Here is a 63,825-nt window from a genome sequence, read left to right as displayed (position 1 = left end):
TAATCTCTTAGTAAATACTCCACTACAAACTTTTTTTTCTTATTTATTTGTTTATGTGCAATTGGGTCTCACGATGTAGTCCAGGCCTAGAACTCTTCTGTGTAGACAGCTTGGCCTTAGACTCACAGAGATCTGCCTGCCCCTGCCTCTGGCTAGGATTAAAGGCGTGGCCACCACCACACCTGCCCTATTTTTTTTTAAAGCACTGGAGATTGACCAGAGCTACTCCAACAGGTTAGAAAATTGCTTCTTCTTCTTTTTCTTTCTTTCTTTCTTTCTTTCTTTCTTTCTTTCTTTCTTTCTTTCTTTCTTTCTCTCTCTCTCTCTCTCTCTTTCTTCTCCTCCTTATTCTTTTCTTCTTCTTAAAAACCATTGAGCTCTACCCCCCAGCCCACGTTTTCATCCCAAACATTGTCTATTTGCAAATCAAACTTCATTCCATTACCTGGACACCCTTAAAATCTGGATGGTGGGAACACAGGCTGCCTGGGAAGGCCTGGGGTTGTGAACATTGGGCTCCAGGATGTGAGCTTCAGGTCCACTTCCGAGGTGGGTGTTTTCCTGAGTAGTCTGTGTACCATGTTTGGGAGAGAAGCTGTGGAAGACTTTAAGGGGTGAAACTTGATTTTGAAGAAAACCTAGGTTTTATAGGCAAAGTTAGCCAAACCTCAGGTTATGAGGGATTTTTAAAACGTAATTTCCCTCTTTTAGAAACACACTAGTAAACTGCTTACTGGGCAGACTCAGCAGTCTCCATGGAAGATAAGGGGTAAATTATAATCATCCAACTGTTTTGTTTGTGTCTCCGTAATACACACAAAACAGGAACACACGACTATTAACACAGGTTGTCAGCAATCAGGGAGACAGAAATAAAAGTTAAATACAGGCAAGATTATAAAAGAAGGGTCCAGCTTCTTGTAACTATTTAGTAACAAAGCCATCTACTTTTTGATTCATTGTATCAATGAATTCTGATTTCAAAAATGTTGCCCTTTATTTTTTTTTTCTGCTTTGTGCATAGTATTTCTAATGGGAGCTCCAGTCCCACAGTGGATTCAGATAGTTTACATGTGATCCAACAGTACACACACACACACACACACACACACACACACACACAAAGCTGACCTCATTCTTGCAGGAGAGACCTCTCTGCAAACCTCTGCTGAGACTGTGCTTGAAGAAAGACTTGTTGAGAAGGGGTTTCAGATCCCAGAACTTCTGGGAAACTCATCCCAGCATTGCATTCTGGAAATTCTTGCATTTCACACAGAGGAAATAGCCCTTACAAGGAGAGCCAAGATTTAATTAAAACAAGGTAGTAAATAGGAGATGTCAGAACGAATGGGACTGAGAAAGAAGGTTCTTATTTTTGGAAGTCTCTCTGGGGCTAATTTGGAAATAAAGATGATCACAAAGGATTTGAGAATCAGAATACTGCATTGGGTCCCACCCTGCCTCTCACCACATTCACATCACATTCCTATCTGCCCGGCTTTGTTACTTCCCTTTTCTGTGCAGATTTGACTCAGCTGAAAGGTGTTCCTGAGACCACATCTTCCCTGCCTCCTGGCATTAGGAATTGAAGCTGAGGTCTCCAGCGTGCCAGGCCAGGCAAGTGCTCTACCCAGCGGCATCTGTGGCCCTCTATTTTACTTTTGTTTTCAGACGTGGTCTCACTAAGCTGGCTGACCTTGATCTTGCCCTCCCTCCTGCTTTTATCATCCTGAGTAGCTGGGATGATAGTCCTGAGCCACTAGGCAGAGGCCACTTTTTAAATTTTTTATTATTTATTTTGATTGTTTGTGACGGGGTTTCTGTGTAGCCCTGGCTGCCCTGGAACTCGCTCTGTAGACCAGGCTGGCCTCGAACTCACAGAGATCTACCTGCCTCTGTCTCCGGAGTGCTGGGAATTAAAGGCCTGAGCCATCACCACCTGGCTTTTTTTTTCCCCCAAAACTGTGACACTGCATTCCTTTTCTGGGACGGTGGGGTGGGGTGGGGGGCACATGGCTACTCAAATTAACACATGGAGAAACTTAGGTTTCTTGACTTTTTTGTTTGTTTTTGATTCAGGATTTCTCTGTGTAACCCAGGCTGTCCTGGAACTCTCTTTGTAGACAGGGCTGGCCTCGAACTCAGAGATTGGACTGCCCTGTGCTGGGTTTACAGAAGCGCGCCGCTACGCGCGTTGGCTTTTGAATTTTAGCCAACATAATCCCTGTAGTTAAATGCTTTATTTGCTCACCTTAAAAACGAGCAGGTTAACTAGTTACTGGATTAGGTAAAAGTACCTTAAAAATTACATTTGAGGAAACACGAGGCAGCTGTCCCATGGACAGCCTGGATCTGGGATTCTAAACTGATGCCACCATCTCTCTCTCTCCTCTCGCTGTCTCTCTCTGTCTCTCTGTCTCTGTCTCTCTGTCTCTGTCTCTCCTCTCGCTGTCTCTCTTCCTTTTTCTTTTTTCTGAATGGAGAATGATAGCTCTTTGATCATTTGTCAAATCAGGAAAATAGCTTACCCAGTAAATCTATTCCAAAGAAAGCACTGGAAAAGCCTGTTCACTTGACTCCGGGACAGAATGGCAGCAACTGGCCTTTAATTCCTAAGCCCCCATTGAGGCAGGGGCGGAAGCGGACTCCCCATTTTCCGTGTCGCACACACTCTTGGCTGTCCAGGCTTCCGCACCCAACCAAGGGATCGGTTCCCCGTCGTCATTCACCTGCTTGACTCAGAGACCCCGCGACCTACCTATCCACGGCTTTGCAAAGCCTCCGCCCATCAGGTCTCCTCCATCCACACTTTAGTTTTGACTCCGGGCGCCGCCTGGCGGCCATTCCCGGAAGTGTCCTCCCAACTTTGGGGTCCTGACCGCAGGCAGGGCCGCCCACAGATCTGCCTGACTCCAGCGGCGACACCGGCCTCCGCCCCCTCATCCCGCGGCCGGCCGATCGAGCCTTCGTTCTTCAGACCGCGATGACGGCGCTGCCGTGTGAGAGAACGTGGAGCCGGGCGTCTCACCCACTGCCTCCCGGACGGCGGGATCAGGCCGTCACCGGGCAGCCCACGGCCCGGAAGTGGCCGGCCGCCCGAGGCCCCCGTTGCCCAGCGCGGGCGCCGGGGGCGGAGCTCGGCACCGAGGGAGACCGGGTGGCCGCGGCTCCGGCTCCGCGAGGTGGGGGCCGTCCGGGGCGCAGCCAGGCGGCCGCGAGCTCCGCGGGACACGTTCCGCCGCGGCCCGAGGCGGCGACATGAGCGCCGCGGGGTTGCTGGCTCCGGCGCCCGCCCCGGCTGCAGCGCCGCCCGCCCCGGAGTACTACCCGGAGGACGACGAGGAGCTGGAGAGCGCCGAGGACGACGAGCGCAGCTGCCGGGGTCGCGAGTCCGACGAAGGTGCGGGCCTCGGCCGGGGATCGGGGTCCGGGGCGGGGGTGGGGGGCTCTGGGACAGGGGTCAGAGGTCGCTAGAGGTCTTCAGAGCCAGGGGTTCGCCCCCTTTGAGATCGTCCCTCCCCGCTCAGTGTCTCAGATCCTCTCTGGGTGGTCGGGGAGAAAGTCATCCCTGGGAGTGCACTCGGGTCGTCGGAGGGATGCCCAGCTTCTCTCCTCAAAATGCTTATCCCCCTAGCTCCGCCGGGGGACCTGGAATCTGCCAGGTGTTAAGTATTCGTTTACGCGGGCACCTACCCCAGCTTTGTGACCCCGCGCCCCCAGCCTCTTGTTTACCCACCTGCTGCGGAGTAGTATGGAGTCCTCACTTCCTGGGTAGGTGGGAGGGTTAAATGAAACCCGCTTTGCCGCTGTGAAAGTAGACGCAAGGGGAGGTCGGGATTTGTTTTCGGTCCCGAGTATTTTGCATTATTGCTTCCCAGAGCTTCACTTCTCAATCTGGACTTTGTTTACTCGTGTGGCTATAAGTGTGAGGGGACACCCAGAGAGATCGAGGAAGGAGCTAGCTAGGTGGAGAGGTGCGGAGGGGGAAAGGGTGGGGGGGAGGCCTTTGTATGAGTGGCGTGTAGTATAAAGTCGGGCTGTAAAAAGCTTCGCTGTCTGCAAGGAGGGTCGTCTTACTTATCTTAGTCTCTCTACTGCCTAGGGACGTAGCTGACTGGCTCTAGACAGGACCTCTGTGAAAGTCCCTTTCAAAAAAAAAAAAAAAAAAAGCGGGCAGTGTATGCAGAGCAGAAAGTTGAAGGAACTGAATGCATTTGGTTTAACTATGTTAAAAGGCAAGGCTTAACCGGGGATTTTGCCTTGTGTAACGCTGCATTGCTTTTAATGACCACGAGGGGGTGCAGTGAAGACAAAATTGATCCCCCTTCCTCTTCAATGTAAGGGCTATTGGATTCAGCTATTTGTTTAAAACCAGTTTAAATTGTTATTATTTTATGTATGTATGTGTGTGTATACACACACACACATATATGTGGCCTAGAGAAATGGTTCACCCGTTTAGGGCATTTACTGATTTTTCAGAGGATCCAGGTTTTGATGGCTCACGGCTGCCTATAACTCCAGCTCCGGGGGGGATTAGTACTTCCTGACCTCTGACCTCTGTGGATACCAGGCAGGCAAGTGGTGCGCTCACACGCAGAGTACTCATACACATAAAATGAAATAAATATAATTGAACATGTTTTTAATTAATTAAATTTTGTTTATGTGTATGTCTATGTGTCTGAGTTTATGTGCACCACATATGTACAGGTGCCCCTTGAAACCAGAAGAGGGTGCCAGATCCCCTTGAACTGGAGTTACCAGACATTATAAACCATCTGATGTGGGGGTTGGGGAACCAGTCCCATTATCCTCTGCAAAGAACAACTTTCTTAACTATACTGAGTCATGCCTCCAGCCCTTGTTTTTAAATCTAGTTTTGGCCATGCAAGGTTTCGGAAAATTTTTTAAAAATTATCTTGCTCCTCTCCTGCCTTTTTTTTTTTTTTTTTTTTTTTTTTTTTTTTAAAATCTGTTAGCTTTGAAAGCATTTCAGTTGTTAGAACTGAATTTGTTGTGAGGATGGTGTCCTTCTTATTGTATATACCTAACACGTGGTGGGATGAGCTTGTGCATGCTCAGAGCCTGTCTTTTTTTTTTTTTTTTTGGTTTTTCGAGACAGGGTTTCTCTGTGTAGCTTTGCGCCTTTCCTGGAGCTCACTTGGTAGCCCAGGCTGGCCTCGAACTCACAGAGATCCGCCTGGCTCTGCCTCCCGAGTGCTGGGACTAAAGGCGTGCGCCACCAACGCCGGCTTCAGAACCTGTCTTGAACTGTGCACATTGTTGCTCTGTGGCCTGCCCATCCGGTGTGACCTCTTCTCTGATTGTACATCATATAAAAGCAGATTTTCAGCATAAACCCAAGATGGAAAGGCACTGGCATTTTCTTTTTTGCTTTAACCACATGTAATATAATGACTTTTGCTAGTAGGTTCACGCAGGCCCAGGTTGGGTAGGAATTTGTTATTCTCCCAGATGCCCGTTAATCATGCTGTCTTGGTGCCAGTTCTGTGGCTTTTGATCTCAGCCGTCACTTCTCCCCCCATCTCATGCAGACACAGAGGACGCCAGCGAGACAGACCTGGCGAAGCACGATGAGGAAGACTACGTGGAGATGAAGGAACAGTGAGTCGGGCTTTGTGCCTTTTCTCTGGAATACACAATTGGCTCAGTCATCCTAGAGACTCCGGTTTTGACCTTAGTGCTTGCAAAGCTGGAATGTTCCTGTCACTTCCCCTCCGGGCACATCTAAGAGTCTTCCTGGTTACGAGGTTCTGCTTGGAGGCTCCAAAGAGCCATGACTGAAATGGTGGGGTGGGGGTGATGAAGGTGTGGTTGATGTGAAAACTGGCGCCCAGAGAAATGGGTGTCTTGCAGACCCCCAGCCCCTGTCCAGTATATTGTAGGCGATACGTTACGTGTCCTGAGTATGCTCAGAATTCAGGGAAGCTGAGAATGAAGCAGGCTATGAGTCCTTCCTGCCACACAGCTCTGTTTGCTCCCACACATCCTCACCTATGCCCTCCCTTGTCTTCCATAATCACATCTGCCCAGAGAGGCTAAAGCACTGTTTGTTTTTTGGATGGAGTCGGGGAAATAGTTTTGAGACCAGGCTAGCCTCCAGCTCACAGAGTGCTGGGGTTAGCGGTGTGCCCTGCCACACCTGGCCTTGCTTTTTTTTTTTTTTTTTTTTTTTTTTAAAGAAAAACACACCACCAACCACCACCAAGAAACGAAAACCAGAGTTTTGCCAGGTTGCCACACCGGTCTCAAACTTTTGGCTTCCAGCTTTCCTCCTGTATCAGCCTGCCACTGAGACTATGAGTGCACGCCACTGTACTGCCCGGCCAGATGGGTGCCGGGGTAGGACGGGTTAGAGAGAGGCCATCCCTCGAGGGTGAGCTGGAAATCATTTTGTCGCCCAAGGATGCTTGAACTCATCACAATCCTCCTGCTTCATACTCCTGAGTGCTGGATTGCAGATTATGAGGCACCACACTCAGCTTTCAGGAAGTGGTGATTGCTCTATTTTGAACCCTATTGGATCTGTTTTGAGGCCCTATTGGATCTGTTTTGAGGCCCTATTGGATCTGTTTTGAGAACCTATTGGGTCTATTTTGGGACCCTACCGGATCTATTTTGAGACCCTCTTGGATCTATTTTGAGACCCTCTTGGATCTATTTTGAGACCCTCTTGGATCTATTTTGAGGCCCCATTGGATCTGTTTTGAGGCCCCATTGGATCTGTTTTGAGAACCTATTGGATCTGTTTTGAACCTTTCAGCTCCTACAGGGAAGGTGGTCCATGTTTCTTCGCCCCTAGAGTCTCCTTTCAAATGTGTGGCCATCTCTGGAATCTGTCATTTTCAAGCTTTTGAACCCAAAGGTGCACCTCAGCCAGGTGTGGCTGATGCTGGCCCAAGGTTACATGAATAATTCACGCGTGTGTTCTCAGTTGCACCCCGGAACTCTGCCTGGCTTTTCTGCTTTGCCAGCTTTTGACTGGTGGAGTCTGGCCTGTTTGAAGTGCATCACGACAAGGGATCCCATGTCGGCCCCGGCCCCGCCCCCTTCCTTTATCATTCTGCAAGCATTCCGTTTCCAAGAGGACTCAGGGCAGGAATTGGCTATTCTCTCTATGTGGTGGAGCTTGGTGCCCTGGGTTCCACAGACTTCTCAGACACTGTCTGGGTGACTGCTACTCTCATTCTTGTCCTTGTCATGTTTCAGAACAGTGTGTGTGGTTTGTTTGTTTGTTTTTTTTTTTTTTTTTTTTTGAAAGATCGATTTCTTTTTTGTGTATGGGTGTTTGGCCTGCATGTTCTGTGTACCACATTTGCAGTGCCCTCGGAGACCAGAAGAGGGCGTTGGATCTCCTGGAACTGGAGTTTCAGACTGCTGTCAGCTGCCACACAGGGGCAGGCCCGAACCTAGAGCAGCCAGTGCATCTCTCCAGCCCTCCTCAGCAGCAGTTTTAGAGATGAGCTTTTGACTGGCCAGACCTCCTTCATGCTTACTAAGCTAGACAGCCATTGTGATGACAACTGAATGCTTTCCGTCATGTTGAACATGAGCTGCACATTAGGGTTGGTCATGAAAGAGGGTTTGGGGTGGGGCTCACAGGCCTCTCACTGTTCTGAAAAGACGTGTGTTGCATCTGATAGCCTTTCTGAGGAGTGAAAAGGTCTCGTGGAAGGGTCTTCTCTTAGGCCTTTGCTGTTGCTGAGCAATTGGGAGTGTTTTCCCTGGAGAAGCAAAAGATTTGACCTGGATATGATATGCCAGGAGTTCACAGCTCAGACAGACTTGCTGGTGTGTGTGGTTGCCCATAAGCCCTCTGTGTGAGAGCTGAGAAGAACAGCTCGCTTTGCTCAGTGTATTCTGGGCCCTCGTCCTGCATTTTAACTTGTAAGCCCAAGTTAGCATTGTGTTTCTGATCCTGAAAATGCAGGGCCTTTAAAGTGACGTAGGAGTTGTGGACTTGGTGCTCATTGCTCACACGCAGTGCTGGCTGTAGAGGAGGTATGCTGAGGGCGTCTCCTTATCCCACTATCCAGGATCCTTTTGGAAATGACGTTTTTGTGTGTTCATTTTGTGTCTTGACGGGTTATCCCCCGCGGTGCTGTGACAGAGGACAACTTGCAGGAGCTGGTTCTCTCCTTTACTGTGTTGGTCCCAGGGGTGGAACTCAGGCCATCAGGCTTGGTGGCAAGTGTTCTAACCCTCTGAGCCATCTCCTCCATCCCTTTTTGCCATTTACAATTTAATTGTAGGGTTGTGTAGGTACGGTTGATACAGAAGTTATGTTTAACCTCATTTCTTCTGCGTCTTGAATCCAAGAGAGCAGCACGCGCTCCCGGTCTTTGTGGTGAGCTCTTACAGACATGCATCGGGGCCACCTCTCCTTCACGGGATCGTACACACTGTGCCTCAGGAGTGCGGGACCGAGTCTCTTCTCCCTCGCACCTCTTCAGCCAGACTCCCCTTCTCCGCCCCGAAGAGCACTGGGGACGAAGAGCGTCCCCCGATAGCCTGGTCCCGCCTCGCTGTGCCGAGTGAGCTCGAGCTGCGCCCTTCCTCTCTTCCAGGATGTACCAGGACAAGCTGGCATCTCTGAAGCGGCAGCTGCAGCAGTTACAGGAAGGTAGGTGGGAGACGCCTGCCCTGCGCCTCCACAGCACCCGGGGCCGCGAGCCCTTCAAGTCTCCAGGTTACGTCTGTCTGGGAGCCTGAGGGAGGGCTGAGTCTGGTGTGTGTTAGCCACCTGACGCACGTTCTGCTGTCTTACCATAAAAGTGAGTTTCTGACTTTCCTATTTCACTGTTCTCAGTATGGAACAAATTCTTGAACTGAAGTTTCCCTTGGGTCCTTGGGGCACAGATTGGAGACCACCATGTCTAAGACAGACTTTGTTTTTTTAAAAGGATGTTGTGGGTCAGCAAGATGGCTCAGTGACCTAAGGAACTTGCCACCAAGCCTTATGACGTGACATTGATGCCCACAGTTCACATGGTGGGAGGCCAGAGCTCCGAGAGATGTCCTCTGACTTCCAGATACACACACACACACAGGCACACAAACCGTTTTTAAGCAAGAGGGACATTGTTATCAAAGAAGTCGAGTTCTCCTTCTTTCTAAGCTGAGTCCACACTTCGCCGCGCTGCTCTCTTTTCTTGGTAAATTATAAGTGGCCATGTCTTGCAAGTCCGGTGGCCGTTAAAGGCTTGGCAGCCTGACTGAGAGCCGGCTCCTCAAGTTCTGGGACAAGCTTGCCACCCAGTGTCGCTGCTCTCTAAGGAAGGTGACTTTGGGGCATGTCCCATCTCTTGCTTCATCTACAAAGGGAAGAAAGAAGGGCCCGGAGCAGAGTGCCGACCATAGTGTGAAGCGGGCAGGTCAGCTGCGGTCTCTGTGGCACGCTGCAGTCTGTCAGGGCGACTGCTTCCCCGTGGGCACCTCCTTGCCGGAAGGTTGCCCCTGGGCCCTGGTCCTTTGCCGGGTACTGTACCCACAAGTGCTTCCTACAGATGGGGGCTCTTGACAGCTGCCTTGGGGCGAGACGAACAGGCAGAGGTCTCAGGGTCGGCACCTGCACCGTCTGACTGCCACGGGCCACGTGACTAAGTCTCATTGAATTGATTAAATTAGCGATCTGGTTCCTCGGTTGTATTGATCAAGTTTCAGCCCTGAAGTAGCCCCTCATGGCTACTGGCCACTGTATTGGACATTGCGAAGGTAGAGTTTTCCGCCATTACAGAAAGGTCTCCTGGATAGTCTTGACCTAGACGTCACTGTGAGAGGATGGGCCTTCTCCGGGAGAGTGGGGCCCATCGTCTTAGACTGTGGGATCCCGTGATTAGCGTCACCTGGGTGTCTGTATCTGGGTGTCTGTGCCCTTCTACTCACCCCCACTTCCCCCCTTACCCCCCGGGGAGAGGGTTCCAATGGGGGGGCTCCACATGGTCTCTGGTACTGTCTGCTGTGTGCCTCTTCTCTGGTACGGCTCTCTAGGCTTGCTCTGGATGCTAGACGGTGACTTAGAGACGTGTGCAGAGCCGGCTGATTTTCTGAGTCTCTGCTTTGTGAATGCCCCATCAGGTACGTTACAGGAATATCAGAAGAGGATGAAGAAGCTGGACCAGCAGTACAGAGAGAGGATCCGGAACGCAGGTAGGCGCTCCAGTGTGCACAGGGCACCCGTGTGCCTGCCTCCCGCTTGTCCATGCTCATAGAACACACCCGAATCTCCACTGGGGGAACGTGAGGCACGGGTGTGCCCAGGCTGCGGTTAGGTAAGGTGGTCACCTGCCCTCCAGGAGCCCAGCGTGTCAGGGCCGCCCCTGCCGTGTGTTGCTCCTGGCTTGGTGTCCACTTGGTGGCTGTAACTCATCATGCCTGTGCTTGGTTTCTTCTGCACCTGAGAGGAGGGGTGTGGTCTTGTGATGGTCTCCATGTGTTCAAGCACTTGGTGGCATGGAATGCTTGCGGTCTGCTCTGCATAGCATTTGCTCAGGGTGTTGGAGCATCTGTGCCCATTAGTACTTCCATGGCTTCAGGAAACTCACCATTTCATTGGCCATGAATACCCATCTACAGAAAATTAATGAATGGTAAGTGCTAAAGAACCATACAGCTGCCAGGCGGCGGTGGCGCACGCCTTTAATCCCAGCACTCGGGAGACAGAGGCGGGCAGATCTCTGAGTTAGAGGCCAGCCTGATCTACAGAGCGAGATCCAGGATGGGCACCAAAACTACACAGAGAAACCCTGTCTCGAAAAACCAAAAAAAAAAAAAAAGAAAAGAAAAAGGAACCATGCAGCGGGTGGCTGCGCCCACAGTCCCCTGGCTGGAGTGACCCTGGCCTCTGGAATGAGTGGTTTGTTTGTTCTGAGTGCTTTTCATCAGACAAAATGTCTGGGCTCTTCGTCTGAGTTCTGGAAGTCTGAAAGCTCCACAGAGTATGTGGGTGTTGCTTTTCACAGGGAAATATGGTCTGTAGGATTTGAGGCTTGCCAAGGAGACCACAGAACCTGTGACACCCCGAAGTTTCTGGTCCATCCATGGTCTTTGTGGACCAAGTGTAGCCATCTCACACTGACCCAGGAAAGATGGGAGTCACAGACTGGTTTTGTTTCAAATGCTGGCTTTCTCGGAACTTACAGCCTCCCAGTGGAGGCTGCTGGGCTGTGTTAGGGTCTCTAGAGGAACAGAACCGATAGAACGAGTCTCGCCGGGCGGTGGTGGCACACGCCTTTAATCCCAGCACTCGGGAGGCAGAGCCAGGCGGATCTCTGAGTTCGAGGCCAGCCTGGGCTACCAAGTGAGCTCCAGGAAAGGCACAAAGCTACACAGAGAAACCCTGTCTCGAAAAACAAAAAAAAAAAAAAAAAAAAAAAAAAGAACGAGTCTCTAGGTACAAATGGGGTTTGTTAGAGTGGTTCATGGGCCGTGGTCCAGCCAGTCTAGCAGTGGCTGTCTCCCGATGGAAGGTCCGAGAAGCCAGCAGGCGTTCGAGGCTGGTTATCTCAGCCGGCCTTCAGTAGATGGTGGGCTCCGGAAGACGTAGGCTGCAAGGCCAATGAGACGGAGGGCAAGCAGGCAAAGAGGGTGAGCTTCCTTCCTCCACGTCCTTTCTACAGGCTGCCACCAAAAGGTGTGGCCCAGATTAAAGGTGGGTCTCCCCACTTCAGTGATTTAAAAGACAGTTTCTCCCAGGTGTACCCAGCTGCTTAGGTTTTAGTTAATTCTAGATGTAGTCAAGTTGACAACCAAGAATAAATAGCCATCACATAGGTAAACAGATATTCCTGTTTATAAATTGTTTTATATAAGAAAACAATTATTTTGTCCGGCACACAGTAGGACTAACGGAGCTTAGAGTAGGACTTGATGAATTCAGGTCTGTCAGGAAGGCCTCAGAGTTAAGTCCCATCTGAGCCCAGACCCTTGTCCTCTGGAGGGTCCAGAGGGTCCTGCCCACTTTGAAAGCTTCCACGTGGCCTCTGCCTCCAAGGTGACTATGTTGTGTCTCACTGGGCTGTCCTGGGTGGGTTTCAGTGGGAGGACAGCTTTGCATTTTGTCAGGCTGCTCGGGCAGAACTGCCGAGACTCCGTGACTCCTGACACCATCTAGAAGATGGTGGCCGGGCGGGCGACTCTAACTGCGCTTTTCTCTCTTTCAGAACTCTTCCTCCAACTGGAAGTAAGTACTCAGGGGTCTCGGGTCTGCAGGCGCCTTCCTTCTGAGGCTGCGGCGCCTCTTGATCTGCCGCCCTCCTCTGTCAGCAAGTATACGGTTTGGAAAGCTTTGCCACCGTCTGCTTGATGCGGGGATGCTCGGTGTCTGCTCAGACCTTCCGTTCACTCAGCAGTCATCATGCAGGGTTGGGACGTCACACCTCACTGTTTCTTGGTTTTGAATTTAAAATCTAATTTATCTATGAGTGACTACCACATACGTGGGTGCCTCTAGAGGCCAGAAGAGGGTGCTGGATCTGCTGAAGCTGGAGTTACAGACAGTTGTGAGCCGCCCAACTCGGGTGCTGAGAACCAAATTCAGGTCCTTTGGAAGAGCAGCAAGCATCCTCCCCGCTACCCTACCTCTCCAGACCACAGCCTGTCCGTTTGAAGTATCTCAGGACTGTTGCCTGGGATTTGCTAGCCCCTCTCCCCGAGCCCAGTCTCTGAGCTGGCTCCACAGATCCATCTTACGCTGGGACTTCACTGGGTCTGGAGCAAGATGGAGTTAACATTTCCACTCATGGCACAGACAGCTTCGTGCTATGGTACTGAGACAGGGGCCTGGTTCTGGATTGATAGGCTGCCCCTGGGTCCTAGAGGGGGTACGGGGTGCTCTTTGGTTTGTCAGAGTCACATTACTTACTTGGAAGACATTTTTACTAAAATCAGTTCTGCACACACACACAGTCGCGGCCAGGCAGACTGTGTACTCCAGCCACACAGTCATCTCGCAGGACATTGGTGAGATTTCACAAGTAGGCTTTTAGGCAGTTTTTTATTTTATTAATAGCTTAATTTTGATGTGTGAGTACTTGAAGGTTCAGGCGCCTAATGAATGGTCTGTAGTTGCTTTTGTTCTTAGGGATCAAACATAATAGCACGCTGTCTGCTTCAGTATCATATAATTAATTCTGAGTGCAGAAACTTCATCTGGAGTGGACTGTTTTTACTTGAAATCGTGGCCTTCCCAAAGGGACTGCTTGCCATCTTGAGAGACTCCAGTTCTGTTTTGGCGTTAAAGCCCCAGACTCGTGACGGGGAGAAGAGGGGCTGGGTGGCAGCGCAGTGTCTGGAGTAAGCGCTGTACCATGACTGGGTTTGGGGTGCCTCCTGGGATTGTCCCCAAGACCCCTGGTCCCACCGGTCAGTGTGGGTGAACTGAGGTCTCAGGCTTGCTCTGCTTCTGAGGTCAGAGCCGGTGGCGGGCTGGCACCTGTGGCCGCGCCACCCCAGCCCCCATCTTTGTTTGGCCCAGACCGAACAGGTGGAAAGGAACTATATTAAGGAGAAGAAGGCGGCGGTGAAGGAGTTTGAAGACAAGAAGGTGGAGCTGAAGGAGAACCTCATCGCCGAGCTCGAAGAGAAGAAGAAGATGATAGAGAATGAGAAGCTCACCATGGAGCTGACGGGAGGTACGGAAGGAAGCCCTGGGCCTGGGGGCTGCCTGGTCACTCCCCTGCCTCACACCTCCACGGCAGGGCGTGGTCTGGCGAGCAGGCTTCCTGACCGTGTCAGCTGCCGTTTGTGTCTCTACATTTCCAGCTTCTTAGCAGGTCCACCTGGAGGGTGCTGTAATTACACCAGTCAGAAAAAGGGCCTTGGCCTCTGGCCGTGTGAGGAAGGCGGCTTTGTGCTCGTCTGTGTGTCGTAGCTCTTCCCTCGGGCAGTGCTGTGAGCCTGGAGCCGGCTGGTTCCTCCAGGGTGGTGGAGCTAGTGTCTCCCGAGCGGCTAGAGCAGATTTTGAGACTAGGTCCTCCCTAGCCAGCCGGGATTGAGTTATCACCAGGGAACTAAGCCGCTTACAGACAGACAGGTTTCCGGGGAAGCTGTGGGTGACTCCCCTTGCCATCTGCAGACTGGTGAATCACAGGAGATGGAAGAGTTGGCAAGAGGAAGCCATGTTAGAACTTGGCAGGGACTTGGTTGCAAGGCAGCATTGAGTTTGCCACATGGCTGCATAGGTGGTGTGCTCCTCGGGGCTCTGGGATAGCCGATTTTAACAGGGCTCTGTAGGACTTGCTGGTTTTCGTGGGAATCTAGGAGCTGACTTTGAATCAGGAAGTAGGCAGTTACAGCCTGCGTGCCCGCCCCTCTGTCTCTGCTGTGAACTAGCTTGGCCATCCCATCAACACAGACTGAGTCCCCTCCACAGGTCCCCGATGACAGTGAGGAGTGTCACGTCGGGGTGGAATAGAGGAATGTGACCTGTCAGAGGCAGGGAACTCTTGGAGGGCACGAGTGTGGCTCCGAAGCCTGAGGCGGGTGCTGCTTACCCTGTCACTGTGCTGTTTCTGTCAGGCTGCAGCGTGGTGCCGCCCTGTCAGGTGGCGTCCTCCCCACCTGTTTGTGACCCACATGCCGTTTTCCTGAGGGTGGCTGTGACTGGCATTGACGCTTCATCGCCCTCTGCCAGAGCCCCCAGCTGTTTGGGAGGCTCCATTAGGCTGGTGGGAGATCCCGTCCGTTTACGGCTGCTCCCGCTCCATCTGCGGGGAAGGACGCGCTCACCTTACCTAGGCTTTGGTGTCCTAGTTCCCGACAGGCAGCAGGCACTGCTCAGGCGCTTTCATAGCCAGCTTCTCAACTGAGACGGGAGGAGAAGAGACAAAGCCCGGGAAATCATCTGTAATGCAATAAAGCAGATAGCAGATGCGTTTAGCGCCATCTGAGGGCACAACATTAGGTCCTGACGTCCTTCCTCAGGCCATTCTGTACCTCGGTGTGGAGAGCACTGCCAAGGTACTGGTGGAGGGCGGGAGGGAAGGCATCGAAGCTGGAAGGATAATGGGCCTTCCACAGATGGTGCTGCCGTGGTGTTGGACGGAAGGCTGATTTCCTTCTAGTCCACTGACTTGCTTCGCCTCTGAGGATTGATGCCTAGAACCACTGCTTCCAGCTCCATCCAGAGAGGAGAGGTCTTAAAATTGCCTTTTTGGCTCCAACCTGGATATCTCTCTTAGAAAGTAGATGAGAGGTTGGTGAGAAAGAAGCAGGTGTTTCAGGCCACCTGCTCTGTCTGAGCATGAGTCACCTAGGACCCGGGATCCCTGGGAGTGGCAGGAGGTACTCTGCATCCTCAGCCACCTGGGGACACCAGGGGCTGATTGCACATGCAGCGTTGTGCTGTGGAAGCTGCACCAGACCAGCCGCCTGCTGCAGATGCAGGTCACCTGGGGGCTGCTGAGGGCCTGGAGCTAGGGGCTAGGGGCTATCCCACTCCCGGGGCCTGCCCATGTGCTGTTGGGCCACTCTCTAGGAGGGAGGTTGTAGGCAGAGGACGCTGAATGGGACGCTTGCTTTCATGAGGCCAGGGTTATAGTTACCCGGATAAGCAAGGAGATCCGCATGCCCTTTAAAACAGGGCCTTACCGTTTTTTCTCAAGATTTACTTTTGTGTGTGTGTGTGTGTGTGTGTGTGTGTGTGTGTGTGTGCCACATGTCTGCAGTTGCCTGCAGAGCCTAGAGGCAGGGCACCAGATGCTTTGGAGTTGGAATTGCTGCCAGCTGTGAGTTGACCAACATGGGGCTGGAAACTGAACCCAGGTTGCCTGTAGGAACAGGCACTCCTAACCACTGAGCCACCTCTCCAGCCCAGGCTTGATTTTTTTTTTTTTTTTTTAAAGATTTATTTATTTGGAGGGCTGGAGAGATGGCTCAGTGGTTAAGAGCACTGACTGATCTTCCAGAGGTCCTGAGTTCAATTTCCAGCAACCACATGGTGGCTCACAACCATCCATAATGAGATCTGGTGTCCTCTTCTGGCCTGCAAGCATACATGTAGGCAGAACATTGTATACATAATAAATAAATAAATCTTTAAAAAAAAAGATTTACTTATTTGATGTACATTGGGGTTTTGCCTGCAGGTATGTCTGTATGAGAGTGTCGGGTCCCCTGGAACTGGAGTTACAGACATATGGGTGCTGGGAATTGAACCTGGGTTCTTTGGAAGAGCAGTCAGTGCTCTTAATGGCTGAGCCACCTCTCCAGCCCCAGATCATTTTTAATTTGCCTTTCTTTTCATTAGTCAGCCGTTCTGTTGCCACTTGGCTTTTTGATGTTTTTCCAGACACTTGCTCACTCGGGTGTCTTCTAGCCCTCAAGCCCTTGTTGGAAGCCACACATGATCTCAATAAAAGCTGTGGATTTGATGTAGGAATCCTGGCTTTGTAGCTGGTGCTGTGAGTGATCATAATGTCAAGGTAGAAGTCTGTTGCTGCCTGTGAGGCCTGGATTGCACCTCTGTAGGCCCACACGCTGGGATAGCCCCGTTCAGTCACAGGCCTCTTCCTGTGGGGAGTTGTCTTACCTGGTGAGGGAGGATGGAATGTCTGGGGGGTTGGCTGGCACAGGGCAGACACCTGGCAGCCTTGTTTAGTTGCACAGTTTCGCTTGATTTGGGTGTCATTTCCAGGTTTATAAATGGTGCTGGAACTGACTCACAAGTACAGCCACTTGCCCCAAGTCCCCAAGGAAGCCAGCTAGTACTTAAGCCCCAGTCTCTCTGACTTCAAGCCTGTTCTCCTGATTGCGTTAGGCTGACTCCTTCCACACCACCGAGCCAGGAGAGTCAGGCTGCTGGCTGCTCTGGCCTGGCGGAGTTTGTATTTGGATAGCTCCCGGATGACTGAGCTGCCACACCTTAGGGTTGAAGGCGAGGTAAAGATGTGACAGGCTCGTTTTAATGTGGTTGTACGAGACAGCACCTAATGTTCCAGTGAAAGGGGGCTTCGGAAGTCGGGGCGAGGGCTGTGTAGGAAGCTATGTGCAGAGACGATGTCTTGACCTGGTGGGTGGGCTCCATCTAAACGTCAGCCCCTTATCCTGGGCAATGCTGGTCTCTTCGTTCCCGCCATGACGCCTGGTGTTGATTCTCAGTGACTTGTGACAGAGTGGGAGAGCCTGGCAGCCTCCAGAGGTGGAGGTGGCTGGGCCTCCCTCCAGTGGGGCCCCATGTTGACTCCTGTCTGCTGCAAGCCTCAGCTGCAGTGTATGTTTCAAATGTTTGCCGCTCTTTTTCTTCCCAATAGCTAGACAAATTGTGATTTATTTTTTTTCACCTCAAGAACCAGTGCTCTATCACTGGGTTACATCCCTCACCAACTGAGTCTTCTCACCGGCCTTATTTATCATTTTCCTATGGTGAAAACATTAAAAAAAAACTTGGGTTCTGCTGACTGTTTTGAAACACTCAGTATTCTATAGTTAATTATAGTCAGTGCTGTGCAGTGGGACCCCAGAACTCATCCCCTCATCAAGCTGGAACTTCACAGTGACTCCCTCCTCCTCCTCGGCTCCCTCCTTCCCTCCCCCCTCCCTCCCTGTCTCCCAGCCTGTGCTCAGCCAGTCTTTCTGCCCCTGCTTCTTTGGGGTTAGCCCGCTCCCTTGACTCCACTTAGAGGAAGACCGCTCTATGGCTAAAGTATGTGGAAGGGAAGCTTGAGCTGCAGCTGGGGGTGGGGCAGGACGGGAGCGAGCTGCCCAGGGAGCTCAGAACAAAGGCCGCGGCTGTGCCTAGCAGTGCCGAGGGCGGGAGTCCCTCTAGGGAGGTGCTCGAGATTCTCCCTAGGACCCGCCATGTCTCCCGTGGTCTCGGCTTGGGGTTCCCGTGTCCAGCAGGTTTCCTGGCGAGTGGATTGGAAGGACTGGACTAGTAAAGGCAGGTAGGAGATGGTTAGAGAGGCCTGTGGCCTGTCCAGGGGGATGCAGGTGGCGCCTCTCCCCACAGAAGCCAGGGAGCCTTCTAATCGGAGGCAGTTGGATTAGGTCTTTAGAGCCCCACACATGACTGAGGCATGTTGACCTGCTCGGGTGTCTTCTCTGGTGGTGTCATACTCCATAGTCTGGGCTTCAGTTCTGGGAGTTCGATTTTTTTTTAAACATTTTTAGTGATTTATTTATTTTTATTATTTGCATTGGTGTTTTGCCTGCATTCATATCTGTGTGAGGGTATCAGACGCCCTGAAACTGGAGGAGTTACAGACAGTTGTGAGCTGCCATGTGGGTGCTGGGAATTGAACCCTGGTCCTCTGGAAGAGCAGCCAGTGTGCTTAACTGCCGAGCCATCTCTCCAGCCCTGGGAGTTGGATTTTCTGTGGTGCCCATGCTGAGCTCTCGGGCTCACTGGCCAAGCTCACAGGAAGCTGGTGTTGAAGCCCTTGAGTAGCAGCAGCTCTGGCTGCTGTGAGAAACAGAACTGTGGACAGATTTAGACTGCGGTGGCCTGGCTGGCCCATCCCTCTGGGGGGCGTGGCTGCTCCTGGGGGAGGAGAGATTGATTTCCCGGTGTGCAGCCTCATCCAGAGGAGGTCCAGTAGGAGAGCTGGTCCTATTCCCTGTCTTCACCTCAGGCGGCTCCCAAGGGTTAGGAAAGGAGGAAGTTGGGAGTTTAAGTGAAGACCTCATATAAAAACCTTGGCTGCGGTCAGTGGCCCCATGAGCTTCAGCACCCAGCCGCTGGGGGAGCAGCAGAGATGCGGCACCTGCTCATCCCGAGCTCCCTTCCAGTCCCATAGCCTACGACTGTGGGTTCCCAGGTGGAGGGAAAGGAGGAGGAGTCCCCTAGGGTTTGAGGATGCCAGAGGAAGGCTGCATTAGCTATAATGCTGGGGTCTTGGGCTGGAGTATACCTAACTCAGCTAGCCTGACTCGGGTAAGCACAGACCCTGTAGCTGGGCATCTGGCTGGGGCTGTGTGTAGACAAAGCATGCTCAGTCACACAGCTGTGGTGGGGTGGCCCTGGGACAGACGCTCCTATACTACGGGGACTCCAGCTGGCTTCAGGGGCACTTGGATAGAGTCACCCATTTCCATTCTTGCCACAGATTCTATGGAAGTGAAACCCATCATGACCAGAAAGTTGCGGAGGCGACCAAACGATCCTGTCCCCATTCCAGACAAGAGGAGAAAACCGGCTCCCGATATCCATTTGCGCCGAGCTTGAATCATATCACATCCTTTGTTTACCCACTCGATAGCATATATAGGGCCGTCATCCCACAAAAGAGCAGTAGTACTGGGTGGAAAGCATATGTGAAGTATTGACCCACAGCTTGGGTTGCCATTTCCCACTGGAGTCTTCAACTATTGCTTTTTGTGGGAGGAAATGATTATGTGGAAAGATACTCTGTTGGAAAAAGCCTCGTTTTAGCGCTCCTTTTTAGGTAGGGGCAGCTTACAGTGAGATGTGTAAGTTAAGGACAGACGCCTGTTGAGTTCCCCACCTCTGCACTAGTGGACTGCAGACTGTTGTGGTCTGCCCACTTACCTGCACTACACTAGTGGGTTGTGGACTGCCGTGGTCTACCAGTTACCTTCCTCTACTAGTGGGTTGTGGACTGTGCGGAAAGTAGGTAAGATGTTCATAGAAAGAAGCTAGATGGCCATAGACATGGCCAGTGGGCCAGCCTAGAGCAGCTCGTTTTCCAGAGTGGGTCTATACTTATGTGCCACCAGCAGAGGGCGTACTCCAGGCCCCTTCACCTTCACAGCGTGATTTCAGTCACTTTGGGGCAGCGGTGTTTTCCAAACCGAGGTGAAATTGTCGCCTACTCCCTGTGTCTCACCGCTGCTGACATCTGATGAACAGCTTCCCTTCAGAGCAGCTTGTATGGTGGGGGAATGTTGAGTTCTTCACTGTGCCTGGTGACCACAATATCTAGCCTGAGCCAACTTTTTAAATAGGGCAGGCTCTTAGAGCATTTACTTAGCCCGGGCCTCGCCAGTCCCAAAGCGCCAGGAGCGTTGTGTGCCTCTGTCTCCTTGGAAGCCGTGCGTTTCCAGCATGTTCCTTTAACTCTCCACACCTCAGCTCAACTACTTGTTAACGGACGAGCAGATCATGGAGGATCTGAGGACGTTGAACAAGGTACAGTTGGATACTTTGGATGCATCTGGAAGCTCACACTTGACGTAACTTCCTGTGTCACTTTGTTCCCTGTCACCTGCTAAGTCACCACGACATCTCTGACACTTGAAGTTGCTTCTAAAACGATTTTCTCTGAGACTTTTTTGTTGTTATTCTTCCTACAGCTTAAGTCACCCAAGAGACCAGGTGAGTGCTTGATGACATTGCCGGTCTTTGTGTCCTGTCAGTGGGAAAGCGCGTGGGATTTTCAAGAGTCAGTTGCTCATTATGTGCCTGCGAGAAGTCATGAAAAGCGACGGGAGTCATAAACGTGCCTCTCCCATGCTGTTTTTAAGGCCCACTGTGTTATTTCGACTTTTCCTTAGGATTTATTATAAAGGAGACATTTGATTGGCTGTTGAAGGTTCCCTTCTATGTAGGTGTCAGGCATTAAGTTCAGGTCCACGTTCAGTTCTGAACTTGAAGCCATGGGAATATTCAGTGTCTTGGCTTTCCGGAGCTCAGCCCCCGGCATTACCAGTCCAGTGATGGTCTGGTCCTGGTGAGGCCCTCAGGCTGCTCCTAGCCCTCATTAGTAGATGGGGCATAGGCCCTTGAGACATTAAAGACTTTTTGATTGAGCTGTGCTGATTTGGTATCCACACTAAGTCTAGGGTCAGTGTGGTGACCGTCTGGCAATGAAGGGCCACCAGATGGCAGATGCTCATGTAATCAATACCAGTGACCTCCTGTGAATAGCCAGTGACCTCCTGTGAATAGCCAGTGACCTCCTGTGAATAGCCAGTGGTCCCTTGTGAATAGCCAGTGGTCCCCTGTGAATAGCCAGTGATCCCCTGTGAATAGCCAGTGGTCTCCTGTGAATAGCAGTGGCCCCCTAGGAATAGCCAGTGGTCCCCTGTGAATAGCAGTGGCCCCCTAGGAATAACCGGTTGCCTGTGAATAGCCAGTGGCCCCTGGGAATAGCCGCTGTTCCAACCCAGGCAGCACAGCGACTTCCTCTAAATAGAACTGAAGGACTTGCTGGTCAGGATTGTTGGTGCGCTCTGGTGGTATCTTACTGTGTGTCGTTGTTGAGCCCCATGCTCAGGCCCAGGTTCACTGTCTGCTCGTCATCTTGGTGTCTCTGATTCCTCCAGCTTCCCCGTCCTCTCCTGAACACTTGCCTGCCACACCTGCAGAGTCTCCAGCCCAGAGGTTTGAGGCTCGGATAGAAGACGGCAAACTGTACTATGATAAAAGATGGTAAGTTAGGAGGGGCGTGGGGTGTGGACCGTTCATAGTGGTCTCAGAAGAGCCGTTTGGGGTCATGCGAGCTGCTCTCTCTCAGGATTTTCTCAACTCATGTTTTTATGTACTTGTTTAATTTCTTTTGCTGGTGCTGAGGCTCAAGCCCACCTGCTGGGGCTCTGGCCAGATTTAGAGTCTTCAGTGATATTCCACTGGAGGACTATGAGCGGCCAGCTGGTGGATGCCTCATGAGGTCACTGAGAGCAGTGTTCCCCCAGGTGTGCCCTGTGGGTGCCAGCCCCCTTCCTGCACCATGTTGTTGTCTCATGCTAGAGTTTGCAGCTGTCCCTGTCGCCATGACGGTTCGTGTGTCTGCTCTGCCCTCTTCTGTGTGTCAACTGTCCCTGTAGCCATGACGGGGAGTGTGTCTGCTCTGCCCTCTTCTGTGTGTCAACTGTCCCTGTCACCATGACGGTTCGTGTGTCTGCTCTGCCCTCTTCTGTGTGTCAACTGTCTCTGTTGCCATGATGGGGTGTGTGTCTGCTCTGCCCTCTTCTGTGTGCTCCGGGTGGTAGGAGGAAAGATGTTGTGATCTAGCCAGGCTAGCGAGGGTCTCAAAACTGCAGCTTTCTCACACGGTAGTTGCTTTTTATCTGATGGCTCTTCTCTCTTCTCGGACCTTATTCCAGCTTTCAAGTGTTCCAGGCTGTGCTGTCGGGAAGTCACGTCCTGAAACAGGGCTAGTGTAGAGGGCGGCTATTGGAAGCCCCCGGATTGCCTGTGACTTTCACTGGACGCAATAGAAAGGGGCTGGAGAAGCTCCTACATTTATTCCTGCAGCAAGCGCCGCTTAGACAGCCTAGGTATTCGATGCCGTTGACTCTGCCGTCTTCTCCGCGGTCTCTGAGTTCCGCTGTTCTGTGTTGCTATGCAGTGTTTCTGTGCAGGCAGGCGCCATGGGTAGACACGGTACACCCTGACTTCCTGTTGGCTGTATGGCGGAGGTGTGGGTCACTAGAGGGCTTCTGTCACTGCCGTTTATAATGGCCTGTGATAACTTTTGTTTCAGTGTTTTTCTTTGGCCAAAAGTTGACAAATGAGAGTGATAGTGTGATCTTGTGACTTCACGTTAGTCACACTTGAGCTTGTTGACCTTGCTGTCCGTGGTGGTCTCAGGACCCTGGGTGCCGAAATCATCATGCTCACTTCTCTGCATAAAACTGTAGTGTGCGCATAAAAACTAGTCCTGGGGCTGGCCGGGGGCTAAGCAGGTCAGAGTGCCTGTGCCAACCTAGTGACCTAGGTTTCGTCCCTGAAACCCACACTGGAAGGTGAGAACCAACTCCTGAAGTGTCCTCAGACCTCCCCTTATGAACCTTGGTTTATTCTCTCTCAAACAAAATTGAAGAACTATCGACTACAGTACAAATGTAGAGATATGCCATGTTGTTTGACGGTCAGATTCCCAGCAACAATGTCACTTTGACCTGCGGGGCCCATTTACCAAGGCTCGTGCTAATGTGGACCCCTACCCCCAGACTTGGTGTATGCCGTCGGCCAAATCTGGGCCGTGGAACCTTGCATGCAGAGGAGATCCAGGCAGGCCTGACCAGGTTGTCTCACCCGTTCCAGTGCCTGTCAGCCTGCTGCAGTGACTCCTGACCCTCACAGGGGGCTCCTCTCAGGCCGCCTTCCAGAAGGTCTAGGACAGTGTGCCGCCACTAGGTGGCAGCACCAGGGGCAAAGTGAGGTAAAAAAATGTTTGTAATAACGAAAACCAAATAACCTTTCAAGATGAGGCCCGCAGGTGAGGACGGCCTTTGGGAGTGAGGAGATTTATGGCTGATGGTCTACGGATCTGCGAGTCTTGCAGCCGGTGTGATATTTCAGAGTGTGTTCATTTTGTAACTGTGGCCTCCTCGCCTCTCTGGATTGGATTCTGAGACCATGAGACGTGTCTTGAGGAGGAAAATGTAGTAAAATCGTTTTCTTTTTAAAAGAGGGGCCCACAGCGGCTGGTGCCCGGTGCTCTTAGCCAGGAGTCGAGTTTGAACTGTCAGCTTCTGGCCGTCTTCCCGTGTCACAGAAGAGTCCCCAGGCCAGTCTTTCGAACACGCCCCTTTCGCTGAATTTCAAAGTTGTTTATTGTGCTGTTAATTCTTTCTGGGTTTAGTGCTGTTCCTCTTTGGTTTCCACAGTCAGAGCGCCCGTCGAGACTCTGGCGACTGGGTCTACCTTGTCCAGTGCCTGTCCTTATTGCAAGGGTCTTGGGGAGTCCCACTGTGAGGTCTCACCTCCCAGAACCAGCCTGTCATCTCCATCCGGGTGTTCTGCTTTTGTTCCTCTGTCTCTGAAAGCTGCATTTGCAGACATGACTTCTGAGTCCTCATGTCCCTTCCAGAGCTGGGCTGCTTTCTGCAAAGCACGTTTCCTGGGGGCTTCAGTGACGTCAGCAGTACAGTGCTGAGGAGAGCGCCATCTTGGCAATGGCCCAGCTGCATCCCTGACTTTGCCTCGGTCCCCTGCTTTCATGTGCTTTAGCCTGTGCTATGAGTTTGCCTTAGGTTTTGATTTAGACTAACGACCCCTCACAGAAGACACTCTGAAAAGAGCCGAGGTTTTTAAATAGCTAGCTGAAGGTGCTGCAGGGTGTGCACACTTTTTCTCCCCCGCTTTTCTGTTTCCCCCTTCCCTCTACTCCCTTCTACAACGGTACCCCCTCCACCACACACACACACACACACACACACACACACACACACACACACACACACACACACACACTTTAAATCTGGAGCCGCTAATGTGGCCAGAGGTGGAGTCACTCTTGCTGAGGAGATTGAACCCTCTAGCTGTCAGCTGACCCCGGGTCCTAAAGGACCTGTTTCCAGCCCCGGAGCCTCTGGAGCTGTGATGCGGGTCGGTTTCCGGAAACGTTTATTTTATTATGTGACTACTAGGATTCCCTGTAGTACACAGTGCTCTCCCCACTCCGCGTCCCTCCTAGGGACCGACCAGAAAGTAAGCATCCAGGTTTGCTGGGTCGTAGCTGGGGTCCAGGTCAGACTTCATGAGTGGTGAGCCAGTCTGCCATGCAGGACTGGTCTCGGAGGCGTACTCGGAGTGTTCTGTTCCGCAGCTGACCTACCTACCACTTGTGCCGTGGGTTAACGGGGAAGGTGCATTTTCACTACGGTTCTCCTCTACAGTCTGGGTTCTTCGACTCGAGGGTCAGTGTGTATTAATGTTGTCCTGTGTTTGTTGCTCTTGTCTCTAAGAGGAAAACCTTATTTGAACACGTCATTTCTGAGGACTTAACTTTCTGAAGAATTTCATAGAATTCAAAGAATTTAATCAGTTTGATATCCAGGGTAACAGTACCCCAAGACCACTGGGGTGTGTGAGAAACCCCCTGGAGACTGGGGGCCAATTGTTTTGGAAACCTGGCCAACTGGGCTGTGGAGCAGCCAAGGGCCGTGGAGGACACTGTGGCCCCCACTGTGTGGTAGGAGACCAGAGGTGCTGCTGGCCAGGTGGCTGCCTTTATCTTGATGTCTAGAGCGAAGTCCATCTCATGAGAACTCTTGGGGTGTCTTCCAGAGCCGGCCATTTCAACAGACCTCGTGGTTCTGTTGTCTCCGTCTTATTGTCTCCAGTAGATTGGCTCATAGGGAGTTGTGCCTTCCTTCCTTCTTTCCTTCCTAAAGACATGTGCTTATTGAGCAGGGGAGACTCACAGTCGGGAAAGTGTGAATGTGAGGACCTGCGTTTGGTCCCCAGCACCCATGTGGGCGTGATGGCACATGTCCCTATCATTGGGTGCTGGGGCAGAGCGACAAGGATTCCTGGGGTTCATGTGACGGCCCGACTAGCAGAATCGGAGAGTTCCAGGGTTAGTTCTCACCCTGTCTCAAAGAAACAAGGTAGAAAATGATCGAGGACACCCAGTGTTGACCTCTAGCCTCCACAGGCACGTGTGTACATACACATAAGCTCATGCACACTCACATGCACTTGCACACACCTGTTCACTATTGTAGTGAAGTAAAAGCTGTGCAATAAAAATAACATAATTTATATTTTATAGTTTGTATTTAATGGAAGTTTGCCCCAATTTTTCTTTGTGTCTAATACACATATAATGAACATGTTTTATTACCCACACTATTCCATAGTGGACATTGTGTTTCCACTCAGCTCCATAGTGAATGCTCTTCCAGGCTAGTGATACGTGTGCATTCCCTTGTGACCTTGGTTATTGAAGTACTGGAAAGGAGAATTAGAACGACTGGCCAGCTGTGCTCCGTTTCATGTTTCTTGTGCCGGTAATGACTGGTCCCCTTAGAACCTCCGTGGGTCCCAGCCTCCCTCTTCCAAAGGCCGTCATTGACTAGGAGCGCTGACTCTTCCCCGCTGCAGAGACTCCAAGGGAAGTGTGGGTTGCCGTGAATGGCTGGCGCCCTTGTGCTGTCGATGTGTGCTGTGGGCCTTGGGATAGCCCCGTGCAGCATAATGAGGCTTCTCTGGCCAGCGGCTGGCCGCAGCATAAAGGCTTGGATCTCAGCCAGTCTCCTGCTGCAGTTGTTTACGGTGCACACCCTTGCAGAGTTCTTCTCAGGGCAGTCATTGACTCAGGAGCCTGTGGAGAGTGCATGGAGCCTGGGCTGGAGCCAGCTCCTGCGTGCAGCCTGTATCTGGGCGGTAGTTCTCTCATTGGCCCCGTGAAATGGGCTGCTTCTTTCCGTAAAGACACACCAGCAAGATGCAGTGCTCTGCCCAGGTTCGTGCTTTGCAGCGGTTCATGGAGCCCAAGGGGCTCTGCCGGATTTGTGTAGCCAGCACGAGCCAGAGGTTACGCTCCTGGCCGACCTGGGGCCCGGCCAGTTGTGCTTTCGTCCCTTTGTCCCACTGGGTCTGTGGCCTGGCCCCCTCCTTGTCCTTGGTCCTGTGCTGAGCTGCAGGGCAGAGAGTCAGTGGTGGGAAGAATGAGGATCCCTGACGTGATACTCCCGTTCACAGCCTTCCCAGCAGTCCCGGCCAGCATCAGCCAAGGCAGAAGCCCTTAGCTGCTGCTCGTGTTGGGACCTTCAACTGTGCCTGGTGTTTCCCGTTTGCCACCGTGGGGTTTAAATGTCCTTGTTGGTGTCGTAATCGGACAAGCAGAAAGCTAGTCACCAGACCCCTGTGTCTGTTGGAGTGGCCAGCCTTCTGCAGTGCTGGGGGGAGGCCAGAAAGTGCAAGTTTTGTAACTCTTTGAATTTGGTCATATAGTCCCAATAATGAAGTAAATTATAACTGGGCATGCTTAGGCCTATAATCCAGCTACTTTGGGAGGTTGAGTCAGGAGGATTGCATTTTCAAGACCAGCTTTAGGCACTTAGTGAGACTCTGTTTCAAAATAAAAAAACAAGGTGGGCTGGGGTTATGGCTCCATTGTAGAGCACTTGCCTTGGGAGTCAGCTCTGTGGTGGAGCACTTGCCTAGGGAATCAGCTTCTGGTGGACCACTTGCCTTGGGAGTCCGCTCCTGGTGGAGCACTTGCCTTGGGAATCAGCTCCTGGTGGACCACTTGCCTTGGGAGTCAGCTCCGTGGTGGAGCATTTGCCTTGGGATTCAGCTCCATGGTGGAGCACTTGCCTTGGGAGTCAGCTCCTGGTGGAGCACTTGCCTAGGTTACAATAGGTCCTGGGTTCAGCCTCCAGTAACCCTGAGAGAAGGCAGATTCCAGGCTCTCCAACCTTCCCTTGAGCTTTTTGTTTCCCTTCACAGGGGCTAAGGTAAGTTTTGGATCCATAGGATCGGAGGCTTCTAGTCTCCAGGGGGACGTGTGTCTGCCTTCTGAAGCCCACGCTCTTCCTTGCTTACGTGTTCCTAAGATTCTGGAGTAGCGGTTTCTGTCACTGTGCTCTTTTGTTTTCCTCCCACTCCTGATTGTTTGTCTGTGTCCTGTTCTTGGCAGGTACCACAAGAGCCAAGCCATCTACCTAGAGTCAAAGGACAACCAGAAACTGAGCTGTGTGATCAGCTCAGTGGGAGCCAATGAGGTAGGGATCAGATTTCTTCCCCCCGAGGGGAGCAGACTGCTCTGAGAAGTGTAGAAAGTTCAACAGACAAACAGAAAGCCCCACCCCGAAAGCACTTTGGAGTTCTGTCTCTGGGGGTTGGGTCAGCACTGTTGGGGGAACTGTCCACACACACACAGTCATCCTTGATCCCTTATGCCTGCCTGAGCCAGTCCCTGCAGCTCCATGTGCTGCGGGGCCCATGATGTGATCCTGTGCAGCTGCTCAGAGCCCCTGAGGGGACGACATCAGGAGAGGGCAGAAGGCAGGGTGCCCTGGCGCGGGTGCCCCGGTGCAGGTGCCCCGGCGTGGCTGTGCACTGACGGCCTCTGGAGAGGACTCATCCTGTTGCGGTGTTTGTGTAGAACTTCTCTCCCACACACCAGTGGAGGGGATTCTCCTCTGAGGCTTAGTGGGGCACCGGGCACAGGGCCCAGCACCCAGGGAGTGCTGGGTAAATGGGTGCTGGTGCTGCCAGCCTGCAGTTCTCACTGCCCATCAGTCTGACAGGCCCTGCTGTGCCTCTGCACAGCCAGCTGTTGGGCCTGCAGGATTAGGTCTGGACCCAAAGCTGCTCAGTGTGCTACCCGAGGATGCGGGGACGCCCTGGCTCCCTCTGGCCCTTCATTAGGAAAGTGTCAGTGTGTCTCACTTATGCTATTAGAAGTTTTAAAAAGTCTGAAACTTTAATAGCTGCCTTGGCCTGATCTTTTATCAGCCCACAAATGTCTGCAAAGAAATTCATTTGTCTGTGTCTCCCTCTGTTAGTGATTTGTGCCGGTGCACGGTAGGAAAATCTCATGAAACCGGATTATGAAATAACTTCAGCCTCTGGTATCTCTCAGCCCTCTGAATCGAAAATGCCCCCATCACATGTGACCGGTTTGCAAAGTGATAGTTTGCCTGGAAGTTGGGGACAGCCTCAGATAGAGGGATGCTATTCTTCCCTAGGCTGAGTTGGGTTTTTATTATTATTATTATTATTTTTAATGCCGAAAGCTGTTTATTGAAGGAGGGAAGAGGTCTTAAATACAGGCTTATAGCACAATGGGAGAACCCTGGAGGGCAGAAGTTTGCTACCAATGTTTTACAATTTTGCATCTAAGCTGTTAACGCCCATTATGCAGGATACACAGACAGGGAACTTCCCTTAAGCATTCAGGAGGGAACCCGGCAGGGAATTAGCATAGGGAAGATATTAAGGTCAAGGTCAGCAAGCAAGGCAACAGTTACCCAAAACGGGGGCCAAGGCCCTACAGGTCCCCCTTTTACTGAAAAATGAGCTTCTGACTTAGGTTGCCTGGGAAGTCAGCAGGTCACCTTACCGGTCATGGAGACACCTGCCCAGGCCACACAGGCGCTCTGTCTTAGGTTGGTGAGCGCCTCCCCCAGGTATTACCCGTCTCTGAATATTCATTATCATACAGGCTCAATCGTGTGTGAGCTGCAGAGTTAACTGCTGCCAAAGATCTCAAAGTGGCACTGGGCTTGCAATCTGTGTGTTCGATACAGAAAAGACCAACAGAAGTCCTATCCCACCCATAGCCAGTAGGCTAAAGGCAACTGAGCCATTCCCTTCCTTAACGAGCCTTACTGCAAATTAGAGTCCTTGTAAGATGCTATCCCAAAAGCAAATGAAACTTGAGATTATAAATTTATAATTTTCAAATAGGCTGAGTTTTTGACTGTTGCTTCTAAGCCAGCACCAGAATGGGGGTCGACTTGAAAGACATGGCGCTCCCCAGCCGAGGCCTTTGATTGTATGGTGGGCTGCTCTTCAGAGCATACAGGCCTCTCTAGGCCCTAATGAAGACCATGACATTTGTCACACATCTGTCAGAGTGTGTCAGTGAGGTCCAGTGAGCAAATGGTGATAGTGAGGTGTCTCTCAAAGGGATGAAGCCTTGGCACCAGAGCTCTACCTGGTGAGGGAGTGTCAGCCCTCAGTCCTCGGGGTGGTTCCAGCTCACTTAACCCTGGACCTGCTTGGCCTTTGTGGGCACGTTGGGCCAGAGGGTGGTGACGCCTGGCTCAACCTGGCTCAGCACCACATGGGGTCAGTTTTCTGTTTAAGATGCTCTGGCAGGAGGCTCAGCTTCACTCAGGTCTTTTAGCTTGTTTCAGTTTTAAGCTGCGCGTCTACTTCATCTTTTTGTCACTCAGTGGTCACACAAGACGTGAAGCGTGACTGAGGAAACCTGGACCTGAAGCCTGATTTGGGAAGAATTCTGTCTGCAGAGGGCAGACTTCGGTCCAAACCTTGCTTCAGGCCATTTAATTATCCAAGTCATGGAAAGCCAGTGAGAGGAAGAAGTGTTGTGAGGCCAAGCACCCCACAGTATACCTCCCACAGGGCTGTTGTGAGAGAAGCGCCTATACTATACCCCTACAGGGCTGTTGTGAGAGAAGTACTTCATACTGCACCCCCACAGGGCTGCTGTGAGAGAAGTACTTCCAACTGCACCCCCACAGGGCTGCTGTGAGAGAAGTACTTCATACTGCACCCCATAGGAGGGGCCAAGGAGCTGGTGAGGCAGGAGGACCAGCATCAGCTCTTTAGCAATGGAAGACAAAATGAGGGGGGATTTCCTTGGGTTTGAAAAGCAGTTGCTCCTGAATGCATGCCTTTTGGGTGTTGAAAACGCAGTCACCAAGTCGAGTCCTGGTGACTAAGGCAGAAATGGAGCCGGCCCCATTTGAGGTGTGTGGGGTGCTGGCTGAGCCTCCACAGCGGTCCCTGTCTCACTGTCCCCCCCTCTCCTGCCCGCAGATCTGGGTGAGGAAGACCAGTGACAGCACCAAGATGAGGATCTACCTGGGCCAGCTGCAGCGTGGGCTCTTCGTGATCCGCCGGCGGTCAGCGGCTTGACTTTCTGCACTTCCTCTCCCCTTGACCCTTTTTCTGGAGTGGTTTTTATTTTTGTTTTGTTTTCTTCTTAATAGAAAATTCTTAACTTACCGGGACTAGCTACTTGGCCTGGGACATGGAGAGCGCTGTGGAGTCTTCCAAGGCACCCACACGGCCGGCCACCTCCATCTCTGTCGCTCTTCCTGCCTCGGCTTCTTCCAGAGTCAGTCGCCAGAGACTGACTGTCGGGAGTATTGGGGGTTTCCTCCACCTGCCTTTTAGTCCTTACTTTTTATTTGATTTTATTATTATTATTATTTTTTGTTTATACTTGGTCCTTTTTTTAAACCCTCCTTTGAGTTTGAAGGGGAGCTCCTTTTAATGAGTGTCTTGAGGTCTTTCTCCCATGAGGAGCAGTGAGTGTGTTTTCCCGTCAGGATCTGATGGGTGGATTGTGTGCCTGCTTCCCTCGGTAGGCCTGGAAGCGTGGGGCAGGAGAGCTCTCTTGGCTCCGCCTTCTCGGAGAAATAAAGGATGTGTAACATCTCATCTGCCTTGCTGAGTGACCGGAGCTTCAGTCTTCACCCTGGAGACTGCAGCCAGTGGATGGGGCTGGGAGAGGGGAACATGGCGCATTCCCAACACGCTGGAGAGCCAGCCCACTCTGAATGTTCTTGAATGCACATGATTTATTTAGGCATGCCTGTCCCTGTTCAGGGTGAAGAAGTGGTAATTTCAGAAATTTCCATTTGTAATTCCTCTCTCCGGCTCCCAGTGGCTGGAAGATCACGTGCCCCGCTGTGGTCCGGGTTTTTTTCTCTGCTAGTCGGGGTGGCCAGGTGGGTGCACAGTAACCGGTCTGATGTGACTGGACCCACCACAGACTCCAACTTCCCCTCAGTTTGCCCACGTTGGTGACAGGGAGAGCCCTGTCATGCTGCGGCCACCAACTCTGCTTTTTCTCGAGCGCCCCCAGTGAAGCCACCTGTCATGGCGCTCCGTTCCTGGCCTTCTCTTGAGTCGTGACTCACGGGGCGGGGCAGGGGATTCTCTGTGCTCCAGCTGCCACCATGCCGTGTGTAAAGAAGAGGTTGGAGCAACTGACCCCATCTCTGGACTACCAGTAGGCTGTCCACGGTTTAGAATCCCCCACCCCCCGACCCCGAGACAGGGTTTCTCTGTGTTGACCAGGCTGGTCTTGAACTCAGAGATCCGCCCGCCTCTGCCTCCTGAGTGCTGGGATTAAAGGCGTGCGCCACCACCGCCCGGCTTTTAGAAGTCTTGACAAGTGATCTGTTTTGCTCTTAGCCCCTTGGACTCCGTTCATGTTGCCTCTTGATGTTTCCAGCCACAGTAGTGGCTGTGACTCCAAGGAAAGACTTGTACAGACCTATTGTTTTAATTTATATCCACTCTCTCTCGTTGGAGTTTTTAAGAAACCATGATAAATGATGATGTTTATTAATTAAAAGTTGCCAAGTGGTCTGTTTCTTCTCTGCTCTCTGCCTTCTACCCACAGTCACCGCGGGTACTACAGTGATGCCCACATTGTCAGAGGCTTCACAGTGAACCCAGCTTGGCTACCATGCTCACCACAATGAGCTCCACTTCGTTACACGCTCACCACAGTGAACCCCACTTTGTTACACGCTCACCGCAGTGAACCCCACTTTGTTCATGTTCAGTACAGCGAACCCCACTTTGTTACATGTTCACTACAGTGAGCCCTTTTGTTACATATTTACTACAGTGAACCCCACTTTGTTACATGTTCATTGTTACATGCTTGCTGCAGTGAACCCCATTGTTACATGTTTGCTGCAGTGGACCCCACTGTTACATGCTCACCACAGTGAACCCCATTGTTACATGTTTGCTGCAGTGGACCCCCACTGTTACATGCTCACTGCAGTGGACCCTCACTGTTACATGCTCACTGCAGTGGACCCCACTGTTACATGTTCGCTGCAGTGAACCCCATTGTTACAGTTTGCTGCAGAGAACCCCATTGTTACATGTTCGCTGCAGTGGACCCCCACTATTACATGCTCACTGCAGTGAACCCCACTGTTACATGTTTGCTGCAGTGAACCCCATTGTTACATGTTTGCTGTAGTGAACCCCATTGTTACATGTTTGCTGCAGTGAACCCCACTGTTACATGCTTGCTGCAGTGAACCCCATTGTTACATGTTCATTGCAGTGGACCCCCACTGTTACATGCTCACTGCAGTGGACCCCACTGTTACATGCTTACTGCAGTGGACCCCACTGTTACATGTTTGCTGCAGTGAACCCCATTGTTACATGTTCGCTGCAGTGAACCCCATTGTTAAATGCTCACTGCAGTGAACCCCATTGTTACATGCTCACTGTAGTGAACCCCATTGTTACATGCTCACTGCAGTGAACCCCATTGTTACATGCTCACTGCAGTGGACCAAGCCCAGGATAAGTAGGGGCTTCCATAGGTGGACTCAGTCGCCTGAGTTCCCTCGGGTTTGGGGAAGTACCCTGCTGAAAAGCTCAAGGAGCCCATGACGGAAATCATTTAGATGTATTTGGTGTTTGTCACCAAGGGGTTATGTAGTGGGTAGCCATTCCAGCTTGGATCTGGAAGCTCCAACCCCCATTGAGACTCTGGCAACTGTCACGCCTACGAGGCGGGGTGAGGGGAGGTGCTGGAAACCTGAGAGCTGGATGGGCAAGCACTCGCTGTGGGCGCGCTCTCTGCACCTGGACCCTGGATGGTGGAGATTGATTGTGCAGAGCTCCAGAGAACACCGCTGGATTGCGATACACTTTCCCCAGACCCCCGCGACCTATCCATTCCTTCATTTGTAAGTCATCCACTAAATAAATCTTCCTTTTAACTACGTGGAGTGACCTTTATAATTTTCCCCAATAGGGTTGAGTCAGGACACTTCCCTAGCTGTGACCTTCCTTGCCTTCCTATACAGCATTCGGAAGTGTGTTTTCATCAGGAGAGGCTGGGGGTGCGGTGGGGTGGGGTGGGGTACTCCTCTGGTGGAGCAGTAACAAACTGTGTCTCTTCCGCCTTGCCTGGTGGCCACACTGTACTTTTGTGAAGTAACTTTAAGACCAGAATGTGGACCCCTTTGCCTTCTGTAACTTCAGAGGTCATCTGGGGCCATACTTGGACACGACCTTGACCTGCCCAGTGCCCTTAGAAGCCATGAAGGGGACTTGAGATACAGCCTTGGAAAATTAATAGTCCAGATCCCAGAACACTTGAGTTTTTTAGTCACGCTTGACATGAAAAATCCGCAGTCTGTTGTTTTCGTGGGCTCTATTTGTGGACAGAGATCCATCAGTGAGGGACAGAGGCTTAAAGGGGAAGCAGATAGATGCTGGAGGAGCAGGAGGCTGGCCTTCAGCCTGGGGACTGTTAGAACTCCACAAGGTCCTTGTCTCTCCATAGACCCCCACAGAGCAGATGACCTTGAATCCAACCGACCCCAGGCAGTTCTGATGCTGTTAGCTGGCCACGAGTTTAGAATGTCTACCTTTGCAGTGGGATGTCTGTGTCATCCCCCCCCCCCACCTTTTGTCAAGCCAGTGTCCTGACAACTTCCAGATTTCTGTAGCCATAACCAAAGCCAGGGTGTGTGTTTCCCATCGGATACTAGTATTCAATGCTTGTCTAACTGCCAATGTGATTGCTTTCTCTACACTTGTAACTGGGGCCGTGAAAGACCCCAGATCCTTATCTTCAGGTTAAACTGCTGATTCTGTGAAGCCCCTGTGTAGGGCTGGGTGGCTTTTTAAGTGAAATGGGGCTGGGGGTGGTGATCGTCGATAAGGTTGATTCCATTTCTTTTTCTTCTTCTCCATCTCCTTCTCCTCCTTCTTTTATTTTGTTTTGTTTTTCAAGACAGGGTTTCTCTGTGTAGTTTTGGTGCCTGTCCTGGATCTCACTCTGTAGACCAGGCTGGCCTTGAACTCACAGAGATCCACCTGGCTCTGCCTTCCGAGTGCTGGGATCAAAGGCTTGAGCCACCACCACCACCCGGCCTGATTCTATTTCTTAAGCGCAGTGGAGAGGAGTGGATCCTTTTCACAGTATTTTCTGTTTCTTATTTTTTTCTTTAATTTTTTATGTTTTTCTTGAATTTTTAGTAGATAATCTCCTTATTTAAGAATTTTGCTTCTCATCTGGTAATTTGAAATCTCTAAACTCGGTATCTCGACATTGTTTCCAAAGAGCCCAAACCATTTTAAATTCAAGGTAGATCGGCAGCCATTGCAAGCAGCTGGTGGGCCTCGTTTAGTGCCATTCGTGGCCGCCACCTCAATGTTCTGAGAGGTAAATGTCAATTGTGAAAATAATTTTAAAAGTATAGGGTTTTGTTTGTTTGTTTTTTGGTTTTTTGAGACAGGGTTTCTCTGTGTCACCCTGGCTGTCCTGGAACTCACTCTGTAGACCAGGCTGGCCTGGAACTCACAGAGCTAGCTTTTGAATAATAAACTTTCCAAGAGAAAGCCTCTGCGAAGACTGTTGGATCGGTTGACTTGCCAAGTGATCCAATTGTGTTTTAGGTTTTCCTTCCACTGATCACGGGGACGGGAGTTTGGGGGAGAGCGTGGGTGTTCTGGCGTGATGTTGAAAAACTCTCGGAGCCCTCTGTTCATTCCTCATTTGTGAAACACAGGGAGGGGTGCTGCCCCTCAAATTCTGTGATTGGGGCGTTAACCCACAGTCAGAGATGAGAGACAGTTGGCTCGGGTGGAAAACCGTGGTGACATTGTCAACTTCCAGCTCCAACTCTTCACAATCCTGTTTTCTGTCTTAATCACTGTAGCCTCCAGGCTCCTTGGTTCCTGTACTTTGGGTCTGAAATGTTAAAGGCTTTGGTCCCAGCTGTGTTCTGCTGAGGGGCAGTGGGATGTTTTAAGGGGTGGTTCCCAGGGAGAGGTCTTGGGTCATTGTGGGTGAGTCCTTGAAAGGAATGGAGGGATGCTAGGCTAGTGCCCGTCCCACTTCGACCACAGGTGATTGGCCATGGACTGACACCCCACTCCCACGCCCGCAACTGAGCCTGAACAAATGTTTCTTCTTGTTAAGTTGCTCAGCTTAGATGTCATGTTGCCGTAGTGATGAGCTGGCTAATCTGTGTCCTCCCGTAGCTCTAGCTGGACACCCAGTATGGGGCAAAGATACACCAGAAATGCCAGAGCCGGCAGGAAAGGACATAACCCAGTGGGTAAGTCTACCACCACTTACCCTCCTGCTTGTTACCTGGGTGGATAAAGCCTGAGTACCTTTGTGTATACCAGGAGTACTGAAACCTTATGGAAGGGACTTTCTCTCTCTTTTTAAAAACAAACAAACAAAAACCAAAAAACTTTATTTTTTTTTCTTCTTCTGGGGACTTTCTCAATTAATGAGGTAGTTGGGGAAGGATCTTGTGCTTCCAGATTCCAGGCTGGTGAATTAACCGAGTTTCCATGAAACCCAGAGCTCAGTCAACCGCATGGAGAGCTGGACATCCTGTGCCTGGATGCTCTCTGTTATGTGAGCTTTCTCTTGCCTTGTCCTCCTGTGGAGACACTGTCATGGGAGAACGGAAGGACACCCCAGTCCTGACTCCCCGCTTCAAGCCTCAGTTCCATCGGACGGTGCCCTACTTAGGTTGGCAGTCTCCGGGCAGAGGTAGAGACGCTTCTGACCTCTGAAGGATGGAGACTCCAGGCTCCAGCTGAGGCAGATAAGCACCTTGCCCGCACTTTGAGCAGACTCTGGGTGGAATGAAGGAAGACAGAGGGACCATTTGCTCTGGACGCGTCATTGACACTAGGAATACAATTGCTTTAGTATCTTTCCAGAAGACAGTTTTTCTAATAACCGCTGTACCGGCTGGTTTTATGCCAACTTGACACAAGCTAGAGTCATCTGAGAGGAAGGAGCCTCTGCTGTGATATTTTGTGTGTGATCTAACAAATAAAGTTTGCCTGAAGATCAGAGGGCAAAGCCATAGAGTTAGCCATAGAGGTCAGGCAGTGGTGGCACACACCTTTAATCCCAGCACTAGGGAGGTAGAGACAGGAAGTGATGAGTGGACAGAGAGAGGAATATAAGGCAGGAGGAGACAGGAGCTAGGCCTTTTCAGTCTGAGGATTCCTAGAGGTAAGAAGTCTTTCTAGTGGCTGGCTGTTCTGCTTCTCTGATCTTTCAGCTTTCACCCTGATAGCTGACTCTGGGTTTTTATTGTTAAGACCAATTAGGATTCATGCTACAAGCCTCAGTGGAGGAAAATGCCTCCAGGAGATCCAGCTGTGAGGCATTTTCTCAGTTAGTGATCAATGGGGGAGGGCCCAGCCTGTGATGGGTGGTGCCACCCCTGGACTGGTGGTCCTGAGAGACCAGGAGAGGCCATTGGTGAAGGTGCAGCCTCGGTGGCAGTTGAAGGCCCAGGACTGAAGGAAGAAGTTGAGACTTGGCACCATGAAAACAGCCTATGAGAGGCTCTTGGTGAAAGTGCAGCCCTGTTGCAGCAGAGACCCCGGCATTTTGGAGATGCCAGTACTGTGGGACAACCACCAAGAATACTATCGGCAGTGGAGTGGAGCCAGCCAGAGCCTAGAAGACAAGCTGTGTGTGCTGCAGAGGGCAGAGCCGGAGAGGTGACCCAAGTCCTCTGGAGGAGCCCAAAAGACATTGGACGGTTAAAATTTGGTTTTGCTTTGATTCAATTGTGACTGCCCTGATTGTTCCCTCTTGAAGTAAAAAAGTATTTTACTGGAGCCCACATTTGAGAGACTTTGAATTTTAAAAGATCGTGGATTTTAAAAGAAACTGGCAGGGCTGGAGAGGTGGCTCAGAGGTTAAGAGCACTGACTGTTCTTCCAGAGGTCCTGAGTTCAATTCCCAGCAACCACATGGTGGCTCACTACCATCTGTAATGAGATCTGGTGCCCTCTTCTGGCCTGCAGGCATACATGTATATATAATAAATAAATACATCTTTAAAAAATAGAGATTGGCTATTTTAAAGGGACTGAGATTTTAATATGTTTGAGTTTGTGAAGACTGTGGGACTTCTAAAGTTACTTATGTTTTTATTGTGAGGTCTTGGGGATGAATAAGGAGGGGCTGTGGCTTAATAACGATGTGATTGTGTGTCAAGCTAACGAGGGATCAGTTGTCCTGGCTGGTGTTGTGTGTCAGCTTGAGACGAGCTAGAGTCCTCAGAGAGGAAGGAGCCTCTGTTGAGGAAATGCCTCCAGGAGATCCAGCGGTGAGGTGCTTTGTCAATTAGTGATCCATGGGGGAGGGCCCAGCTCACTGTGGGTGTGGGTGTTGCCATCCCTGGGCAGGTAAAAGAAAGACTGAGCAAAGTCACCGGCAGTATGGCAGTACGCAGCTTCCCTTCATGGCCTTTGTTTCAGCTCCTGCCTTGACTTCCCCCAGTGGACGGGCTGTAATTAGACTATGTAAGCCAAATAAACCCTCTTCTCCTCAAGTTGCTTTTGGTCACTTGTTCCATCACAGCAACAGAAAAAGAACCACATTAGACATGATGTGACGTCAGAAGAATAGACATGACATGACGTCAGAAGGGAGCAGCATTTGGCACTCAGAGGCCATGAGAGTAAAGCTGCCAGCCACGAGATCACATGATCACATCAGTGGAGGCCTGGTCACAGAGGTGAGAGGGTATAGTTTAGACACATAGACACAACCGGAAGGGTGACCTTACTGAGTATTATTATTATTATTATTATTATTATTATTATCATCATTGTACATGTGTGCATGCCATGACATGCATGTGCTGGTCAGAGAACAGTTGTGGAATTGGGTCTTCCCCCACCTCCCTTCTCCCCCAAATTCATGTCCTCTTTCTCTCTTAACCCTCTGAGTCCAACGTGTGCGGCCCGTGTCCTCAGGGCTGTGGGGTCAGCCACTGTAGTGTAGCAGACTCGGACATTAGACCCTCTTGCCTTGACTCCCGAGTGTTGGAATTGCAAGGCGTGCACCTCCGCAGCAGGTCTATAAAGGACTGAGGGGTTCTAGCCCAGGGCTTGGAGCGCATTGGTGAACCTCCCAACTGGGCTGCCTCCCTAGGCCCTCCGGTTGATTTTGTTTGCTTGTGGACAAACCATTCAGTTTGCCATCCCTGACTTAACATGGTCAGTTGCTTCATGAAAGCAACCAAGGCCCACCAACACTAAACACCCGAGGCCAGATGGCTAAGGAGAGGTGGTGACGTCCCTAGAATGTGGGAGGGATGATCACTGGGACCTGCAGGTGCCGGGTCTGCCGGATGGCACAGGGCACATCCCGTTCTGTATCTGCCTCACTGTGGCCTCTGTGGCTTTGCCCCTTCAGTGCGGTGGTTGAAGTGAATGGAGTCTGGAGTTCACAAGCCTGGCAGAGACAGTTACCAACCTTGCGGCATTTACTTGGTGTCTGTGTGTGTTGGCGTTAGGATGCACTTTACCGACACGCCTGGGCATTTTCTGATTTTAGCAGTGACTGCCTTGCTTGCATCCTTGAATCCCTGGTGGGCCTCGGCTTCCATTCCCCACCCTGTTACTTATTTCTGGCTTCTATCAGATGGAGATGACCATTGATGGCCCCTTTTCCTCAGAGCTGATTTACCATGGGGAGAGTGGTGTTTGGGATCACAGTAAATTCTCAGCACAGGCTGATTGTTTCCATAGCGTTCAGAGCAAAGAGTCTCTGTCCTAGGGCTTCTGGTGAGAGGCTCACTGTCACCCCAGCAGGACAGGGACCTTGGCCATAGTCATCTTTGGTCAAGTGCAATCATTCCAAGGTAATTATTTTCTTCTACTTGAAATGAAAACCATCACCCTCCTTTTAAAATATTATTTTGTATTCTTTGAAACCTCCGTACGTTTATACGATAGGTATTGTTCATGTCCACCCGCCACCTCCTAGGTCTCCCACCTCCCTCCCTGCCTCACATCATCCTTTTTAAAGTTGTCATTAATAACCTGAGTCAAGGCCTGCCCCTATGTGTGTAGGTGTGCGACCGTTTACCAGTGGCCACACACCTCCCCCAAGGACTGTGACTCTTCTTCCTCAGCATCTTCCACTGCCAATAGCTCCTCTGAGAAGGACCCCTCTCAGAGCTCCAGGACCCCTCCTCTCTCCCTGCTGGACTTTTGACTGGCTTGATCAAGTCATCACCATCCAGAGGACCACATGCCTTAGGGGCCGAGTTCTCTGCAAATGGCCTTGATTGAAGTCCACTCATGTGTTCTCAGGTCTTCCGTCGGGTCAGAGGAAGGCGAGGCTGGCAGGTAGAGGTGAGTGAGTATAGGCCACGTTTAAAGCCCCAGAACACGCATTTGGCAGTACTCTGAAAGTCCATCTTGGAACTTCAGAATCAGCTTGTCTTGCAGCGGGTATCTTTTTCTTTTCCGTTGGACTCTCCTGTCTCCCTCCCCCCTCTTCTTTTTCTCCTTCCTCTCCCTGGCTCAGCTGCTCACACTCCTCCCCTTTATGTCCCCCGGGGCAGCGGCTCGTGGTGGCCCTGCAGTGACTTTCCAATTTCACACTTACATGCCCCTGAAAGTCTCTGCACACTAACGCGTGTGTAAAACCAATGAAGGGTGGCAGCGCCTGTCCTGTTAGACAGTTGTCTGTCTGTCCGCCTCCCTCTCCAACACACAGCTCTCCCCTGAGATTCCAAATGTGTTAGATGAAATCTATCAATATAGGCATTGAAAAGAGACTGACTTTATTGATACTGACTGTGTTCATCCACGTGTGCAGCTTCTCATGTGGTCTTTGTTTTGTTTTTTTGTTTGTTTTTATTTTTTTGAGAGGGTTTCTCTGTAGTTTTGGTGCCTGTCCTGGAACTCACCTTGTAGACCAGGCTGGCCTTGAACTCACAGAGATCCACCTGGCTCTACCTCCCGAGTGCTGAGATTAAAGGCATGTGCCACCGCCGCCCAGCTTTCCCACGGTGGTCTTATTTACTACACAAGGCCGGGCAATCTGTGTACAAGGGAGAAACTGAGGCATGGAAGAGGAAGGTGTGCCTGTCACTCCATTCATATGGTGTCTTCTCATGGGCCCTCCCCTTCCTGACACATCCTGCCAGAGCGCAAGGGACTCTTTGTTGCCACCTAAGCGGGTGTCCTACTCCTGTTTCCAGGCCCGGGTGGGGGTGGGGGGCAGCGGGAGAGGGGCTTGTCTGATCACAAAGGGGTCAACTATGGCTGGACAATAGCTAGGACCCAGATCCGAGCTTAAACAGAAGAAAGGTCCAGTCTCAAGACTGTTCCCTCGGCCGGGGCCTGAAAAGCTGGCCTTGAATTTCAGCTCTTTTTTTAGAAGCTGTGTGATTTTGGAGAAATCCCCAAACGCTTCTGAATAGTAACCGTGGGACGTATCGCTCTGGGCTGCTCCTAGCCTCCGTTGGAGATGCTGCGTCTTGACGTGGGCATCGGTTAAGACAGAGACTGAAACTGGTCAAAGTGACGGGAAGTAGTGACGAGTGCCCAGCATTCAGTGGGACATCTAGGGTTAGGGCTCCCCGGCCCCTGCCCACGGTTCTGGGAGGGGCTCTCCCAGAGGATGGGAGGAGACCAGTGAATGCTCTCCTCTGTACAGGTGACATGGCCGTTGCATTCCTGGACCCACAGCAGTGTGGTTGCCCGAAGGGCTGGGGGGGGAGGGGATTTATTTTGGGGTGTGTGTGTGTAGCCATTGGTAGGTTGCATTTACACCTGGGGGTAGGCTCTAACTCAGGTGCAAATGGGCAGCACTGATTGGACCCAGTGAGTTATTTAAAACTAAGATGACTTGGTTGGAAGGAAGGATGGGTTAGAGTTGGCAGGGCCCGGGGGAGAGAAGGCGCTTGTGGCTAAGCCCTAGCCGATTTCCCACAGCTGTTTTACCCAGGAAAGGCCAGTGACAGCCACGAGTCACAAGTCTTGAGTCATTCAACGAGGCAAGTCGATGTCCTGCCCCCGGTTTATCTTATTTTAACAGCTATGTCCCTGGGTGGGCTGAGGAAACCGCTTTACCACCTTCCAGGGAGGACACAGACAGCACTGGCGTTTCTTTTTTTCTCTAACATCCTGTGACGTGAACCGTTTTCTCTCTTCCCAGTGTGCTGCAGGTGCCCATTAGATGCCTGGCGAAATGAAATAGGTGTTCGGCTTCTGCCTTGTCATTTATCCTGGTGCCTCTCTCCCTGTCCTCTCCTCTCCTCCTCCCTCCATTCCATCTCCCCCTCCCCCTCCCTCCCTTTCCCTCTAAGGGGGTCTCATGTAGCCCAGAGCGGCCTCAAACTCACTATGTAGCCAAGACTAACCTTGAACTTCTGATCCCCCTGCCTCCACCTCTGAGTCCTGGGCTTATGGGGGCACACACCAGCACACCTGGCTTCATGCAGTGCCGGGGCTTGAACTCAGGGCTTCACGTGTGCTGGCCCAGCATTCTATCATAAGCTACACCCCAAGCCCTGAATCTCTTTCAAGACAAAATGAGGCAAGCACACTTAGAAGCTTCCAGACACTTTTGGCCACCAAATCTAGGGATCGGGTTTTCCCCTTCACCTGATGGAGGTCACTGCACTATGGAGCTGGTCGCCATGGCATTTCACATCTGACTCTTGGTAGTCTGCCATGAAAGCGGGTGTTTTGGGGCCTGGCATCACCTTTTCCGCCGTGGAAGTCACCCCCACTCTCTTAGTCAGCCCGCCACTTAGGTTGACATTCAGTGTTTACATTACTGTGACTATAATCTAGTCACAGCTCTCTTGTACTCTAAACTAGAATTGCTGTTCTCTCCTTGACAGCCTCCCCCCACCCCCACCCCACCCCTGAGTTAATAGTTATATTATCATTTTCTTCTTGTCATTTGCTTGGCTGTCTTACGTGCATAGGGCTAATCCGACTCCAGACTCGTTGCCAACTGATTAAGTTCCTTCAAAAGACATGCGCTGCACAAGGTCTCCTCTGAGCATCGAAATCCCTCTTCCCCACAGCCATCCCCCTGCAGGCCCTTTCAGCCTTCTTTGCATCTGTAGCTTCCATTTCTTGTCTGTCTGTCTGTCTTCCTGTGTTTGTATAGGACACACTTGCTGGTACCTCCCAAAGCTGGGTTGCAGATGCCTCTCTTCTGTTCCTGCTTAATTGAAAGTCCGGCTGGTGGGGGGACAGTCTCAGGTCTCGAGAACTGAAAAGCCTCACACCAGCTTAACGCTCCGTGTGTTTCTCTGAGCTCTGCTCTCCTTCCCTTCCATTTCTAGAAGTCCTTTGTGCTCCTGATTCATCGGGGTGTGCGTACTTCGAGTCCATCTTCAGCTTTTAAAATCTGGCCCGTGCCTCTCCAGTGCTATCCGTTCCGGCCGGTTTAATTTTAGCCTGGGAGCCATTTACCTTTAGGATTTGAAGGCAATGCTTACAGCTTCCAGGATTTCCTCAAGAAGTCAGAATCCATCCCAATTATCAGCCGTTTTGGCCTGACTTTGTCACGTCTCCAGGAGCTTAAAGGACTCAGTATCTTGAAACCTCGCAACGATTGGCCTTGGTGTGTGCCCGTGGTACCGAGCAGTTAGAAATGTCCCAGTTCTAGGAACTTGTGTTTTTTAATGTATTTCCCTTATGTCCTGGGAATACAGTAGCCTCTATATCCATGGAATCCGCGGTCAACCCTGAACCGCAAGGGGAGAAGGTAGTTGTTAGGCTTTGTGCAGTCTTGGTATCCTGGCCCTCAAACAACATAGTAAGAATTTAACTAGCATGCTCCTTGTGTCTAGTATTCTAAGCAACTGTGAAGTGATTTAGAACAGACTGGAGGATGTGAGGAGGTTATATGCAAATGCTATGCTAATTATACCAGGGTCTTGGGTCATCACAGATTCTGGCATCTGGTGGGGCCTGGGGGGATGTCGTATAGCCAATGCTTCCATAACACTGATGGACAACCGTATGTATGCATGTGGGGCCAACTTGCAAGATGGCAGCTACACCCTTGCCGCCATCAGCTCTCCTGTTAGCCCGGAAATGATGGGATTGTTTCTGAGGTTGAGATCTCAAGGGCCTCTGCCTTGGCTTGGGTCACTTGCTCTGGGAGCATATGCTCCCATGTTAAAAAGCACTCAGAGGCACCCATGTCAAGGAACCAAGGTCTCCAGTTGGTGTTCAGCTTGGAACTGAGGCTCATCGTCAAGAGCAGTAGGACCCAGTCATTTGCTTTGGAAATGGATCCTCTAGCCCCAGTCACTCCTTCATTGTGGGACCCCCTGCCGCCTGAGCGGCCCTGGGCCATGGTCACCGAACTGTGCTCTTCTTAAAGGCACCCCACCTTCTTCTGGGGGAGCTACAACCACTGAACTGTCACCCCAGAGCCCAAGGCAGGAGAACTGTGTGTTCCAGGTGAGCAGGGGTGTCCCAGTTTAATCTCTGTTGCTGTGATACGATACTCCGACACAAAACAACCTAAGTGAGAAAAAGCTAATTTTAGCCCCAAATTCTAGATTATTGACAGTCCACCGCTGCGTGGATGTCAGAGGCCACAGGAACGTGAAACACCCACTCACGTGACATCCACTGCCATGAGCAGAGAGAGATGGATGATGCATGCCTACTGCTCAGCTGTTTCTCCACTCTTAAACAGCCTGGGACCCATACCCAGGGAATGTTGCCGCCCATGGTGGGCATGTCTTCCCATATCAAGTAACTTCATCAAGACAGCCCCCAGCTGCCACGCCCACAGGCTAACCTGGTCTAGGAAACCCCTCACTGAGATTCTCTTCCCAGATAGGATGCTTGTATCAATCGTTACATTTCACGTCATTTAATATTTTCTCTCCCTTTGACTTATTATTCCATGTTCTGAGAGAGCTTGCCAGTTTATTTTCCAACTCTTCTGAGTTTTTTTTTTTACTTCCATTGAAACAATTTCTAGAAACCATTTTTTTAAATGTGCATTGGTATTTTGCCTGTGTGTTTGTCTGTGTGAGGGTGTCAGATCCCCTGGAACTGGAGTTACAGACGGTTGTGAGCTGCCATGTGGGTGGTGGGGATTGAACCCGGGTCCTCTGGAAGAGCAGTTAGTGCTCTTAACAACTAAGCCATCTCTCCAGCCCCTAGAAACCATTTTTAACCTCCACTTCTTTTCTCTCTCTTCTCCCTTTCTCTTTTTCTTCCTTCTTTTTGAGGCAGGGTTTCTCTGTGTAACAGCCTTGCCTATTCTGGAACTCAGTTTTATAGACCAGACTGGTCTCGAACTTACAGAGATCTGCCTGCCTCGCCCTTCCGAGTGCTTGGTTTAAAACTTCACACCATCATGCCTGGCCCTTTCTTTTGTTTAAAGATTTACTTTATTTTTATGTGTGTGTGTGTGTGTGTGTGTGTGTGTGTGTGTGTGTGTGTGTGCACATACAGGTGCGCATAGTCACTAGAAGAGGACATTGGATCCTCTGGAGCTGCAGTTATAGGTGATTGTGAGCCCCCCCCCCCCCAATGTGTTGGAGTGTTGGAAACTGAACTCCCATCCTGTGCAAGAGCAGTACATGCTCTGATGAAGCATCTGCCCAGCAACCCCCCCCCACCCCCTGTGCTTTGCTCTGGATGTTGATCCCAGGGCCTCACACACGCTATGCATCTGCTTTGCACAGTGCTGCTCCTGGCCTCCCGTACTTATATTTCTAGATGGTCCTGGAACCTTCTCAGCTTGCCACCCTGTCTGCTGAAGATTCGGTTGTGCTTTTAATAGTCGCTTTTAGATTCTAGAATTGATTTTTTCCTTTTCGGCCCACTTCATTCTAGTTATAAAAGATCTCTTTTATAACTTTACATTTGTTTTAGTGAGATTTCACACACACACAAAAAAAGAGAAAAACAGATATATGTGTTTAACCAATGCCCTACCTCAACCTTTTAATTCCTTAATTACCTGTTCCCCTCCAGACCCCCTGTGACTCATTCAGTCCCTTGCTCATCAAGATAGCTGAGGGGGAGGGACATTGGCTGTTCTCAGTCACGTGGTCCTGAGGTCATGGCCTATGAATTGCAGCAGAAGAAGCATGAGTAGATCGTTTCCAAGGATTCAGTACACAAACTTATTTCAAAGCTACTGATTTGGACCCAGAAGTCATGCCAATGGCCTTCATCTGGCGACTTTGACCTCAGAGCTGAGAGTCAAGAGCTGAGGGAAGGAATTTATATGCACGTGACCTGAAGGTCTGAATGTGTGTATCTAACACAATGCCTGTGGGTTCAAATGCATCTATATGCTCTCCACACATCTCAAAAATGAGCTTTGTACAAATAAAAACCACCTCTGGTCTGTGGGAAAATTGAGAATCGTGAAAAATGCTTCGCCTAGAGTATATTTAAATATTCATGGCATCTTCAAAGCAAAGCTGCTGGGAAAGGCTGAGCTACCAGGAACACAGCTGGGACAGCATGGTCACACTGCCCTGAAAGTGCAGGACTGAGAGGAATTCAGGGGTGGCCTAGTTCACGCCCCCACTGCCACAGCGAGAAAAGCTATTTTGGATGTGTTGTGTCTGTTATTAAAGAGACTAAGCTCTTACTGAAAATATGTACTTGATTGTAACATCTTGAAGATAATTATATTTTGTATTACAGAATTTATTTAGGGTAGCGAATTATTTCAGTTGTTTCCTTCCTAACATCCCTCAAGTGATAAGGTTTTAGGGATGGCTATCATATCATGATGTATGTTCGTGACTTTTCTCCTTACTCCGCCCAGGGCAGACATTACTAATCAATCATGCCACTCATTCTCTTTAAGCTCAGATGTGAGATCTCAGAATTACTTTACTATTTGATTTTGAGACAAAATCTCATTAAACCAGGTTGGCCTTCAATTTGCTTTGTGGTCAAGGATGACCTTGAATTTCTGATCCTCCTGACTCCACATCCTTTGTGTTGAGATTACAGGAATGTGCTCAACTCATAATCCTTTCCCACAGCATTCCTGGTAGTCACTAGCAACGACTGTGATGTGTTGAGCACATCTTTGACTTCTGGTTGGGTAAGCTATCACTAACCTCAGATACCGAGAACAGACTGAAAATGGTCTTTCCAGGAGAAACTAAACTAGGATTGGGGTGTTTCCCCCTTCTTTTATTTTATGTGTTTGGAGCCTGCAGCCTCCACAACTGTGTTTTGTTTTGGCTTTCATCTTTTGGCTCTTGCCTGTTACCCAATATTTTCTTCATGTACGCCGAAGTCTTTGATTAACCTACTTAATTACACCTTTACCCCTGCCATTTACTCCATTATGCTCACAAAGTCTCCTGAGTGACGTTAATAGCAACACTCTCCACTGTTTGCTGAGCACAGACCAGAGTCCATTCAATGCTGAGCCTGCTGCATGCATCAAATGCACAAAAGCTGTGAGAGACTTGCGATAGTGCCTGGCATACCGTGATACCCAATTATTATATTTAATCTTTAAAACTGCTCACAAAGGCATAGGCATTATTGATCAAATAGTTTAAATATTCCTGGGTAGCTGGCTGGTAAGTTAGCAGAACTAGATTCCAGTTCAATTCCGGTAGCTTCCCAAGCTTGTGACTCTTTCATTCAACCTTGCCTGATTCCCCTATAGTCTTCTGTAATTGTCATATCATGATGATCGCGGACATTATAGAAATGTGAGTACAGTTGTCCCTCAGCTTCTGCAGGTGACTTGTTCTAGGTGTCCCCTGCCCCAGGGGATCCCAAGTCCACAGATGCTCACATCTCATCTCAAATGGAATAGTGCATGCATACACCTGTGCACATCTTACTGTAGACTTTCAGTCATCCCTGGTTGCTTATAGCACCTAAAGCAAGGTAAATGATGAGTAAAGTGTTGTTGTAATGTCCTGCTTAGGTGACAATGGCAAGAAATCAGTCTGCACACGAGCGTGTACACACACTACAGTCGTGACTATTGTAGGCTTAATGACGAAGCATGCAATTTGCAGCTGCCTGATCCACAGTAATAGATACAGAGGGATGGCTGTATGTCTTTATATCTTCTGTATCAACTGATATAGGATATATACATCATGATCTGTATATACATATACATATAATATACATATTATATACATATGGATGAGGTACAGTATGTTAGCACAGATCTCCCTAGCAAGTGTTGTTATATTATTTTTCTTGTTGTTGTTTTTCTTTTTACAGATAATTAAACTGAGCCTGAGAATACCGTATGGCCAGCATGCTGCTTGTTAGTACATTCAAAGCTGATTTGATTAAAGTCATTATATCCTACCGCTTTCATAACGAACCATGAAACACACTGACCGACATCTGCCCAGCAGCTGTTATGATGCACGTCCATCAGGAACTTTTCTCAATCCGTGAAACATTTCTTTTCTAGATTGAGTTTCCTTTCCAAGCATTTGCAAGGCAACAGATTGCCAAACAGGTAGCTGTAGTTGGTGATAGACAACCAGAGTCCCGCTGTAAACTCCTCCAGATAATTTGAAATCTTTAAAACATTACATTCATTTACTTAATTACTTATTTATTGCGTGTGCATAGATGTTTGTGTAGGGGCATGTGCATGCCTCTGAGTACACATAAAGAACATAAATCAGTTCTCTCCTTCCATTGTGTAGTTAGAGGACTCAGTTTGTCATGTTTAGCCGCAAGCTCCTTTTATCTGCTGAGCCATCTCCCTGGCCCAGGAGTCTGAAATCTTAACTCTTGTTTTGTACCTCAGTTTCCCCATCAGAAATGGGAAGAATACCTACTTGACATCTTGCAGCTATCAGTGTTCGAGATCACAAGGGTGAGTCTTTATGAAACAGGTTGCCAAGTAGAAGTGTGGGAAACTCACTTTGGCTTACATTGCGAATTGTAAAGATTGAACTAACTTTTAAAAATTTAACAATGAGATTCCCCCCCCCCCCCCAGACAGGGTTTCTCTGTGTAGTTTTGGTGGCTGTCCCGGATCTTGCTCTGCAGTCCAGGCTGGCCTCGAACTCACAGAGATCTGCCTGGCTCTGCCTCCAGAGTGCTGGGATTAAAGATGTGCGCCACCGCCACCACCATCGCCCGGGGCAATGAGATTTTTTAAAAGTTTCTCTTGAGTTATGAAAACACCCGTGTGGGACCTGGCTGTCTTACCGGGCACCTGGATGGGCACAAGGGCAGTTTCCCCTCTTGACTGAGGTCGCTATGCTTTTAGTGTGTCCCCACCACAGCATCTGTGTCCTCCCGCCAGGGCCATGTCAGTACTTAAAACTGCCACACTACAGCTGCCAACTTTTCCCGCTGGTCCTTGAAGACCTCCGGCTTTGAACTTCCACACTGGAGCAGGAGAGAGTTTCCTGGATAGTTCGAAAGAGCATCGGTGGGACAAAGTGTTCCTGACAGCCGTTTGAGCTGTGTTGATGAGAGACCTTTATTCCCCAATTCTACATGTTTAAAAAAAATGGCTTTAAACCAGAACAGAGTGTTTGAAAGAGTAAATGAAAGAAATGTTATTTTAACATACATATTCACCGGTATGTACTGTGACCACCACCTGCCTATCCAGGGCAAAACACTGGCTCTGTGTAAAGCCGCCAGACTGCCCTTGGTACCTCGGACAGCACCACACACTCTTTCTTGAATTTGATCTTCTGCAGGGGACAGTCACCTGTCACTCAACAAGGTGGTTTTTCTGTTGTTACCACACTGTGCAGGATCCTGTGTCTTGAGTGTGTACGTAACACAGTTCCGACACAAACCGTGAGTAATGCCCTGTTACAGTGTCTCTAGATGATAGGATGTATAGATTATTTTTAATTTCTAAAATTTATTCCTTGAGAATTTCATGCATATATGCAATATATTTTGATCATATTTACCCTCACGCCTTCCTTCTAACTCCTCCCAGATCCCTCTGACGTCCCCTTCCCAACTTCATGTTCTCTTATTTTTTTTATAACCCACTGGCTTTAATTAGTGATGCTCATAGGCACACCAACGTAGGGCCATCCACACGAGTGTGGCCCCCTAGAAGGGGCCACACTCCTAAACAAAACTGACTCTTCTTCCCTGAGCATCCACCAACTGCCTCACCAAGCTCCTCCACGCTCCTCAGGTGTGGGAGGGTTGTGTGCCCCTACAGATTGGAAAGTTTTCCATTACATTTGCACCCTAGGAGACCAAGTTCTATTTATAGTCTGTCATTGAACTGGACATCATTACATGGCATGTGACATACTGTTTCAAAGTCTAGCTGACTCAGGACCTTTGATTGCTTGTTTGTTTATTGAAACAGTCTCACTGTGAAGCCCTGGCTGTCCCAGATCTCGCTCTGTAGACCAGCCTGACCTGGAACTCACAAGAGATCTACCCGATTCTGCCTCCTGAGTGCTGGGATCAAAGGCATGCGCCATCACACCTGTCCTAACTTTTACTGTTAAACTACTATTTATTTCTAGAAAGGGGATTAAGAAATGAGAAAAGGTGCTGGAGAGATGGCTCAACAGCTCAGACCGCTTATTGTTCTTGCAGAGAACCCAGGTTTGATTCCCAGCACCCACATGGCTACTCACAACCATAACTCTAGTTCCAGAGGATCTGGTGGACTCTTCTCACCTCCCTGGGCACCAGACATGCCTATGGTTCACACACATACATGTAAGCAAAACACTCATGCATATAAAATCAAATTAATTAATCTTAAAAGGAAGAAGGGGCCATTCTGCTACAATGTTGTCTCTTTTAGAACATGTACCGATTTCCTTGGCTTCTTGAACTGCCTCCTTTAAGGACTGGCCAGTGGTGGTGTGCATGGGCCCTTCCTGAGAGCTCTTGACCATTTGCTGTTTGCCCCACACGTTACAGTGTTAGCACTTCTAGGGACCTGACAAGCAGCTGGCTGTGCCCCTGGAGCACGTATGTGTCCTCCTGTGTTGATGGCACAGCCTCTCACCACCGTCTCAGGAAGCGCAGTGCCAGCCTGGAGCAGATAGGGCATATGATCCCATTGGAGGGAGCATGCCTTGTTTGGGTTCCCTGAAACAGGCTGCATCTACTTCCTGCAGCCAGCCTGGTTCACGTGGAGGGTGAGTGGCTGGAGAGAATTGGGTCTAGCCTCTACTCACTCAGCACACACACACACACACACACACACACACACACACACACACACACACACATTGCTATTTCAAGAGTACTCAGCACAAAATAAGACACAGGGCTGAGCTTCACATCTGGGTCAGTGCCAGGGTCTTGGCCCTTGCTTCAGGTATATACTTCTCACTTGTCTTTAGGCACCAAGCTGGACAGCACTGAGGGATCATGGGGCTGAGCAGAAACCCATTCTGGGCCCATACCCTCTCTGCTAATTCCATTTGTCTGTACTAGCTGCACTGCAGGTCATCCTTCACACCTTCTGTTCTGTTATTTAAGCCTGACCTTTAACCTTCAGTGCTACTATTTATCCCCCCCCCACCGAATCATATGCAAATGGACTCTACAGACAGATACAAATCAACACGTGTCCCTGTAGTGGGTAGCTGGTCCAGCTTTGACCTGGAAGCACCACCTCCATTGAGGCTTCCGTAACTGTCACACTTATAAGGCGGAGCCGAGAGAGGACCCTGAAGACCCGAGATCCGAATGGGCCAGCTCTCTTGGTTCCTGGATCCTGGACGCTGGAGGTAGACAGAGCAGAGTTCTCCAGAGAACACTGCAGGACTGCACTTCACCTTTCCCAGACCCTGTTACCTATCCCTTCACTTGTAAGTTACCCCACAAAATAAACCTCCCTTTTTAACTACGTGGAGTGGCCTTAATATTTAAACCAATATGTCCCTATACGTAGAAGATCTGTGTCTTAGTTTAGGTCACCCCAAAGCATGCTTTGAGTCAAGGTGGGGTCCAGCTAACTGATCTTGGAGGTGGTTCCTGTAACATGATAAGGGAGTCAAATAGCGAGACCCAAGAAGGAAGGAGAGGATACAGGCATGACAGTGAATGACCACTGTGGGAAGTGGGCGTGGTCCTACAGTGACCCTCTGACATTGCTCTCTAGGAGAGAAATGATGCAGCCCTTGTGTGCAATTCAGGTTTTTGAGTAGCCACATTAAAACAGTAAAAAAAAAAAAAAAAAAGAATAGGGTGAAGTGTAGCTTTTTTGCTTCTTGAATATTTGTGTTCTTTTTCAGGCAGTGTGCAAAACAATGTGTCTCATGGTGCCATTTTCATACATATCATCCCGGTCCCCTGATCTGATTCACTCGCTCAACTACACTTCTTTGCTAGTCTCGCCCCTCTAGCAAACAGTCCCCGTTCTGTTCTCATCTCTCTCTCTCTCTCTCTCTCTCTCTCTCTCTCTCTCTCTCTCTCTCTCTCTCTCTCTCTCACACACACACACACACACACACACACACACACACACACACACACGCACGAGCATATACTTCAGTCTAGATTCTGCATATGAAAGAAAACACAGTATTTGTCTTTCCTAGGTTCATTTCCCTTGACACGATGACATCCAGTTTTATCCAGCTTTCTGCAAATGGTGTGGTTGCATTTTTTTTTTTACAGCCAAATCAAATTGGATTATGTACATACTCCACATTTTCTTTACGCCTTCCAGATGAGATTAACTTAAATAATGCATTGCATGTAACCCAAACACCCGTGATATTGTCCTCTTGGTGTATAATCAATGTAAAAAATTAGGCACCAGGTCTATTATTTTCCTTTTCTCAAAGCAAGTGGTATATTTTAACTTGCTGTCTCTGTCTTGTAATTCAGGGGTAGGGGTGGGTGGGTGGGTGGGTGGTGGTGGTGGTTTGCATGCTTATTGACCAGTTCTTGTTGAGAATTGGTAGAGAGTCAGTCTTAGGAATCTGACCTTCTGGGTACTTCTGGCCTGCCCTACTATTTGAGGATACCTCCTGATGATGAGATTCATGAACTTGTGTCTTAGTTATGGTTTCTGTTGCTATGATAAAACACCATGACCAAAAGCAACCTGGGGAGGAAAGGGTTTATTTGGCTTACATACCCTGGGTCACAGTCTGCTGAGGGAAGCCAACTTGAGGCTGGAGCTGAAGCAGAGGCCATAGAGGAGCGCTGCTCACTGGTTTGCTTTCCATCACAATAGGCTGGCTCCTCCCACATCAATCATTAAATAAGAAAATGCCCACAGGCCTGCCTACACAAGCATTTTCTCAGTTGAGGTTCTTCATCCTCCATAACGTTAGTTTGTGTCAAGTGGGAAAAAAAATGACAACTGGAAACTAGGAACTGACTAGATGTAGATGACCCTCTGGGACACACACAGCACCTTTCATTTCCACTGTTAACCTGAAATAATCCTGTGCTGATTGTGTGGCTTGTGACATCGGGAGGCCTTTTTGCTTTAGGTTTTGGTCTGGGAATGATGGACTTCCAACGCATGGCTGTGTGCGCCGAGCACTGAGTAACTCTAGGCGGCGCCACTCACCTAGGCTTTCTACGGAGATCCAGCATGCATCATAACTACTGTGCAGTAGCCAACCTGCCCAACGCCCACGCAAGGGGCTGTCAACCTCTTACCCCTGACTGCATTCATCACTTTGGGAAAAGGGGAAGGGGTTGTCAGAGTAAGACATAGTCACTTGGGCTGAGAGCTGCAGCATTGTCTTTTAAGGGTCACTAAACACTTTAAGCTTCTGACAAGTCTCCCTTGCAAGCCAGGTCCTGAGTAAGCAGCCACAGCCAGTGCCTCCACCCCCAGCCCCGAGTTAGTCAGCTTTCACACCCGCTGCTAATTTTAGCTAGCAATCTGCAAAAGCGATCAGTGAGGCTTTGTGCCAGACTTACAGACGTGGCGGGGAGGGGCAGATTGTCTCACCCATGTATCTATCCTCACCTCCCCCCTGCCCACACTCTCTGACACAGGCTTCCCCCCTGCAGTCACCCCCACCCATCCTCCCCCCCCCACAATGAGGGTGTCTGGGCTGTGGCAGTCAGCGCCTCTGGGTACCTGAGCCAGGTCCTGCAGGCGGAGGGGCTCAGAGTTGATTTCACTCCTCTTTCTTTAGGTTTTCCTCAGTGAGTGACAAGCCGCGCCGACGGAGTCACCTCATTCTGATTGGTAGAAACTACAAGAAATACATAGGAAGCAGTCTGCAGGGAGGAAGTCATCGAATCAGTTACAGCAGGAGAGCCACTGCCCAGCACACATCCTAGCCAGCAGTTTGCTGTTACAGATGACAAGCTGGATCTGATGCGAGGTCGCTGGGCTCATTCAAGGTCATATGGCGGCTTAGCAGCTGAGATCCAGCATCCTCTGCGGCGGTGGCTGTGTCTTAGGACATCTCAGATACACTTGAGCCTGGCAGGAGGTTAACGTACAAACAGATGAACAGATGCTTTTTTTTTCTTTTTCTTTTCTTTCTCTCTTTTTTCTTTCTTTTTTTTGTTGTTGTTTTGTTTTTCCGAGACAGGGTTTCTCTGTGAAGCAGTCCCAGCTGTCCTGGAACTTGCTCTGTAGACCAGGCTGGCCTTGAACTCACAGAGATCTGCCTGCCTCTGCCTCCCGAGTGCTGGAATTAAAGACGTGTGCCACTTGGCCAGGCAGTGGTAGCGCACACCTTTAATCCCAGCACTCGGGAGGCAGAGGCAGGCAGATCTCTGTGAGTTCGAGGCCAGCCTGGTCTACAAAGTAAGTTCCAGGAAAGGCTCAAAATTACACAGAGAAACCCTGTCTCGAAAAACCACACACACACACACACACACACACACACACACACACACACACACACAAAAGACGTGTGCCATTACTGCCTGGCAAATGGATGAACCACTGCCTGGTGATGAATTGTTTTTAAAAAGTTTTTATTAGCTCATATTAACTGTAAATAGTAAGAGGCTCCAGGATGATATTTCAGCTATAATGTGTTTTCAGTATATTGCCCTCTCTTGTCTCCTCACATACCTCCTGATCCCCTTCCTCTTCCTCACTGGACCGCCTTTGTTTTCACGGGTCTGTGGGGGTCGTGTATGTGTGTGTGCACACCTATGTGTGTACATGTGAAGGTCAGCAGTTGACACTGGGTGACCTCTCTGTGGCTCTCCACCTTCTTTTCTTTTCTTTTTCTTTTTTTTACAACTGAATTAGGTATTTATTGCAATTTAAGACAAGTACAAAATCTAAAAAGGTTTCATTATTTAAATTTATAGGGCAAGTTTTACAGCTCTAGAGGGAAAAGTAACCAGCCTATCAGAAGTCAGGCTATACTTAGAGCTGTGAAAGGAAGGTATCCTAGATGCTTATAGCTTGGAAGAGAAAGGAACACTGACTGTTGGATGTCAGACTCTACCTTCAGCTGCAAAGGGAGATAGATATCTTGGATACCTATTGCTGAGAGGCAAAAGGTACCCTGTCTATTGTGAAGTCAGGATATACCTGAACCCGTGTTTCAGGGGGAATTGTCTCCCCACAGAATGTCATAATTTGGCTTCTCTCAAAAAGTGAGCCATTACAACTGGGCTTCTGCACCACTCTGCTAAGAGAGTTTACCAGGAGAGATGTCCATTGCTGCTCTACTCCGCTCCTTTGAGGGAGATTCTCAGCAGAGCTATCATATGTTTCTCTTCTTTGCTCCACTAGGGTGTTTCCAGCAGAGATGTCCATTTTCTCTCAGCTCAAATCTTACTTCTATGATTCATACAAGTAAGGGGGAAATTGCTGTAGAATATAACTGAATCCAATGAAAAGCTGTTATCCTCTGCTTCTTTTTTTTTTTTTTTTTTTTTTTTGGTTTTTCGAGACAGGGTTTCTCTGTGTAGCTTTGCGCCTTTCCTGGAGCTCACTTGGTAGCCCAGGCTGGCCTCGAACTCACAGAGATCCGCCTGGCTCTGCCTCCCGAGTGCTGGGATTAAAGGCGTGCGCCACCAACGCCCGGCTATCCTCTGCTTCTTTAACGGAGTTTGCCAGCAGAGGTGTCCATTGCTTCACCTTATTTTCTGAGACGGGGTCTCTTAACTGTTTCTGTTTGGCTGGCTGGCCAGTGAGCCCCCAGGAAGGATCCACCTACCCTGTCCCCCACACTGGGGTTACAGACACACACCTCCAGGCCTGGATTTTTAGGTGGGTGCTAAGGATCCGGACTCAGGTCCTCATGCTTGATGGGTAGACCCGAGAGGGGTGGCCACCCACACAACAGGATGTAGAAGGGTCTGTAAACTGAGCTTTATTTATTATGCCTCTAAGGCAGTGTACTCTTGGTTTGTACTGGTGCAACAGTAAAAGCCTAATTGGTTTTCGGCTCACAGAACTTAAAAGGTACGGGGACAGAGACAGGCTTCAATTATCTTAGGTGTCCATGCTCTAAGGCCATCACTGGACCCGACCACTCTCTCCAATGCTCAGTTCTGTTTCCTTTGTAGAGGCCGGATGCTCAGGCCAGCTGTTCCACTGGTGACAACATGGACCAAGATAAACCGAGCCTCTGGCTCTGATTAGTGTAGCATAAATTACATGTCAGTTGTGATTGACATTGTGTGTGTGTGTGTGTGTGTGTGTGTGTGTGTGTGTGTGTGTGGCGGGGGCGGGGAGAAATATTCTGCTTGGCTATATTGGATCACATGTTTCTTCCTGACTTGGGGAGATACCCTCAGAGGAGCAGGAAGTAGAGGCTGGATTTGCAAAAATCAACAATGCACACTACAGAGACATCTTAAAAATGTTCACAAATTTTTATATATTTTATGGTATTTTTTCCTTGCCTCTAGATAACCTGGATATTATAAAAAATGTGCTAGATTTGGGGAAAGTGCTAACATTAAGTGACCACTGAGTCCTCAGCCTCACTTGGAACATCTTTATTACCCCTTCCAAGGTTCAGAGACCCTTGTGGAAGAGGGGGCAGGAAGAATAAGAGCCAGAGGAAAGGTGCACTGGAATGCTTGTGTCCCTGATGTGGTAAGGCCACGGCGCTCTCCCACTCTCAGTAGCTGCGATTACCTGCCCTGAAGGATGGAGGCTGGAGCTCATGGGGCATCACTTCTCCCTGAGTTGCAGGGAGGGAGAGAACCATCTTGAGTGGTGTAACCGAGCTGCCCATAACCCTCTAAATAACCCCTCACTTCTGCTTCTTTAAATTTATTTATTATTTATTTATTTTATTTTATTTTATTTTCCAGAGCTGAGGACTGAACCCAGGGCCTTGTGCTTGCTAGGCAAGCGCTCTACCACTGAGCTAAATCCTCAACCCCCTCACCTCCGCTTCTTGTAAGTAATGATACATCCATGAGGGGTTGGAGAGATGTTGTGGTTGATCGGTTGTCCGGGAACTGGTCCCTCCTCGCTGTTGGACGATGGGTTTCATTAGCTGACGCCTGCCATAGTGACGTCACTCCCTTTATCAAGTGATTTCCTTTAGGCAAAGAGACGGAGAAGGGAGCGAGTGAATGAGACGGAGAAGGAAGTTTACTGTGTGGATTTGGGGGAAGGCCTTTTTCTTTTTAGAAAATGGCTTATTCCTGCCTTCAGGAAGGTGGGATGGCTGGATCTGCGGCAACTGGCTGATAGCAGGAGGAACCAAGTCTGAGAGTTTGAGCCAGTGTGCCAGGGCGGTAGACAGAGTTGGTTTTGAAAAGCATGTTTCCGATGTTCTTATGGAACCACTGGACTTCATTATTTCCAGACAGTAGAAACTTTGAGATGTAATAAATTTTAAAAAAGATTTTATTTTTATTTTTTTTAGTGTGTGTGTGTGTGTGTGTGTGTGTGTGTGTGTGTGTGTGTGTGTGTACAGTGACTCCAGAGACCAGAAGAGGGCACTGGGTCTCCTGGAGCTGGAGTTACAGGCAGTTGTGATCCATGTAATGTGAACTCCCATTTTCTGGAAGAACATTAAGCACTTTTAGCCTTGACTAATCTCTCTAGCTCCAGGACATGATAGATATATATGTTTTTAAAAGATTATTTATTTGTATTTTATGTGCATGAGTGTTTTTCCTACATGTATGTATGTGTACCAAGTGCATGCTTGGTGCCCACAGGGGTCAGAAGGGAGCATCAGATCCCCTGGGATTGGAGTTACAGATGGTTGTGAACTGCTCTGTGGGTGCTGGGAACAGAACACAGGCTGAACATCTGCAGGAGCAGCCAATGATCTTACCTCCAGCCCCGGGAGTGTGATCATTTTAAAATCTTTTCCTTTGGGATTTTGTTATTTGCCAATTTCTTGTCGACGTCATAGGGCCTTTTGTCTGGCGAATAAGTAGCCTCCCAGCTAACTTATTATCCTGGAGTGGTTTTTGAAATTCGGCCCTGTTGGGGGGCCATACTTCTTGGCTGTGGAAGGCCGAGAAGTGGAAGGCGGCTGTGTGCATGCAAGGAGTTAGCAGCCCTGTCTCCACAAGGTGTCAGCACAGTACCTCGTCAGAGTCACCAGGATTCCGATGTCTTTGGACTGCCTAGTGCCAGCTAGAGTGTATATGCCCCAGCTGATGTGGCCATTGCTGATTTTATTTACTCGTTCACTTATTTATTTTGAGGCAGGGTCTCTCTCTATAGCCCTGGCTGTCCTGGAGCTCGATATGTAGCGCAGGCTGACCCATATATAGCTCACAGAGATCTTCCTACCTCTGCCTCCCAATTGCTGGGATTAAGGGCACGCGCTGCCACTCCTGGCTGCTGATTTTATTCAAGTCAGTTTATTATCCTGTAATGGCTGACTTGGCATGTCAACTTGACTGAGCTGTGGGCTGCCCAGATATGTGGTAAAGCATCGCTTTGGGGTGCGTCTGTAAGGGCGTTTCTGGGAGAGATGGCGATTGAAGTCAGGAGAGTTATAGAGGTGGTCCTGCATCACAGCGTGGCCACCGTCCCATCAGCTGAAGAAGACGAAGCAGAAGGCGAGGACAAGTTCACTTTCCTTGCGTGAGCTGGGATACGTTCTGCTAGGTTTCAGGCTGTGGTCATGCCCCTGCAGCAGGAGGAAACGGAGAGCCTCTCTGTGAGTCTCTAAGCCTCAGGTCAGGAAAGCGGCCCTCACTTCCTCAGGGAAGTTTATAAGCTTGGGTTGCCTGACTCTGGGACGCCAGAGGGCTGTTAGTGGCAGCCCATTCCCCATCATATGATGGGCACAACCTAAACTAGACATTCCCCTCCTCCCCCACACCTTCAGGGTCATACATTCCTTACCCAGAATTCCATACCCTCCCCCACACCTTCAGGGTCATACATTCCTTACCCAGAATTCCATCCCCTCCCCCCTGCTGCCAGGGAACCAGAGAGAGCTTGATTACAGGAACCCCCTCTTCCTCTAGGCCTACATGAAGGGGACCCCCACCCCCACCCCATGGGCCTGTGCTCTCTTCACAGCCCCTGCCGTGCCGCTGTCTGTCTGTCTGTCTGTCTGTCCATAGTGCTCAGAGCTCTCCTTAGAGACACAAATCACTTAGCTGGACTGGAGAGATGTCTCAGGGGTTAAGAGCGCTGGCTGCTCTTCCAGAGGACCTGGGTTCAGTTCCCAGCAACCACATGCCCTCTTCTGGCTTGCAGGTATATATGCAGAGCACTCATACGTAAAATATAAATAAGTAGAAGTTAAAAAGATTTCTTAAAAAAAAAAATCACAGGGGTTGGGGATCTAGCTCAGTGGTAGAGCGCTTGCCTAGAAAGCACAAGGCCCTGGGTTCGGTCCTCAGCTCTGAAAAAAAAAAAAATCACTTACCCACAAGGACAGTCTGTCTCAGTGTCCCGCTTGAATTCCAAACCCTCAGTTTTCCACTCTCCTCTCCCAGTCGTGGGTGGTGGGACTGTTGCCTCTCAGAGCTTTAGAATGGAATCACATCACACCATTGACTTCTTTGTCCTCCACATTGCCCTCTGGGGCTTCTCAAGACCAAGCCCCCCTGACCAGTTCCTAGAACACACACACATACACACACACATGCACACACGTGCCCACACAGGGAAACATGCATACATATACAAACACACATTTGTACACGCGTGTATACACACATGCACACACTCATGCCTATACACACTCGTGCGCACACACTTGTTTCTCTGGAGCACAATGACTAACACATAACTCTACTAATTGAGACACTGCAACCCTTGTGTAGTTACCATAGTGTTCAACAAAGCTCTCCCTCGGATTACACCCAAAAGAACCGAAAGCAGAGACCGAAAACAGGTATCTGTGCATGAATGCTCACAGCAGCGGCCTTTGCAGTCCCTCAGGTGTGGGGGCAACCCAAGTGTCCACAGGTAGAAGAGTGACGTCACATGAATTCAGGACATGCCTGTGCTGGAATACTATTCAGCCTTCAAAAGGAATGATGTTCCGGTACACGGTCTAATAGATGGGTGGTCCTCGAAAACATTTCAAGTGAGGCAAACCTGTCACAAAAGGACAGATGTTGTGTCCTGATGATCTAGAATAAAGAGGTTTGCAGAGACAGAAAGCAGAACTAGAGGCTGTCGGGCACTAGGAAAGGAAAGAAATGGAGGTATGTTACTTAATGGGTTCAATATTTTTTTTGGGGGGGGGGCACTAAAGCCTGAACTAGAAGGTGAGAGAGGTGTGGGCATAATTACCTGGGAGTGTAATGAATGCCACCAAACCGTGCACTCAGAAACCGTTTCATGCCGTCTACAGTTACCACAATGAAAAGTTGATAAGCCCCCTGCCCCAGTGAATTAAATCACGATCCTTGGCCAAGTGTTAAAGCAGTGTGGCGCCGTACAGTCTGAAGACGCCTTGATGGATGATGGAAGGTCAGAGGAGAAGAAGGTGCGCTGGGATCCGGGGACTCGGCTTCCTGGCAGTCGGTGGAAACCGCTGGGTTTGCTGACATCACTTAATGTGCACACAGCCTCACGGAGCAGGCGCTGGTGCACCTTGGTCTCTATGAGGATTGTAGGGACGCAGAGGACCGGGCTGACATCCACAGGGATGCGTGCATTGTGACCTCATGCTTTTAACAGTGGGCTCGAGTGTGGCTTGCTGAGGGTTGGAGCTGGCATGCTTAACTTTGGATCCAAGACGCTATTTGAGAATTTACTTAGTTAAACACTAATGAGAGAGAAACGAAGTTAGACGTTCTTAAGCAACCCCGGGCTTTCTGAGTCTTACAGTTAAAAACAAATCACATTTGCCGAAGATGTGTTTTTCTCAGTACAATGTCAATTAGATGGGGGAAGTGATCTCCCCGGGAGAAAATCTGGAGCTCAGGGACCCTTTTGGTGTGGCCCCTGATGCTCCTGACGAGCATCCACGGCTCCCTGCTGGGGCCGAGACAGCCATATCCGTATTTCCTTGTCTATCCTCCCGACTTATCAGGGAGTGGATGGCATTTGATGATTTAATCTGTGTAATCTCTAGACAGAACATGTCTCCACTTGGCTGCCACGAAAATGTTAATTTATTCTACTTCTGGAGCTAGACAAGTAAATGAAGTGATTGAAGATGAGGCGTGTGCCACGTGTGTGTGTGTGTATGTGTGTGCGTGCACACGCACGCACGCATGAGTGCATGCATACACGTGAACGTGCATAGGGGTCTGCAAAGAGAAACAAATCAATTTTTAACTAGAGGTTGCACTTATCTCCTTGTATTTAGAAACCACGACAGCACCACCCTTCAAAAATTGCAAAATGTTATGCATGATTCTTTTTCTGAGGGTTGCAGGGTGGGGGAGGGTGTGCTCTTTACATCTCCCAGGAATGGCGTAGAGAATGTCAACCTGTGACTTTGCGGGGCACCTGGGACACCTTTGAAGAGCCACAACTCTCTTAGGTCTAAGGATCCCTTGATATTGAAGAGGCACTTTTATTTGGGTGCGGGGCTGGGGTCAGGGAGCAGCAAGGGACATTGTTATTCTCTGCTCGTTCCAGCTGGCACAACACATAAGCTTCATTGAAACAGCTTTAGCCAAAGGAGCTGGCGCATTCCCTTCTGCTCCTTCCAAAGTCTCCAGCAGCTTTCGGGGGCTTCTGGTCCTTCTCTCCTCCTCATGAGCCCTGGCCACCCTGTGTGCTACAGATCAGCAGCCAGCCAACGGCATACAAAGACCAGGGCCTGGCACAGAGGAGGAAGCCACTAAGAGCTTCAAAGAGCCCAGACATCTGGTCTTTGAGAATGATAATTTGTTCTAGAACAAAAGGAAGTTCTTCCCTCCTGCCCTGTCTCCCTGTCTCCCTGTCTCCCTGTCTCCCTCCCCTCCTTCCTGGGTTTCATGTGTCCCAGGCTGGCTTCAAACTCACTATGTAGCCATGGATGACCCCGACGTTCTTCCTCCTCCACCTCCTAGCAAGCTGGGATTAAAGGCATGGGCCACCAAGCCTGGTTTATTTGGTTCTGGGATGGAATTCATGCTTGCTAGGTGAGCACGCCACCAAATGAACTCCGCCCCATCCCCAAGATTCCTAGTCATTCATAAACAAGATAGGAAAAGCAGACAGACTCACGGACCACACCTCGACAGCCAACAGGAAGAGCAGGTTGTTGTTGTTGTTGTTGTTGTTTTTTGTGGTTTTTCAAGACAGGGTTTCTCTGTGTAGCTTTGCGCCTTTCCTGGAACTCACTTGGTAGACCAGGCTGGCCTTGAACTCACAGAGATCTGCCTGGCTCTGCCTCCCGAGTGCTGGGATTAAAGGCGTGCGCCACCAACACCCGGCCCAGGTTGTTGTTTTTACTTAAGCAAGTGTGATTTGCTCCATATTGACTTCACTCCCAGTGTTTACCGTCTCCGGACATGGTTTTGTCCCTACCTGCCATCAGGCAGGCCAGGGTTGCTCTCTCCAGCCTGTTTTACAAATGAGGAGGTCTACTGAGATGAAGAGGTTGGGGGTCACGTAGAGTTGGGGTTTGAAAGTCCTCTGTGTGCTGCTGTGAACCTTGCAGTGAGTGCCCTGATTTGTTTGGGGAAAACTTCCTTCATGAGGAGGACCACGGACTGAACGCTGAAAGGTGTGATATGGTCAGTGGGTGCAAGAGATGTCACAGTTTGCATGTAATTAACTGGCTCAGGGTTGAGCATCTTGCTCCAAACGTCACGGCACGTGAGTCACTAGAGAGTCTGAGTGGAGCCAAAGTTCCCCGATGATGCTGTTCCTGGAAGCTGTGGGCCTCACAGCAATCAGGAGAGCAACGGTATTAAGATGAATAAGGACGCTCTCATCTTCTCCTGGCTTGGCGGTTTTGTAGCTCTGTGAGGTAGCCATTATCTCTTCAGCATGGACAAGGGGACGGAGACCTGGGCTGAACACAGCTGCTGTTGCCATTAGGCATTAGGCAGATCCAGAGAGGCAGCCTCAGACATGACCGGAAGTGGGTGTCATGTCAAGATGTGGGCAAGTCAGGAAGGAAAGCTCCAAAGAATGAGACCTGGGAAATCTGAGCATCAGTGAATGTGAGTGAAGCAGATGAATGGCTTGGGCTCTGGGTGTTGTTGTTGCTCAAAGGAGGGAGAGACACAAGTGTGTGTGTGTGTGTGTGTGTGTGTGTGTGTATCTCTGTGTCTGTGTGTATTGTGAGTGCATGTATATGTGTGTATGTATCTGTGCGTGTTGTGTTTATGTGTGTGAATGTGTGTATGTATGCATCTCTGTGTGTGTTGTGAGTATGTGCATATGTGTGTATGTATCTCTGTGGTGTGTGTGTGTGTGTGTGTGTGTGTGTGTGTGTGTGTGTGTGTTTGTGTTGCTACACAAGAGTCTGGGCAAAATGAAGCAAAAAAGCCTAAGCCTAAGAGATTTTATTTATCTTTATGTTTATCTATGTACATGTGTGTTCCTGTTTGTTTGTTCATGTATGTGCAAGTGTGTGCTCATGCCTGTGGAGGCCAGAAGCCAAGCTTGGGTGTTCGTCTAAAGGAGTGCGGGGGGGGGGGGGGGGGCACCTCCACTCCATTTTTAAAGACGGTTATCTCATCGGGCCTGAGTTCACCTTGTAGCCTAGCTGGTTGGCCAGTGAGCTCCAAGGATCTGCCTGGACCCATTTCTTCATGATGGGATTGCAAACATACGTTACAGGGGCTTGGGAGATGGCTCAGCAGCTAAGAGCACTGGCTACTATTCCAGAGGACCTGGGTTTGATTCCCAGCACCCACATGACAACTCACAACCCTCTGTAACTCCAGTCCCAAGAGATCCGATGCCTTCTGGCTTCCATAGAGAGAAGGTATACATGTAGCGCACATACATACATTCTGGAAACACACACACACACACACACACACACACACACACAATCAGTCACAAGTATCCACCAGTGCTCCTAGCTTATTTTTATTTTAAATGTGGGTTATGGAGGTCCACTTCAGATTCTCTTGCTTAGACAAAGCAGTTTATGGACCTGGCTCTCTCCCCAGCCCCTCAGGGTATTTATTGTAAAGTAGAAGTTGCATGTGTCCTTTTAGGTGGCTTCAGTCTTCCTCCCACACCACATTGTATGCATGATGCTGTGTGTGACTGTTTTCCTGTGGGGTGCAGAGGAGAGGGCCCACCACAGTCTCCAGGGGTTTTAGAGAAGCCCAGTCTGTACTTTCATGGTTCTCTGTTACCTGGTACTTCTTTCTCTTTTGAAGACCTGCAAACATCAGGAGCAGCTTCTGATATGGTTGGCTGT

The 63,825-nt window shown here is 49.9% G+C and overlaps 1 protein-coding gene across 1 annotated transcript; it reads left to right on the top strand.

Moving 5' to 3' along the window:
* The first annotated feature begins 3,102 nt into the window (after positions 1-3,102).
* On the top strand, positions 3,103-31,732 carry Suds3 (SDS3 homolog, SIN3A corepressor complex component). The gene is made up of 13 exons (XM_028878828.2): positions 3,103-3,400; positions 5,559-5,628; positions 8,592-8,647; positions 10,102-10,173; positions 12,186-12,205; positions 13,499-13,655; positions 19,068-19,163; positions 20,049-20,110; positions 20,275-20,296; positions 21,247-21,352; positions 27,297-27,381; positions 30,170-30,255; positions 30,343-31,732. The coding sequence occupies exons 1-13, from the start codon at positions 3,259-3,261 to the stop codon at positions 30,365-30,367; spliced, it is 999 nt and encodes a 332-aa protein (XP_028734661.1). The 5' UTR covers positions 3,103-3,258; the 3' UTR covers positions 30,368-31,732.
* Positions 31,733-63,825: the final 32,093 nt, after the last annotated feature.

The sequence above is a fragment of the Peromyscus leucopus genome, chromosome 23 (assembly GCF_004664715.2).
Source record: "Peromyscus leucopus breed LL Stock chromosome 23, UCI_PerLeu_2.1, whole genome shotgun sequence".
Lineage (NCBI taxonomy): Eukaryota > Metazoa > Chordata > Mammalia > Rodentia > Cricetidae > Peromyscus > Peromyscus leucopus.
This window is presented reverse-complemented; position numbering and strand designations above follow the sequence as displayed.

Excerpts from the sequence above, each read along its gene's own strand:
- Suds3 (XM_028878828.2), top strand. The coding sequence starts at position 3,259 with ATGAGCGCCGCGGGGTTGCTGGCTCCGGCGCCCGCCCCGGCTGCAGCG. Across the intron at positions 5,629-8,591 it reads TACGTGGAGATGAAGGAACA|GATGTACCAGGACAAGCTGG; the intron begins GTGAGTCGGGCT and ends CCTCTCTTCCAG. Across the intron at positions 27,382-30,169 it reads GCTCAGTGGGAGCCAATGAG|ATCTGGGTGAGGAAGACCAG; the intron begins GTAGGGATCAGA and ends TCCTGCCCGCAG.